This window comes from Microcebus murinus, chromosome 26 (assembly GCF_040939455.1).
Source record: "Microcebus murinus isolate Inina chromosome 26, M.murinus_Inina_mat1.0, whole genome shotgun sequence".
NCBI lineage: Eukaryota > Metazoa > Chordata > Mammalia > Primates > Cheirogaleidae > Microcebus > Microcebus murinus.
Window position 1 is genome coordinate 2,368,668 of NC_134129.1, and position 72,089 is coordinate 2,440,756.

At 37.7% G+C, this 72,089-nt stretch overlaps 1 protein-coding gene across 1 annotated transcript; it reads right to left on the reverse strand.

Moving 5' to 3' along the window:
- Positions 1-31,959: 31,959 nt before the first annotated feature.
- On the reverse strand, positions 31,960-51,398 carry EREG (epiregulin). Its single transcript, XM_012745203.2, has 5 exons — positions 51,098-51,398; positions 38,901-38,987; positions 37,219-37,342; positions 36,373-36,522; positions 31,960-35,430 (listed from the first exon to the last, which is right to left on the reverse strand). Exons 1-5 carry the CDS (start codon positions 51,147-51,149, stop codon positions 35,349-35,351), a joined length of 495 nt encoding a protein of 164 aa, XP_012600657.2. The 5' UTR covers positions 51,150-51,398; the 3' UTR covers positions 31,960-35,348.
- Between the last annotated feature and the right edge of the window lie 20,691 nt (positions 51,399-72,089).

The window sequence follows — 72,089 nt, forward strand, 5'->3', positions numbered from 1 at the left end:
ATGATGTCACCTTGCTTTGTTTCCTCATGTTTAGGGAGAAGTCTGTTGCCTACCAAGGACTGTTGCCATGGCAGTTCTATAAAACACGAGTCATTCTGGAGGCCTTACCATGCAGCACTCTTCTTGCCCTAAGGGTTCTCAAAATGTGTACCTTTTGCAAGCTACACACATTTTGGAGATTTGGAGACTGCTGTTCAAAGCTTCTAATATTAATCTGTAGAATTCAAGAAACAATTTTCTTACTGTAAGTGGAAAAGAACATGCTTGAGGATTTCAAAATGAAAAGGGCAAAATTTAGTATAAAATAAAAAGAATATCCAGGGCTGTTGGGAATACTGATGGTAGATCTTGTATTTGAAAGCTTAGCTGTATCATCTAAAGCAGCAGTCCCCAACCCCTGGGCCACCAGCCAGTACCAGTCTGTGGCCTGTCAGGAGCCAGCTGTGCAACAGGATATAAATGACAGGCTAGCAGTGAGGCTTCATCTGTGTTTACAGCCGCTCCCCAACACTCACATCACCGCATAAGCCCCGCCTCCTGTCAGATCAGCAGCGGCATTAGATGCTCATAGGAGCCTGAAGCTACTGTAAACCGTGCATGCTTGGGATCTAGGTCGTGGCTCCTATGAGAATCTAATGCCTGATGATCTGAGGCAGAGCTGAGGTGGTGACGTTGGTGCTGGGGAGTGGCTGCAAATACAGATTGTCATTAGCAGAGAGGTTTGACTGCACAGTAAATGTAATGCGCTTGACTCATCCCAAAATCATCTCCCTACCCTGGTCCATGGAAAAATTGTCTTCTACAAAACCAGTACCTGGTGCCAAAAAGGTTGGGGACTGCTGATCTAAAGCGATTCTGCTCTCTGCCCGACACCAGGAATGTCAGCGGTAGAGAAGACAATGAGGGTGTGACTAGAGGGAAGACTCTCTGACATCCGCTGCATCATTAAAACCTTGCCGTGTAGCAGCATGTGTTTTTTAAGGACATTTTCCCTTCAATGTCTTATATATTCAATATGTCTAAAGTCTATCTTGGAAAAAAATTCAAAATGTTTTATTTATTATACAAAAAGAAGACCTTTAATATAACACCTAAAAACGTTAATAGAAGTGAGACTCCTTCAATTCTTTTTGGAATACCAATGAATAAAAATAAAAGTGACTACACCATAGAACTGAAACCAAGTTGTTTCATTGTTAAATTTTCAAATTAATTATTGGATACAATTAAATAAAAAGAAATCAAGAGTAAAGATGTGCAAAAATAACTTCTAAAGGTCTCTTACCACTCCAATTCCACTTCCTCAGTGCCATTTGCTAGATGTGATCACTGGCATCCATCTGGGTTTGCTCTTCTGGTGGTTTTTATTATAACTTTACATAATACTGTGCTGGCTCTAGTCTTGAGTTATCAATCTTAGACACTATTTAGTTTCCCCAAGGTAAAAAATAATGTGAATACCCAATACTATCTCCTAGCTTCATTCAATTCCCTATTTTTGTAAGTTATAATTTTATTCTTCTATATTCAGTTGGCTTTATGACTCAAAGCAACATATTTACAACACTGTTTTGGATATATTGACTTTACATAGAGAATATTGACTTTCTTGTAATACAAAATAGAAATAAGTGCATTTTTACTTTATTTTTCACTTCTTCACTTTTCTTAATTCTTAAGCTCCTTCCAATGAATATTTAATTACATTAATATCACCCTATTTTATAACTTTGACATTCTATTCTGTCACTAAAATTGGCACCATTTATTCTTTTTATATAGATTTAAAACATGAAATGAATAAATAGCATTTGCAACATTAGAGAACCAAGCAAATATTGTACCTGCAGAGAAAGAAATGTCATTTAAATTTTTCTGTTCAAAGGAGAACCTTCCAAGCATCTCTGTGTATCAGCGTATCTCAAAGTATCTCTGTCCAGTTCCATTAACTTCCTGCATGTCATATTCAGCCACTACTGTTTCTTGTACCAGGTGTCATTCTCTTCATGTTCTTTCTTTTAATTTTTTCTCTCCCTAGAGTATCTCCTTAAATAAACTTTGTAACATAGGGACTATGAGCTTTTGAGCTCCTGTACATTTTAAGATGTCTTCATTTTCTTTGACATATGATTGATACTAATAGTTTGCCTGTGTATCAAATTCTAGTTTCAGAACATTAATAATTCCACTCACGACAGTATCGGCATTGCTCCCTGGCCTTCTAATATTCAATCTTGCTGCTGAAAAGCCCAGTGTCATCAGTATTACTTTCTCTTCTTTTAAGATACCTTCCATTTATCATTTTGAAAGTTTTTAAGATTTTCTCTTAAGGCATATGGCGATGAATTTTAGAGACTATTTTAAAACCTACAATATCTGTATTCTATCCTAATATGAATTATTAACACTTTCAGGTGTATGTAAATTTAAATTTTTCAGTTGTAAGTAATTTTAAGTGAAATTTTAGTAAAATGAATGAAAGGGCTTAATAATTCAGACAGTGAAATGCAGAATGGCAGAATTAAAATTCCTTGATGCATCTTTAAACAGGAAATGTGTTATGATGCCATTTTTCCATTGTTATTATCATATGTTCTATTCAAACAATAGCATGTTTATAAAAAGTGATTATACAGTAGAAGTGTTAAAAAAAGAAAGAACATTTGGGCATCTGTTGTCTAGTTTCAGCATAATTGGTTTTTTACCGCATAATGTCAGGAAATATTTGGGATAGATTCCTAATCAGACATAAAAATTATCTTCCCAAATGATTGCTATTGAAGCCACTGACTGTTGCATTTATTGTTTTCTCCTACATGCTTCGTAAATGAATTTCCATCACAGAGCTTTCATTGACTTCAAAAGGAACTCGGCACAAGGAGGAGCTACGTGGGATACAAAGAAAGAGCCAGCCTTGGCTTTCTGTAAACATACTGCGTACGACGTCTGAGTCATGGCCATGCTGTTGGCTGTTTACTTTCCCTGTTGTCAGCGCTGTACAGCTAACACCGACGACTTGGAAGTGAGCTGCATGCTATTCTTAGTTTATTACAACCAGCTCTTGATAACTTGGGAACTCATTATGTACTCTATGGACTGGTTTCGTTTCCTTACTGTGGCCTGGGATGTGGCCTTTGCTGAAGCATTAAACCCTTTACAACTAGAACTTTTATCAGAATGTCAAACTTTGGATAAGGGGAATGAGAAAAGACAACATTAACTCTGCAAGTGAGGTATTTGCTTAACTTATATTAAAAGATGAGACCAGTCTTTGTGTGAGTATAGAATGCTATGGCCTCTATGGTACCTTCTAACTCTTAAAATTATTATTAGAGGGGAAGTGTAAGCTTTTGGCTAAAGTGATAATGGAGATGATTATTAATAAGGGAAAAATATATCTCTTCATTCTCGATGGAGGGGATCTAAATTAGAAGAGCTTGTGTTCTTTTTATTTTTCTTTTGTTTATATATTATTTATCTGAAATAATTTAAGATAATGAAATAAGTATTAATAATGTGAGCACTACTGAGTAGTAAAGAAGAGCCAGGATTCTGAAGTAAAACCAGATGGATTCAAATCTTGTTTTTCCTACTTACTATGTACATGACTTTAAGAAGTTACTTAACCTTTGATTTACTTCAGTTTACTGGTCTGCAAAATGGGTTTGTTATTGTGATTCAATAAGTCGTTGTGAAGATTACAAAAAAATAACCCATGCAAAACACTGTGCTTGGCTAATTGTAAACACTCATACATTTTTCCCCATTGGATGTTTTTATTCCCCTTATTTTTGCCCAGAACACTTGATTCCACTAATTTGGAGAACTGTTTGCAGTTTTTAATAAAGTTAAATGTCACCTACCTTATGATCCAATAATCCTACTCTTATATATTTACCAAAGAGCTTTGCAAGGTTATTCATAACAGTCTTATTCATAATTTCCCCAAACTGGAAACAACCCACATGTCCATCAGCAGAAGAATAGATAAAAAAATTGTAATATATTTGTAGAGTATGCAAATTTTCTACTGAGTAAGAAAATAGAAGGATATATGCAATAACACAGTTGAATCCCAAAAGCTGCAAAACAAAAAAGAATAAATGAATGAATTAAATGAAAGCAGCGAGACATGAAAGTATAAACACTATATTTTTCAATTATATGAAGTTCAAGAATATGCAAAATAAATCTATAGTGGCTGAAATCAGAAAGTGGCTGCTCTTGGGGGCAGGAGAAAGAAGGAGCTGGTTGGAAAGGGGACTGGAAAACTTTCTGAGGTGCTATAAAAATATTTTGGACCTGGTTTGGAGTAGTGATTACATGGATGTATTGCTTATGTCAAAACTTTTCCAACTAAGGTTGAAGTCTAAAGGTAAAATTCCAGATGGGGATGCAGGGTGGGGAGAAATTCAGGGTCGCAGTAGGATGAACAAGATAAATATCTAATTACCGGAACTGTATACGCATAGAGTCACCACAGTGAGGGAGGGCTGGGGGAGGCATTAGTCAGAGATGGACCAGTGGCAAACATGGCTCGGTGCCGAACCATACCATTGGGCCAGCGGATGACACCGAACTTCCCCCAACCCCTCCAGAAACACAACTGGTCCTGTCACCTGGAACATGGGTGGAACCATTACCGAGAGTGGATATGCAAGCCAAGGGCCAATCAGTTACCTCAGGAGTTGGGGCTTAGGTCCCACATAGGAAATGGCACAGTTACCCTAGATGGCCCTGCCCAACCTACAATAGTCATTCCTGCTCAACCTCTTCTTTTCTTCAGGTCTGAGTGAGGGTGAGTAGGATCACTCTATCTTCCCCTTTCCAGTTGCCTATTGAAAACCAACTTTCACCACCTTTTCTCTCCCTAGCTCATCTTCTCCACACTCCGTAATGCAACTTCTCCCCCAGTTTTCTTAATGATATAATTCCTATATAGTTCGAGTGTTAGCAAACACTTGCCACCATTAAAGATCACTCAGCAAAGACCAGCAAGAGCAAATCAGAGGCCATTAATTGTGTGGAAGGAGAATGATTTCTGTGGTATGAGAAACCCCAAATCTAGATTGATGTTGAGCCAGATATCATGGTACAAGGTGTAGATTAGGCCAAAATACACACACACAGACACACACACACACACACACACACACAGTGACAGTCAGAGTCCTGGTGTCCCGAGCCTGAGTGTATTTGTGTTCCTTCTTCTGTCCTACTGCTTTCTTTCCTTGCTTTCTTCCTTCCTCTCTCCTTTCTTTCCTCCTTCCTTTCACTTCCTTCTCCTCCTCCCCTTATCATTTTCCTCCTCTTCCTCCCATTTCTCCTTCTCCTTTGCCCCTCACTCTTATTATTATTCTTTTTCTTCTTCAAGTGGTGATGGCAAAATAAGTAAAGATCCCTGGGGAAACGAGACCTCAGGAAAGAAGCATGCTTATGAGGAGGCAGAAGAAATACATGATGCACATTTTTCTCCGTATTTCAAAGAATTCTACTGTGGCTGAAGGCCATCGTGCTTAAATGCTATGGGAAATGTGGAGACAGACACGCGTGGGTGGTCGCAGAACGACAGAATTGCCTCCCGATCACACGCCAGTGCCCGTGCCGGCACCACGGCACAGAGCAGCCATTAGCTTTGGCTAGAACTAGCTGTGCTTGTAAGTCATGTGATCTGGGCCAGCCTATTAAACTCTTTCAATCTCGGTGTCAGATGAAGTGGGAATGAAAAGGAGTATTTTCTAGGGTTATTTGAGAGTAGTGATTGCACTCGGCCTACGGTAGACGCCCAGGGAAGGTTGGCTGTTTCTTGTGCTGCTCCTTCGGACAGTTTATGTCTATAGTTCTCTCCCACATAGGCATTGTTTTCCTCTTCTTAAACAAAGAAGTAGAGTGAGTGTAAGATGACTCTTGCTAATAGAAATAAAAACACTTTATGCTTATAAAGTACTTCACAGTGTACAAGTGTTTACATGTGCATATGAAGAGCAGCTGGGGCAAAGAAATGAGTAAGTGGCTGAGAGAGAATCCTCGGGACCTATTCATCTTCTAGTCAGCACATGGAAAACCAATCACATGTTATATCCAGAATTTTCTACCTTTGTTTGCTCCAACTTTCACACGACGAGATAGATGGTTGTAACATCTTTATTCATTGCTTTATTCAAGCTTTATTCATTGCTTTCAATAAAGTTATTTTATCAGTATAATTTGCATCATGTTTGCTTCATTCATTCATTATTTCAATACACATTTATTGAGCACCTACCACGTGCCAGGCACTTTTATAGATGAGCTTTAAACTAGACAGGTAAAGCCTCTGTTACCATTAAAGTAGGGGAGACACAAACAATGAACAATTAGTAAATAAAAACAATACCTTCAAATGGTGATTAGACTATTTTTAAAGTCAAAGAAGTTAAAGAGGGCAGAGGTGATGATGGCTACTCTCTGCTGAAAGTGACAGGGAAGTGGGGTTTGAGCTTGAATGGTTGAGGAGGAGACAACCATGCCACGATTTAGGGGGACAGTATTCGAGGCAGAAGGAATAGCAGGTGCTAAACCCTGAGGCTGGAATTATTTTAGGGCATAGTATACTGCCTTAGGAGCCCTTAAGAGCATGCGCAGGGTAGGACGAATGACCATATGGCGTTTTTTGATCTGCGGACGAAGGTAGAGTTACAAACATGTGCAGCCACCCTGTCCTCACTGAATGGAATGGAATAAAATCCTTTCAGTATCCAAGTTATCAGTCTATGGCCACCGCACGTCCACAAGGAGAGCCAGGTTTGCTTGGCCCTGGAAGACACTTGGTGAAGCACTTACTGTAGTAAGTTGGTTACATTTTATTCTTTGACTTTTCCTACCATTTGAGGGGTGCCCAGAGGAATGGAGTTTTGGTCACACACCTTCTTCCTCTGCTTTCACCTCCCCTCCCCAGCTTCCTTACGCTCCACAGAGGCAGCTGAGACAGCCCACGTGCATGAGGAAATGACGCTCATCTTCTCCACCCACTTGAGAATGCTCGGATGCCATTAGCACTGATTGTCTTACTCTCACCCCTACCCCATCACTAGCCTTGTCCTCCTAGTAGGAGAACAAGGAAACTTAGTTTGGAAAATGTGACCTAAGTGGTCCCGAAAGGTAGCCTTGCTCATCCCTGGGTGATTATATTAAGGTTTTATTTTTCTTTATTTATCTGTGTTCAATTTGGGGGGCAACAAAAAATTTCTTTTTTTAAAAGACATATTGGCTCATAGAAGTAGATATTATCAGAAAATCACCTCAAATGTGACTTAGTGGTCCCATCATTCCCAGTTGCTGCTTGCTGAAAGAGGGACATTTATTACTTGAGATGGCCAAATCGCCCTGTCTTAAACAGGTGCTCCCATTTGGGCAGACAGCATAGGTAAATATCTTATTTATACATGGCGGTGACTAGGCAGGAATAACTCCTTACTTCATTTCTTTATTTTAAAGCATTCTTCAGAGAAGTATTTCCAGCAGCGAGATGCTGTAGCGTATTTGAAATAAATTTCAATTCGGTGACAAATGTTAAGGACATCTCTTGCAGAAAGGGAGTTAAACTTGCTAGGCGTAGCATGGGCTTAGGGATAAGATAAACAGTTTGGAAGAGGATGTGATATCACTCATCTCTTTAGGAAAGCATTTTTCTGTCTTAGAGTTAGAGCTCCAGGCAGAGGAAGTGGGAAGGCGGGGAAAACATGGACCGGTTCCAGAGGACATGACAGGTCATGGAGGATGAATGAGTCAGCCGGCATCAGAGGGTGCGCAGTGAGGGGTGGGGAAGAGGGAAGAAAGGAAGCCATGGACAGAGCCTTTGCACCCCCTCACTCCCACACCCCTGTACACACACCAGGCTCTCAGGGGACGTCAGCAGTCCTTAGTGTCCTAAAAGAGTAACCATGTTCCCCAAGCAATCAAGGGACTCCAGAAACTGGCTTGGCTCTAGGGGAGAGTCTGACACTAAAGGCAGAGAGGTGATGAGAGCAAGAGAACCATTGTCATAGGAGAGCCCTGTAAGCTGTCAGCATTTAGGTCTTCTATTTAGAGAAGTCCGGAAGGAAGTGAAAACTTGCTTCTCAAAAAGAAACACAAAGCAAATTGATAGCATTTAGTGGTGGCAAAAGAAGTGATTTGAAATAATTCTAAAACGTAGTCTTAATTAGTTGCTGTAAGGTACACCAGAGATCTCTGTATATCATCTGTGGGAGGCGTTTTAATTTTTCAGTGGGCACATATGGGAGGACTATTGTTTCTGTGAATACCTACTTCTGCACTTAGGCTTCTAGCATACACAGCTGACATGTGCCCAAGTCTTTTATCATATCTTGTTCGTCATATTTATATTGCTAGTATAGTTGTTTGAATTTATGTAATATTTGTTGGTCCAAGGATCTTAAAATTTTTTTACAGGGGTTTCTTACTCAATACTTATGCCCTTTACATAAACAAATGGAAACATGGTGTAAATTCATATGTCATGTATAATAATTAAATCTATGTTGTAGATATGAAACAAGTAAATGAACAAGATTAAAAATATGACCTGAGTCTTCTTGAAATTAATATTTTGTCCTTTTGACACTGCTTCCTCTGAGGTAATAAAATAAAAAGACTGAGTTTATCATCATACACCTACAGCCTCCAGAGTGATCTATTAAATCATAAATGGGATGATATTGCTTCTATAACTAGGAGTTCCTTCTATAGGAGGAAACAACAACAACAACAGCTTCAACACAACTTTTTACCTCTAACTGCTTGTCCACACTATGGTGGACGCCATACACCTTGGTCTATACCCTCAAAAGTAACATTTGAATAGTAAATGAGGCAGTCATGCAGATCCAACCTCGCTTCTTTGCTTCTTCTATTCTTTCACTAGACTTTAGCTACTCTGGCCATCTCTAAGTTTCAGGAGGAAGCTAAACTCTTTCATATTCCTGCCCGAGATATTCCTCCTACCTGAAATACATTTCTCCCCTTCTTCATCTGGCCAACATTTCAGCACCTTTCAAGTCTGCTGAAACTCACTTCTGTACTCCTCAGTATGAATCGATGAGCCTCTTTCATTACACTCTTTAATGCACCCATAACTATTTGTAATTCTATATTTACATATGTTTGTATTTCTCTAATATTTTTCTTCTCCATAAGACTTTTTTTTTACATTGATTAGGTTCACTGTCTTTTTTATCTCAAAGTATTACAGGGGTACAAATCTTTTGGTCACATGGATCACTTTTATAATGCTTCAGTCATGGTTGTAAGTGTGCCTGTCACCCAGATAGTGTCTATTGTACCCATTAGGTAGGTTTTCACCCATCCCCTCCATCACCCTCCCCCCTTTTTGCTTTCCATTGAGTTTTACTTCCCTCTATGCACATGTGTGTTCATCAATTAGTTCCAGTTTAATAGTGAGTACATCTGGTGTTTGTTTTTCTATGCTTTATATAATTCCTTTAGGATAACAGTTTCCAGTTTCACCCAGATTTTTTCAAAGGGCTTAATTCATCCTTCTTCATGGCTGAGAAGTATTCCATGGTGTACATATACCACATTTTGTTAATACATTCATGAATTGATGGGCACTTGGGTTGGTTCCACATCTTTGCTATTGTGAATTGTGCTGTACAGGTATTCAAGTACAGGTATCTTTTTGATAAAATGGCTTCTTTTTCTCTGGGTAAAGATGCTCAATGTCACTAAGCATAAGAGAAATGCAAATCAAAAGCACAATGAGATATCTCCTTACTCTAGTAAGAATGGCTTTTATTAAAAAGTCCATAAATAGATGCTGTCATGGATGTGTAGAGAAAGGAACACTCAAACACTGTTGGTGGGACTGCAAACTAGTACAAACTCTATGGAAAACAGTAAGGAGATTCTTCAAAGAATGAAAAGTTGACCTACCATTTGATCCAGCAATGCCACAAGACTTTGAAGCAGGAATAGAACTGATGTTCAGCTGGTTCTCACTCCTACGGCTCATGCAGGTTGCATCTGTTTTGTTCAGGATAGACACCTAGGGCCTTCCGTGGTAGCTGGAATATAGTAGGTGTTCAACACATTTGCTCAATAAAGGAGAGAATGACCAAGTCATGCAATGCCCTCATGGAATCAATTTTCCTGAATTCAATTCCTCCAGCCTCTACTGAGCCCCCCTTTTTTTCTGAGACAGAGTTTCATTTTGCTGCTCAAGCTAGAGAGAGTACCGTGGCGTCAGCCTAGCTCACAGAAATCTCAAACTCCTGGGCTCAAGCAATCCTGCTGCCTCAGCCTCCCGAGTAGCTGGGACTACAGGCATGTGCCACCATGCCCGGCTAATTTTTTCTATATATATTATTTGGTCAATTAATTTCTTTCTATTTATAATAGAGACAGGGTCTCGCTCTTGCTCAGGCTGGTTTTGAACTCCTGACCTCGAGCAATCTGCCCACCTCGGCCCCCCAGAGTGCTAGGATTACAGGCGTGAGCCACCGCGCCCGGCCTGACCTCCCCTGTGTAAGGCATGAACAGAATAGCCAAAACCAGCAGCTTCAGCTTCAGCTGGAGCAGAAGAGAAAGGCAGACTCTCAGGCCCACACCTCCTGAATCATAACGCACTGTTTAATGAGATACACAGGAAGTTCCAACTACACATTAAAGTTTAATTGTTCTAATTTAATGCACATGTATTTAATAAGCCTGGAAATGTAAGAAGCAAAATGACTACTCACACTCTTCTCACCTGTAAGCAACCTTCATGGTCTACCAAATGGGCTAATTATTATTTTCAATAGGACCCAAAAGTGCTGGGAATTTGCCAATTATTCTAAACTTCTTAAATACTAACAGTAGTCTCTCTTGCAGATCTAAGCAAGAATGGTCATAGTTTTGATCCAAAGCAAAAAAATGTTACAAATTCCGAGCTGATCAGGCACGGCCTTTTCATTGACTTGGGAGCCTTCTTTATCAGCCCAAATGCTGTACGGAGGTCAGAGAGAGCAAACTCAATGGTACATGCCGAGGCATGTTTAAGTCAGCCCGGCATTTAGCATACCAGGTAGCTGCCAAAAAAAAAAAAAAAAAAAAAAAAAAAAACTTGCATATTAGGCAAACTTTAATATGCGTAGTTGTCACTGTACTCATTAAAATATTCGGCTCATAGTATTGAGAAAACTAGATAAGGCACTAATTTGGCTTATAACATCCTAAACCCAGAACCTACAAACAAAAGGGCATAGGTAGGCTACCAAATTGAGTATTTGATTGTGGTATCTGCTGGTGCAGTAGGATGACTTAGCTTAATTCCATTAAATTTTGTAAAGATCCATAAACAGACAAAAGCTATGCTTCAAATAGTGTGAATTCAGGGCATCTCTAAGTATAGATTGAAGTGTCAAAGCTACAGGAAAGAAACAGACGCTTGTGGAGGCCCTAGCATTGCAAGGCAGCACAGGGTAGAAGTTAAGGTGTAGACTTCGGAGTCAACAGAACTTGACTCAATTCATGGTTCCCATTAGTAGTTGAGAGGCTCATCTAAAAATCAACCATACACTTTTCCTCAGAAAGGTTTTAAAGGATTAAGTCAAATATCAGATAATGTATGAGAGTTATTAACAATAAAAAGGGAACAATTTTAGAAAGCATTAAGCTTCCAGGGAACTCACAGTGGTATAAAATAGCCATAATCACAGCACCCTTACAGCAGAGGCTAGCATTAGACAGTCCATTCATTCAGTCAACTTATGTTGATTGAGAATCCACACGACATTGTTCTAATTGCTAGGGAATAAAAAGAAACAAAGATTCCGTGACATGGAACTTCGAGTTTAATGAACATAAGAAGATTTTTTAAAGTAATACTAAGACCATAATAACTATATGAACTGTGATAAATATTATGAAAGAAACCCACAGAATATTATCAGTAAATATTTCAAGAGAACTGGATTAAATATCCAGGCCAGAAAAAGTGGCATTTCAGCTAAGACATGAAAAAGACAAAATTTGCTAAGAAGGGGGCAGGGGAGCAATCCAGGTGTATAGAGGTAGACATAGATGTAGCTTTGATGTTGGCAAAGAGGTGACACTGTTAGAGCAGTTGACCAGGCAAAGATCAAGATGACAGGAGTTCAGTTGAAGCTGGACCTTGCAAAGCCCTGGGTGTCTTTCATTCTGGATGGAATGGGCTGACATGAAAGGGCTTTAGACAGATGAATGATGTGATCTCATCACCCCAGCATGCCCTGGTATGGAAGATGAATTAGAATGTGACAATAGTGGAAGCAGGGAGACTAGTTTATTAGAGGATGTCTTAAACTATGGGAACATAAATTTACTTGCAGCATATGCTTTCTGTAGGCATTCTTGCTGGAGCACGGAAAGGATGAGGCAGACTGAGGTTTCACAAGCTCACATTTCAGTTTCCTTTCACATCATTTTAAAACGTGTGTTTGCTGAGGGATTAACCACTGTGTATGTTGGCTTACTCATTTCCAGCAAATATTTATGGGGAATTCTCATGTACCACTTACTGTCCGAGGCACTGAGAATAAAGCAGAGAACAGAACACAGAGAGACATTGTTCTCCTTGATCATATATTCTAGCAGGACAAGAAATCAAACAAGTAAACAAACATATATACGAAAGATACCTGTGAAGAAAAATAAGTTCAAATAAGGGGCCTAGAGAGTAAAGGAAGGTGGTACAACTTTGAAGATGATTAAAGGATTTCTCTCAAATAAGGTGACTTTTTAGCAGAAATGAAGAAGCCATTTAAAACCTAGAGAATGATCATTTCAGGCAGAGGCGATGTTAAGTAAGTGCAAAGGCCCTGAGATTAGTGTTGTACTTAATATTTTCAAGAAACAGTCTGGAATTTGGTCAAAATCATAATTATCACCACCATCTCCATCCACATCCTAATCATCACCACTATCATCATCATCATCACCATCACCATCATCTTCATCATTATTGCTACCACCACCACCACCATCATTATCAGTCATCATGTAACTTTGGGAAGGTTTCATAGAGGCTCCATCCCACACGCTTTTGATATAACTCCACCAGAAACAGTCATATGTTAGGCAGAAAAAGTCCAAGTCTTCAAGTACCTGTAGTTTTTATCACTATTTGGTGTTAGAAGTTAGGGGAGAAAGTCATTTTAAGGTAGATACTTTTAGTTTTAGCATGAGTAAGAATCCAGTGAGGCACTTGATTATCCTGCCCATCCTTGTGTCAAAATTAGAGCCAGAGTGGGGCCAGGGATTCATAGGTGCAAGCAACACCCAGGTGATTTATTGATACAAGTGGCCTAAGGATTATACTTCCAAATATGCCATTTTAATATCTTCAGTGATTGAGGTCGTACAACTCTTACAAACTGTAATTACCTCCACCATTGCATACCTGTGCTTCAACTCAATAACAGGAGCCTAAAATATTATTCTCCAGTGGCAAAAGTCACAGACAAGGCTAAGAAGAAGAACAAATCCTAATGAGAAACCATCTAATACCTGGAAATTGGTGAATAAATGAAACCAATGAGCTCAAATTCATTGCCACTTGGCATCCAAGACTGATTACACATATTAATAATTTTTCTTCAATGTAACTCTTCTAATTGGTTTCAATGACAAATCTTTTTCTACTTATATGATTTAAGGAGGAATTCTTCAAACAGATGTAATTTATACGAAGTCTGATATTTGGCATTCTTAGGGAACAATGTGTGGTCAATTAAGCTATGCAAAAACATGAATTTCATAAGTATTGTTTATTTTCAAGTAGTATTAGAGGATACAAATATGCTTAGCCTTTAAATAATTCTTTACAATGTTTCAATATACCAGTTGTAATAGTGAATATTAACTGTCGTTGTACTGGAAATTTGCAGAAGTGCCAATTAAAAGGGAATTCTGTTTAATAAGATTCTGAGTAATATAAAGCTGATGTAACTTAATTTCTTCCTTCAAATATTAATATTCGCAACATAGAAATGCCGTGCTTTCTATAAAATTTCCTTTGCCTTTTATATCAAGTATCAGTTGATATTTTCATCTTACTCTAATTACTTGGCAGCAAACAAATTCTCCTCTACACAGTCTTCATGCCAAGATGATTATATCCTTTTAGTCAGTTTTCAGTCTTTAAAAGTAGTTATTGGATCATCATCCTGTTCTTCCTTAGGAAAGAAAAGTGATACCTACTATGGATCAGCTATTTGAATATGCAGTTTAGTTTTCTTCCCTAGTAATTAGTCCTTTTTATTACCTCATTTCAAAAGGGTAATAAAGGTCTGGAGAATATGTATTGTTTTTGAAAAACATAAACCCAAGATTATCATTTGTAGAAACATAGCAAGAAATATTAACAAACAAAACACTGATTTTAGATTACACTTTGAGATTCTGACCTTAGTAATTTGTTAAATGATTTGCCACACTGAAATTTTTTTCAAGATGCTTTTAAAAATAATTATGGTTATTATTATAAATAACTTTAGATGGAAGTTGAGTTTAAAAGTAGCACTAATATTTTTACATTCATGTATTAATAAATCACTTTTATATTTAGACTCAAAACTTAAAATTACTCTCCCTCCCACTTCTAACCTGGGTCCCAGCATAATGTTAATTATTTAATTGAGTGTTTGCTCTGAATATTATCTTGGGTCTACGTTAAGCACAAAGAGTTTTTTGAACAGATTTGCTGCCATTGCCCCATTAGGCTGGTTAGTAAAACTAAAAGATATTTAAATCACAAAACCCAATAAAATTGAATTCTAAAATCCAAAGTACAATTTTAATAGCTACAAGCAAATTTATTTTTGGCCAAACCTTACCTGATCTACCCCACAAACCAGGTGCCAATGAATCAGGATGCGACTCTGAGTATAGTAAAGGGATTTATAAATTTTTTTTTATTTCTCCCCCACCTTCCAAAGGGCAGTCTTGAAATCAGAAGGGCCAATGAGGCTGCTTCTCCAATCATGTTATAGTCCTCATCAGCCTCTATGATGATGCCGTTTTTCTTGCAAAAGGGACACAGAATTCATTTGGTCTTTGCTTAAAAGGATGATATATACATCCTTGTGCGTGTATTTGGTCTGACACTGTAACAGAGGAAAGGGCAAGAGCCTGGGTTAATAGTAGCCTTTTGAAGCTTCCCTTAACGACCTCTGCAATCTCACATAACTAAGGGAAAGCTGTCCTTATTCTTCTTAGCGTTGCCAATGGGAGATCATTACACGTGCACATATGTAATTTTATTTTAATTGGTTTTTAAACCATCTCCTTGGCAGATATATTCATTTTAAGTATTGCAGGTGTAAATCACCAGGATATAGGAGGAGACTCGGTTACAGTCCTTCCCATGGGGAAATTGGAAATTAAACACAGATTGCATGGCCACCTGAGGCGTTTGCCTCATCCACCAAGATTTCAGATTTCTCTTCGAAGCATTGCTAATACATTCCTTTGGTTGTGGCTTTTAAGTCCCTTGTGTGAGGAAGCTTAAAGTAATAGGAAGTTGTTCATTGACTAGAAGGATTGCAACAATCCGAGACAGGCTGATGCTTGATTATCTGTTAGCCAAGGAAAGGGAGGTGTCTCCTGGGTCTTGGACTCGGGCCGGCCGGGGTCTGCTGTGGCATGTCAGCACTGACGCGAGACTGGAGTCTCCTGCAAGCTGGGATCGCAGTCTCTCATTCATTTCCTGGCATGCACACTCCTTAAAAACAGGGGCCTAGGCATAAGGTTCACGGTTTGCAGAAGGCCTGGGGCAGAGGGAGCCCAGAGGAAGTTTCGCTCATTAGTATTCACTGAAGCAAATCAAATTATTCAATCATTTTTTCGAGAGAAATTGACTGAGCATTTATCAGGTTAAAAGATCTATTGAACACTTGTGTGGAATATAAAAATAAATATGATGCAGAAATTAACCTTAAGGAATTTGTAGTTTATTAGAGGAGTTACACTTTATTAGTATGAGTTCCAATCACTGGCAGATACAAAGCAGAAGATGATAGGCAACACCAGAAAATATCAGTTTTGCATTTTTAAAATTATTTTCAAAATATATTTCCATACTGATTATTCAATATGATCTGATGCTTTGGAAGACACTCTGAAATATATTAACACTAAATGCTATGTAAATATGAAAGATTATTATAGTTGTAAATAGCTCTGTTGTTTCTCAAGATGCCTGATATTGGAGCCATTGCTTTAGGGCACTCCTTCTTCCAAGATGTCTGCTGCACATCTCTAAACAGAAGATGCAGGAAATCTGTAAGGTCATCATGTTGCCCTGGCACATAAGAATCACCTGTGAAGCTTTCGAAACGCCCATGTTCAAGTTAAACTCCATATGATGGAGTTTGAATCTCTGGAGGTGGAGCCCAAGAATGACCACTTTTGAAGTTTCTCTAAGTGATTCCACTGGTTTCCAGCCTTGCCTGCATTTACACCTCATGAGTAGCTCCTAAACACCAGGTTTCACCCCAAGAGATTCTGATTGATTTGCCTGGAATAGAGCTTTAAAAATCTAAGTTCAATAGTAATGTGTAGCCAGGACTGATACCCACAGGGTTATGGGATAACAGAGCATCTTAATTACAGGGAATATATGACAAAAACAGTCATTTGTTTTTGTCACTGGGTATTGTTTGCAGATCATCTTGTAATAATTAAGTATTTAATCAAATCCAGTTTAAGAGACTAATGTGTTTACTTTTTCCCAGTTATAGGTGGTTATAAAGATGATCAGAAAGGGTTTCCATCCCTAAACATAGGACAGATTGGGCCTGGGAAGGCAAGAATTCTCCTAGAATTCTTGGCCCCATGAACTGTTGTGGTCACTCTTAGTCATTCCTCTTCAGTGGAAAAAGCCCAGGCATGAGTAGCGTGTAAGTGCATGTGACCATTTCAAAACAATGTCACCACCTATGCAAACCACTGTCTGGGAAGAAAATTTATTTATCCCGTGCACATCTTACATGGATAAAACAACATATTGTGTTATTTCAACTCTCATTTGTTTGTAAATACTTCTGGTGTGTAATCCCTGATACAGTTTGGAAATTCCTTAAAGTATCAGTTTCTCAAAACTATTGACATAAATGGATCTTTCTCATGTAAGTTTATTCAAAACTTCAGATACCTCTCACCAAAGGCAAAATTATCAACTTTAATTTCAAAAATCTACATAATTGTATGTTGGTTTTACAACGTTGAGAGAGTTTGTGTGATTTTTATCCAGTTAGGACAATAATGTAGACAAACGCAAGAGTGAACGCATGGTTAAAGAATGTTAAGCTGCTAATATTTTCAATTTCACAGTATTCAATGCAATTAGTCCCCAACATGGCCAATGGGTTCTCAGAAACTGGGCCTTTAAGAGAAACAGTAGCAAAACCAATTTTACCCTTGGCTAATTGACAGAAGTAAGATTTAAGCCCCCATGGTATATTTCTAGTCACAAAAACATCACCAAAATTCTGGCCGGGCGTGGTGGCTCACGCCTGTAATCCAAGCAATCTGGGAGGCCAATGCGGGTGGATTGCTCAAGGTCAGGAGTTCGAATCCAGCCTGAGCAAGACCCTGTCTCTACTAAAAATAGAAAGAAATTAATTGGCCAACTAAAAACATATAGAAAAAATTAGCTGGGCATGGTGGCACATGCCTGTAGTCCCAGCTACTGGGGAGGCTGAGGCAGTAGGATCACTTGAGCCCAGGCGATTGAGGTTGCTGTGAGCTAGGCTGATGCCATGGTACTCACTCTAGCCTGGGCAACAGAGTGAGACTCTGTCTCAAAAAAAAAAAAAAAAAAAAAAAATCACCAAAATTCTAAATAAAGATGCAAAGTACTTCTAATATTAAATGTTGAAATAAACATGTTTATTTCACATATTTAAGAAAGATTAATAAAAATAAGTACCCAATTTTTGGTGAATCAGTGAGTGATGGTGGTTGTAGTGGTGGTGGGTTAAATCAGGATTAATGTTTGCAAAGTGAAAATTGTATGGAAGACCTTCACCCACCACCCAGGTAAAAGACAAGCAATCACCAATATGGTGGGCTTGCTGAGCGCTTTTGTACTGCATTGTTGACTGGTGTGCATTTATATGATCATCGTCTACTTTACAGATTTGTATTTGACAATACTTGTATTCATTCATTCATTCATTCATTCATTCATTTCCAGCCTGCTTATTCCAGTCCAGAGTCCCGCGTGGCCAGAGCTGCTCTTCTAAGATCAGGGAGCAGGGCAGGAGCCACGCTAGCCCTCGCCATCTCACGCACACGCCCACGCCCACACTCACTCACACTAGGATGATGCAGACACACCAGTCCACCTAACATGCACATTTTTGGGATGTGGGAGGAAACAGGATAGCCCGGAGAAAACCCCCAGCAGACATGGCATGCCAACTCCATACAGACAGCAGCCATGGCCAGGCATCGATTATTTTTTTAGTCAACTTTATAACAAAATGTCAACATTAGAGGGCCTGGTGTACTGAATGATCTTACTCCTGACCAGGTCAACGAGATATTCATGGATTCATTTACTGTGTGAACTTTTCTCCCATAAACCAATATGCCTTGAGAACTGGCTTAAAAAGCAAAGAACTGACTTTATTGCTTAATAAAACAAAAAACGAATCACTGCTCATACTGTTACTCTTTAGAAAAGCATCATTAGTGACCAGAAGGAGAGAAGGAAAGCAAACATAAGAGAATGATGTGGCTAGTTCACTTTATAAACGCCATTAAATGAGTTACAGAACTTTCTTAGCCTTGGGAAACTGGTGAAAAGGAAATGGCTGCATACTGATGTCTTTCATCTCTCTGTAACATCCCTTTCTCTATGTATGGCCAACCGCTGGCCTTCATCGCCTTCCTTCTGTCCCTCAATCTTCACAGTTAACACTCTAGCTTCTTCATCAGAGTTATTATCTTCAATAACTCCCCACGGTCTGTGTTTTTCCTTCACTCTCTTCTCATCAAAATCCTCCTCCTGGTGGGGCAGCTTTTCCCATGAACATGGTAGGTACATGTCAACATAGTTAAAGGTGCTAATGGATCAAAGAGTTATCGCTTAGTACATCGTCCTTTTAAAAGGAATATTTTTTTGGTAAAACCCAAAGGACTGATGTTAATCTTGGGAAGAACATTTATGGTTTAGTAGCAGAAGACTTTTCAGCACACGCCAGTTATAACGTGTAAATAGAACCTGCTAAATCTGCAAGTAGAGATATCTATGAAATTATTTAATGTTACAGAGGCACCACTACTTAGGCACTTTTAACTTGTCAACTTTATAGATACCAAAGAGATGCAAAATACAATGCAAGAGCATGCCAACTCTGCCTGCCACCAACAGGCGCCATGAGAGATTGGGTGGCCACCTCCGCCTTCCGGCAGAGTGTTTTATTGGCTGTTTTACTTAGTTGTGAGGTGTTTGGGGAACATGGACCATTGTATAGGAAGAGTGATTCATTCAATAGGCAGAGAGTGTTGTTTGCATGTTATCCATGGTAGTTAAAGACAGAAAAAGTGACAGACAAGAATGCAAGAACGTCAGACTATAAGAACGCCAGAGAATAAGCACCGAGTTGAATGCCTATTAGTTAATATTAATTCAAGAAAAGAATAGAAGTTCATTAGGGAACCTAAAGATTAAAAAAAAAAAAAAAAAAGGCTAAAATTGTGGCTGACGAATCTTCTCCAGCAAGTCACAGCGACCCACACAGGTCCGCGGACCCGGCAGCGTCAAAGGGAGTGGCGACGGGAACCAGGACTGATGCTGTCCCCTCCGATTTATGCTGACAGAGAAGGAGGAGGAGGGTGACACTGGTTTGTTTTAGAAAAAAAAGATGCTTTGTAGAATATGTTAGCAAGGAAGAGACAAGTACACTGAATTTTTGATGATTAGAAGAATCAACTCATATTCCAGTTGAGTAAAAATACTTGGGCCGGGCAAAGTGGCTCACGCCTGTAATCCTAGCACTCTGGGAGGCCGGGGTGGGAGGATCACTTGAACTCAGGAGTTTGAGACCAGCCTGAGCAAGAGCGAGACCCCATCTCTACTAAAAATAGAAAGAAATTAGCTGGGCCTAGTGGCGTGCTCCTGTAGTCCCAGCTACTCGGGAGGCTGAGGCAGGAGGATGGCTTGAGCCCAGGAGTTTGAGGTTGCTGTGAGCGAGGCTGACGCCACGGCACTCCAGCCCAGGCAACAGAGTAAGACTCTTGTCTTGGGGAGGGGGGGAGGGGGACTTGTAGGCTGAGTTTGACTTGAAAGGAAAGGACTTTGGAACATTCTTTCAGGATCTAAACCATTAATAAATAAAGCAGCTTCCAGATCATTCTTCCTTAGTTATTGATGTAAATATTTTTACCATTTTTAAAACTGGCAACATTTGGAGGCATTCACAGTTTGTAAAGTCAGGGTTGTAAATATAGAAGAGTTTCTGTTTGTTAGTATAATTATCATTGCCGTAGCCTCCAATTTTTCACAAAAATTCAAAAATGTATCTTTTGAATCTCACAACTGCATCTTACCTTTAAACTATTTTTTGTGCTTGACTGCTATAATAATATTTGCCTAAGGATAACACAAATATATTTGTGATAGTAGCCAAAATTACAAAATAAATTAAATGCCCAGAAATGAAGAACAAGAAACCATGGTCTGTATATATAATGAAATATTATGTAGCGATTAAAATTATATGAAACAGTCTTACGTTAAACAAAAAAAGAAAATATGCAATTGCATATACAAAATCTATATTTAGAAAATGCCAGAAACACTGATAACCATTGTCTTTAGGCATTGAAACCATAGGGGAATTTATTCCTTCTATTTACATCTTCCAAATTTTTTATATTTACTTTTAAAATAAACACAAACTTTTCGAAGTGATTTTGCCAGGCAAGTGTGAGATTGTAACGTGTTGTTCTTTCACTCATCAGGAAAGGTGAAGAGGAAAACTAGGTCTTGCTATTTAGCTGTGATAAATGTCGATTTAATATTTTTAATTCTGATTTTTAAATATCAACTTCAGAGCTCATTCCGAAAATAGTGTTGAGAAGTTCTCAAGAGTTGACAGAGAAACATTTACTGAAAACTCAAATTTCTCTGCTAACCACTGAAGATTTGGCATTGCTCTTCTTACAGTAGCAAAGGTCACTGGGAATCTCTGCAGCACAGGAACGAAACTCTTAAAAATGTTTGTTCAATTTCAGATAGGAGGGAAGAAATCCTTTATTCCTTTTCACTCTAATTTTCATGTAAGTTCCTTTTTTGTCAATTTTTTATTGTTAGATAGTATATGCTTATTGTAGAAATTTGTATAATACATAAATATCTTTTTGCAAAACTCATAGTCCTATAATCCAGAGATAATCACTATTAACCTTTTTTTTAATTTCAGAATATTCTGGAATACAAAGATTTAGGCTACATGTATTACCCTTGCCCCACCCAAGTGAGAGCTCCAAGTGTGTCCATCCCCCAGATGGTGCGCACCACACCCATTAGGTGAGAATACACCCTCCCCCTCCCCCTCCCCCTCCCATTAATGTTATTGTTATTTATTTCCCTTCTCTCTGTCTCCGCCTCTCTCTCTCTTTCTCTCTCTCTCCTCTTCCTCCAGCTTTCTCAAAAACAGGATCGCCCTGAACAGTCTGGGCAGCAGCCTGGCGGTATTTCAGTCATATCTCCCCGGGGTAAGACTGCGCCGCTCAGCCGCGAGGCGTGAGCTGGCGCCCGGCTTCAGCTGCAGCCTTCGAGACGCGCGTGTCTGAGGCGCCGCCGGCCTTCGAGACGCGCGTGTCTGAGGCGCCGCGGCCTTCGAGACGCGCTGTGTCTGAGGCGCCGCCGGCCTTCGAGACGCGCGTGTCTGAGGCGCCGCCGGCCTTCGAGACGCGCGTGTCTGAGGCGCCGCCGGCCTTCGAGACGCGCGAGTCTGAGGCGCCGCGCCGGCCTTCGAGACGCGCGTGTCTGAGGCGCCGCCGGCCTTCGAGACGCGCGTGTCTGAGGCGCCGCGCCGGCCTTCGAGACGCGCGAGTCTGAGGCGCCGCGCCGGCCTTCGAGACGCGCGTGTCTGAGGCGCCGCCGGCCTTCGAGACGCGCGTGTCTGAGGCGCCGCGCCGGCCTTCGAGACGCGCGTGTCTGAGGCGCCGCCGGCCTTCGAGACGCGCGTGTCTGAGGCGCCGCCGGCCTTCGAGACGCGCGTGTCTGAGGCGCCGCGCCGGCCTTCGAGACGCGCGTGTCTGAGGCGCCGCGGGCCTGCGCCGCCCGCAGGTGTGATTGATTCCCATCTGTTTCTTCTCCTTCCTCGCCACAGGCATCGTCCTGCTCCGGATTGTCTGCCTCCCGCAGGACTCCACTAGCAGCTTTATATTGGGGTTTTCTCATTAAGTGGTGAGCATTCCCTAACGGCATTAAAATAGTCTCATAAACATTATTCTCATGTTACGGGCTCATTATTTAGATATATTGTAGAGAAAAATCTAACCCACCCTTCTGCTTCTGTAAAATCTGCTCGCTCAACCCTACTCCCTCCCCCGCGGGGGCCACTCTGTAACTCCCCAGCCGTTAGTCCTTGGAAATTACTGACCAAGATTAGAAGTACCTGACATTAGCTAATCTGGTACATGTTTGTGCAAGGTCAAAGCCCATGAAACTTTCCCCCCACCCTGTGACCCCAGCCACCTGCGTGTGGTTTTTGTCTATAAAAATCCTAAGGAAAAAAAGGTCGGGGCCTTTACATGCTTTACATGAGTTTCAGAATGTTTCTTCAGAATGGATTCCCCAAAGTGTAATTACCAGCTAAAGGTTCTTGCTACATTTTGGGAAACAGATTTTCAAAAAGACAGCACCAAATTATTTTCTAACTAGCAATTTATTCCCAATTCACTGAACTGTTATGCGATGCTGAGTGGGCGTCCTTAAAAATAACATTTCAATTAATATCTTTATAGATAAACCTTTGTTCATATTTCTCATTTTCAGTCCTTCCAGCTCTAGTTTCTGCGGGGTTTCTTCTGACCTGCAGAGACCACTGTGTTGGCTCTTCCCCACTCCTCAACTACAGCCTCGACAGAAGCAGCAGCCCTGCAACGCACTCCGAGTCTTCTCTGCTCGCACCTGATAATGACAGCAAGCCACAGAAAACGGTGACTATGCTTTGGCATCTTCTGCAACTATACCAGCGCCCAGGAGCCCCCATGTCCCACTGAAAGGAAGTGCTTCGGCTGCCAGGCTCCCGCACTGCCGCCTCCCGCCTTCCGTGGAAGATGCGGGAAGCTATGCGTGTGCCCGCTTTCTGTGCCCAGGAGTGTTCCTGACAAAAGGCTAAGAGTGCATTGAAGAACACTTACCAGAAACCAAAAGTCCAAAAGCACAGCTGCTTTAATCGTATCAAGAAGAAAATGCAACCACCCCAGATGTAATTTATGAGCAACTGTAAGTGATTTGAACAAATCATTTAAAATTTTTATTTCTCCCAAATAACTACCAGGTTATTCAATCAATAACTCTTGATTGAATCACATGCCAAAGTCTCCTATAGCTATTAATATATATTATTGTATTTTATTTTATATATATCATTTTAATATATTATCTTAATAATATATTAATATATTATTTTATTAATATATTATAATTTAAATAAAATTATATTCATTTTATTATATAATAATATATTATTTTATTTATATATTATTTTATTAATACATTATATGTTGTAATGTTTTATTTTATTAATATATATTATTTATTTACATTATATATTTTATTTTATCATCTGGAATTCAAAAAAGAATTGATGAGAGTTGTAGCAAAAGCAAATTTTATATGTTCTTAACTTTGGTCCAGTAATTTCACTTTTGGGCATTTACTCTAAGGGAATAACCAGGGAGAGGCACAAAGATTTTGTTACAAGGGTATTCATCAAAACCTGTACACAGGCATGGAAAACTGGAAACGACTTACACATGCAATAATGCCATTAAAATGCTATAAAATAATATTTAACCACATGTAAAAGTGCCATTGTTAAGTGATAAAAACAAGATGCACAATGGTTTACATAGAATGACTTTGTTTCTATAAATACATATGCATGCAAATATACCCACACTCATAAAAGATTGCAGAACTATAAATCAGAACGTTCATAATGCTGCTTTTAGTTGTAGAGGAAAAAGTGTAACATTTAAACTTATTTTTACTTGGCACCACTTTGAAAATTTGCTTTAAAAAGTATATTATTTTGTAATTAAAATAAATAATCATAAAAACATAATTTTCTAGATTCTAGAGTATGTATTGAAAAGCAGAGGCACACGCAGCTATCAATTTTAATGAGACTCTGAGCTTCTTGATGTACATGTGTCCACACAGAGAAGCACACATGTACATACACACACACACACACACACCCCTGTTATTGGACACTAAGACTACTTTCCAATGGTACAAGATCCTGATGCTGAAGTTAATGAATGACCTTAAAGCTTGACCCCTAAACTCTTTCTTTGGTGGAATGTACATCAAGGAAATCCTTTTCCCAGTGTTGTAAACTGATGTATAGCTAAGTTATAAAAGGGCATGGCCCATGAGAGTTGTTTCCTGCGAAAGTTATGTCAAGCCTGAAACCAAGTGCTGCACATACTGACAAAACAATACAATAGGGTTGATTAGTATTTGTAGAAAGGCACACTCCCTTTTATTTATGCTAAATTTGCATTTTCTCAATACCAAGGACTTTCAAAGTAATTCAGTTATTTCTCCTGTTATTTAATTTCCAAGGCTAGCTTCTTACATGTATTTTAGGACCTAAATTTTACATAGTGTAGGCATAGATCCAGAAACTATTTCTGTTAGTCTTGGTTTTGAGCTTTTTTTTAACAGCCTGAATTGGTCCTAATAAGAAATGATGAGGTATCAATTTCATTAGTAATAAATGTTGAACTCTTTTACTAAGTGCCACAAAATGACAAAGGGCCAGGAAACAAATACATGTTAAGCCTACAAACTAGTGGAGATTGGGCTCCAACCTAAGGAATACTATGGGAGGCTATGGACTGTTGGATATTCTTTGCAAACACAAAGAAAAAGGCAGAAACAATGTTGCATTTAACACTTTATTGCTAGGTTTTCCAGTCTCATATCAAGGAGAGAAAATTGTTACCTCTGAAAAGTCAACTAAGATTTGTATCCATTAACCTGAACCCCCTTAATCATGATTTCTACCTTATATGATACCGGCAATAAGTCCAGGAGCCACCATGTGCATGGCAGGGAGATGAATTTTCAGTGTAGCTCCTGCGTGTGTTCTCCAATTCAGCTTTCTGTTCTGTAGCCCAACCCATGTATAAAGAGGCCCTACCCACTGATAAGGGACTTATTTATATTCCCACAGCCAGATTCTCTCACTGTAATCGCGACTGCATCTAAGGTAAGCACATGACTCACACGCACTGGTCCTTTCCCTGAAACTTGGGATCGGAGCCAATTCTCAGCTCTCTGTGGTCTCAGTGCCAGAGGTGACAGGCAAGAAGTGCAGTCCACATGGGTATTCCCAACTCCCATTTAACTAACAATCTTAATCCCCACCTTGATGTCAACTTTACTTTGCTATAGATTTTAATGAGCACAAAAAAGGTGAAAGAGAAAACATGAGGTCTGATACATCTAAAAATCTGTGCAATCAACAATTAAACAGTTGAAAGTATCATTCCCATTCTCTTTCACAGCCAAGATTCTGAATACGTATTTTCTACCAACAACCACCACCGACTTTAATCTAGTGCAATCAAGGCTCCATCTTCATCTACTAAAAATACTCTTTCAACCTTTATGACATGCACAAGTCAAAACTCAGGGCCTTTTCCTTCCTCCATTCTCCGCCCCAGGTTGTTTCTCTTGTCCTAGGCAGTGTGGACTATTGCTGTGGATCTTGGATTTTTTTTTCCCTTCTCCTAAGTTTCATGACATGGTTTAGTTGTCCTCCTGGTTACAACCATCATCAAGTCCTGTTGATTTAAATAACAGTCTAGATATAGCCCAGATTCAGCCTTTTCTCATTACTTCTACTACTACCACCTTTGTCCTAGCCATGTTGTAATTTAAGTGGGTTTTTAAAACACCTCTACCTTATCTTCCAGGTTCCAGTCTTGTCCCTCTGCAGTGTATTTTCTGCAAAGCAAATAGACAGGTCTTTTTTAATTACTTCACCACCTTATCTCCAGCTCTCTGATAGCTTCTTATTGCATTTTTAATAAAAGGCAAACACCTTAGAATGCCTATAGTCCCTGGAGTTTCTACCCCTGACTACCACTCTGACTTCTTTTGCCACTGTCCTTAAGCATGCTCTGGGCCACACTGATCTTACTGTCTTTAGAGCCCTTGCACTCACTGATTCAGGTCAAGAATGCTTTGGCTCCGTGTGTCTGGATGGCCACGTTTGCCTCATCTCTCTGTGTCTCTACTCATGCATCGCCTCTATAGAGAGGCCTCCCTGACCACCCAGCTGAAGCAGCCTGGAAATCATAGTGTGTTACATATGACCACCTTATTTTGTCACTAACCTTGAAACCTTGGGCATGTTATTCTATGCCTCAGTTTCTTCATCTGAAAAATGCATCTTATATATATAGTTACATACTTCACTGAGGTGTTATATGGACTTAAAAGCTATTTTATTTGAAAAGTTTAACAACAAAAAGAAAACCCTGTATACATGTTTGCTGATATTATTTTTATTAATATTTATTTTCTTTCTTTTCTCATTAGAAGATAAATTCTAGGCTTTATCTCTCTTGCTCATCATTTACTCTCAAGATGTAGAGCATAATAAGTCTTCCATAAGTATTGCATATGAATAACTGAATAAAGAAATGACATATCTAACCATGGCTTTTGTCTCCAAAGGCTCTTTTTATTTTACCAGTTCTTTAGATGAAATTTCTTTCACCAGTGTTCTCAGATTAAGTCATTGGTTTCCTGAAGTGTTTCTCTGGCTTCAGTCTGTGATGGGGCTTACAGACCATATACCCAACCACCACAGTGGGGAGAGACTTCTAAAAGGGTGAAAATTGGTCCTGGGACTCAGGAGACCTGGGATTGTGTGTGAGTTCTGTGGCTTTACTTGCTTTGTGACCCAGAGCAAAGCATGAACTTTCTGGAGACTATATTCCCTTGTAGGTAATAATTATGAATCTTCCATCTCAGAGTGTGTATCAAAACAAAGAGTTAATGGATGTGAAAGTGTTTTGTAAATTGTAACATAGTGTATAATTTTGAGGTATTGCCAAATACATCAAATATGCTATTTCCACATATCTGTGATTGTGAATTGTGCTGCAAGAAACATTTATTTGAGCACTGGTGTCTTTTTGATAAAATAATTTCTTTTCCTATGGGTAGATACCCAGTAGTGGGTTTGGTGGGTTAAATGGTAAGTCTATATTTATTTCTTTGAAGAATCTTCATGCTGTTTTCCATAGAGGTTGTACTGATTTGCAGTCCCACCAACAGTGTGTAAGTGTTTCTTTCTCTCTGCATCCACACCAGCATCTATTGTTTTTTGAGTTTTTAGTAGCCATTATGACTGGAGTAAGGTAATATCTCATTGTGGTTTTAATTTGCATTTCCCTGATGATTTGTAATTTTGTGCATTTTTTCCATGTTTATTGACCGTTTGTCTATATTTTTTAGAAAAACCTGTTCATGTCTTTTGCTCACTTTTTTATGGGGATGTTTGTTTTTTTTCTTGCTGATTTATCTGAGTTCTTTGTAGATTCTGGATATTAGCCCTTTATCAAATGTATAGTTTGTGAATATTTTCTCCAATTCTGTAGATTGTTTATTTACTCTGTTGATTATTTCCTTTCCTGTGCAGAAGCTTTTTAATTTAATCAAGTCCTGTTTATTTATTTTTGTTGCCGTCATTGCATTTAGTGTCTTAGTCAAAAATTCTTTGACTGGACTGATGTGTAGAAGAGTTTTTCCTACATTTTCTTCTAGAATTTTTATGCTTTCATGCCTTATATTTAAGTCTTTTATCCATTTTGAATCAATTTTTTTTAATGGTGGGAGATTGGGGTCCTGTTTCATTCTTCTACATGTGGCTATCCAGTTTTTCCAATGCCATTTACTGAATGGGACTTCCTTTCCCTACTGAATGTTGTTGTCTGCCTTGTCAAAGATCAGCTAGTTGTAGGTACATAGTTTTATATCTGGATTCTCTGTTCTGTTCCATTGGTCCATGTCCATATTTTGTACCAATACCATGCCATTTTGGTTACTATAGCTTAGTACTAGTAGTATAATTTCAAGTCTAGTAATGTGATGCCTCTGGATTTGTTCCTTTTGCTAAGATTGCTTTGGCTATTTGCATTCTTTTTGATTCTAAATGAAGTGTAAAATTATTTTTCCTAAATCTTTGAAATGTGACATTGGTATTTTGATGGGGATTACATTGAATCTGAGCAGTATGGACATTTTAACAATGTTCATTCTACCAATCCATGGACATGAGATATTTTTCTATTTGTTTGTATCCTTTGCAATTTCTTTCGTCAGCGTTTCATAGTTCTCCTTGTAGATCTTTCACCTCCTTGGTGAATATATTCCTAAGTATTTTATTTTGTTTGTAGCTACTGTGAATGGTATTCAGTCTTTGATTTTATCTCAACTTGACTGTCATTTGTATTTAGAAATGATACTAATTTGTGTACATTGATTTTGTAACTTGAGACTGTGCTGAATTTATTTATCAATTCTAGGAGTCTTTTGAGTCTTTTGGTGGAATGTTTGGGATTTTCTAGATACAAAGTAAAAAGCAACAGTTTGACCTCCTCTTTCCCAATTTGGATGCTCTTTATTTCTTTTTCTTGTCTGGTTGCTCTGGATAGGATTTCCAGTACTATGTTGAATAGAAGTGGTGACAATGGGGACTATCATTTTGTTCCAGTTCTTAGCAGGAATGTTTTCAACTTTTCCCCCTTCAGTATGGCGTTGTCTGTGGGTTTCTCATATATATGGCTTTTATAATTTTGAGGTATGTTCCTTCTATGCAGAATTTGTTGAGAGTTTTTATCATGAAGGGTGCTGGATTTTGTCAAAAGCTTTTTCTGCATCTATTGAGATGATCGTGTGATCTTTGTTTTCTCTGCTGTTTAGGAGTGAATTACATTTATTGATTTACATATGTTCAACCATACTTGCATCCCTGGGATGTAGACCACTTGGTCATGTTGGATTTTTTTTTTTTTTAATGTACTGCTGAACTCAGTTTGCTAGTATTTTTGAATCAATATTTATAAGAGATATTGGTCTGTGGTTTTCTTTTTTTAATGTGTCTTTCTCTGGCTTTGTATCAAGGTGATACTGGCTTCATAGAATGAGTTGGGGAGGATTTCTTCTTCTTAATATTATAGAAAAATTTCTGTGCAATAGGTACCAGCTCTTCTTTGTGATCTGATAAAATTCAGCTGTAAATCCATCTGGTCAGGAGCTTTTTTTGCCAGGAGATTTTTTTATTACTGCTTCAATCTCACTGCTCGTAATGGGTCTGTTCACAAGTTCTATTTCTTCCTGATTTAGGCATAGAAGGTTGCATGTTCCTAGGAATTTGTCCATTTCCTCTACATTTTCTAGTTTATGTGCATAGAAATTTTCATAGTGTTCATAAATGATATTTGTAGTTCTGCGTTATCACTTGTAATATCTCCTTTTCCTTTCTGGTTCAGCTTATTTGGGCCCTTTCTCTTCTATTCTGGGTTAATCTAGCAAGAAGTCTATTAATTTTGTTTATCTTTTCAAAGAACCAACTTTTGTTTTGTTGATTCTTTGTTTGTTAGTGTATTTTTTTGTTTGGTTTTTTTTGGGGGGTGGTGTTCCAATTCATATAGTCCTGCTCTGAGCTTTGTTATTTCTTTTCTTCTGCTGGCTTTGAGTTTGGTTTGCTCTTCTTTTTCTAATTCCTTGAGATGTGATATTTGGTTGTTAATTTGTGATTTTTCTGTCTTTTTGAGGATAGGCATTTAAGGCTATGCATTTTTCCCTTAGGACTGGTTTTGCTGAATGCCATAGATTTTGATAGCTTGTGTCTCCTTTGTCATTAAGTTTGAGAAATCTTTTGATTTCCATTTAATTTCATCATTGACCCAAGAATCATTCAGCAATAGGTTGTCTTATTTCCATGACTTCAAGTAGATTTGAGATTTTTCTCTTAGAATTGATTTCTAGTTTTATTCCACTGTGGTCTGAGAAGATACATGGTATGATTTTGATTTCTTTTTTAATTTATTGAGACTTGTTTTGAAGCCTAAGATATGATCAATTTAGAGAATGTTTCATGTGGTGACAAGAAGAATATATATTCAGTGGTTTGGGAGTAACATGTTATAAATGCTTGTTAGTTCCATTTGATCTAGAGTCCCATTTAAGTCAAGTGTTTATTTATTTATTTTCTGCTTCAATGATGTGTCCAGCTCTGACAGTAGGCTGTTGAAGTCCCCAGCAATTATAATGCTACTATTTATCTCTTTACTTAGATCAGGTAGAATTTGCTCTATCAATCTGGGAGCTCCTATGTTAGGTGAATGTGTATTTAGGATTGTTTTGTCTTCTTGTTGAATTGCTCCCTTTATCATTATATAATGATCATATTTGCCTTTCTTTACCATTGTGATTTAAAGTCAATATTATCTGATATGTGAATGGCTACATCTTTTCTCTTTGGTTTCCATTTCCATAGGATACTTTTTTCTATCCCTTCACTTTGAGTCTGTGTGAGTCCTTGCAGGTTAGATGTGTTTCCTGGAGACAACAGATACTTGTGTTGTGTTTTTTCATCCATTCAGCCAGCCTCTGTCTTGTGGGACTCAGGAAAAATCTAGGCTGGGAGTAATCAATACATAGATGGCAATTAAAGACATGAAATTATATAGAATGAAGTAGGGGATGGCTATGTAAACAGAAAATTTCCAAGATTGAGTTCTAGGGCACTCTGGTGTTCACAGGTCCAAGGCAGGGGAGGGGGAGATAGGGAGGAAGGTCCAGCAAGAGCCTGAGACATAGGTAGAAAACCAGGTGAGTGTGGTATCCTAGAATCTAAGAGAATAAAGTATTTCCCTGAACTCTCTGGGTTCTCAGACTTTGAACTGAGACAGACTGTTGGTTCTGTAAGATCCCCACGATTTTATTTTACAAGAATTTCTATGTGCCCTGAGAACACTCTAAATAGATCTGAGACTCACTCCTCAAGATGTTGCACTGCCTCTGACATGGCCAGACTGCAGTGCAAATAGGGGTCAGAAGACCTCATTTTTTTGTGTGACAACTTTCCTATTGTCACCAGTGGAACCCAAGACAAATTACTTTACCTGCCCATAAAGTGGTCATAGCCATTGCTCCCTGCCCTATCTGCAGGCTAATGAAGGACAAAAGCAACTAAGAGGTGGATAAAGTGTTCTGTACACTGTTGGAGCAGTGTACCAAGGAAGCCATCCACTGCTGTGACAGAGGTTCACAAAGGCCACTGTTGTCTACTCTGAAGGCCCAGAGAAGCCAGGCCTCTTAGCAGATGCCCAGGGAATCATGAGACCCAATTCTAGCTGGTGTATCGTTTTACAAGTTACTTCTCAATAGATATCTATTCTTTTTAGAAATACTCTTTTTAAATACCCTAAAATATTGTTTTAAAAGTACTGACACCTAGAATTTTATAATTAACGTGGCTCCATTCAAGAAATTCTTCACTATGGTAGATCATAAAATGTGATATATTTATAGAATGCTTTTCCAAATTAACACCATCGAGTCTTTATATCTACACATATTGTAGGCCTGTCACTGCTTTTAAGCCCTTTAATGTATTTTTGAGGAAAAAAATCAAAGATTAAAAAAAAAGAGAGACTATATTGCCAGATGTAGATTTTTAATATATGGTGCTCAATGCATTTTTATGTTTTAAATTTTTTTTCCAAATTCCACCAAAAAATAAATTAAAATTAACAACATCTTGTAAATTATCTATATTCACCTTCACTATCTTAAGGTACACAATTATCAAAGCTGATATTGAACACAAACAAATTGATACAATTCAGTACTCTGATAAAATTCATAGTCAAATAAGTTACGTTAAACTGCATGCAATACAACTTTATGTTCCATACCATCTTTAATATAAACTATACCAAATGGCTCTTCAAACTTAAAAAGTGCAATTACAGAGTGCAAACAAAGCAAAAAGGAAATACATTTAACATCAACAAGTTTGAATAACAGATATGTTTTAGATACAATTATTCTTTAGTTAAAACTTTTAAAATGTATTCTTAAAACACTGTTTATACAAGTTGTTACTCCCTCTTCTCTTGTATGAATAAGAATAGAAAAAAGTTAGAAAATATTGGGCAGCAAATTAAACACATTTTCTTTCAAAAGTCTGCAGAATGGATATTGGAGTAAAAATTACAAAATGGGTCAGATGCAGGTTTTTTTTTAACTGCATTATTGTATTCAACAGAAATTAGACACCAGAATCATGTATTTGCTGTATAAAAATTGATTTATCACCTGATGGCAGTTGAATTTAGTCAACTCTCTGAGAGACCATAAATTATGAACGTAAGTATTTAGGGTTGCTTTGGTTCTCATGCATTGAATATGCATAGTCCCTTCTAGAAATAGATATATGTGTAAAAAATAAGAAATCTGTGAAATAAGGAAGGTAGATTAAATATGAGCCAAAATCTTTTCATTGTCTATAGAATACATGAGCTGACACCAATAATTTTTTATGTTTAATCATTATTATACTCACTAAAACATCTAGTTTTGACTTATTTTCACTAATAAAAAAGAAATCTGGTTATCCTTTATGATGGAACATGCATTTATAAATAAAGATTTAACTTTTTCAGGGGTTAATTTTTAAAGTATTCTTAAAAGAAATACCCCAAACTATTTGCATCTACTTATTTAAGTAATATGAATTGAGATGCTCAAGATAAACCAAAATACCAAAGTCGAGATGCTACAATAAATCTTTTGTAAATGAAACAATTGGATTGAAGCTGAGTTCTTGGTGAGTCAATAAGTTTCTTTTAATAGCCAAGATAACTGCAAATAGGCAAACTTCCTTTATATCAACTAGATGTCAATAAATACAGTCATCCCTTATATCCACAAGGAACTGATTCCAGGATCCGCTTTCTGGGAACACTAAAATTAGGCATGGATGCTCAAGTCTCTCATATAAAGTGGCTTTGTATTTGCATATAACCCACGCACAACCTCCTGTATGCTTTATTTATAATACCTAATGTAAATGCATCGTAAATAATTATACTATATTTTTATTTGTATTATTTTTATTGGGTTTTTTTCAAATATTTTCCACCCATAGTTGGCTGAATCCACCAATGTGGGTCTTGTGGATGTGGAAGGCTGACTGTATGTATAAGATTTAGAATATGTCCTCACACAGCACATTTGACTTCAGCTCTATTAAATGGGAAACAGAAATATCCTTTTAGAACTCACTGATTTTTATTTTATTTTCCTTTATCTTGTTCTAAAGTTTTATAGATTGGTTAATAGAGCAACAAATGAGTGTAATTCTATGATCCATTGAGCTCGTGTATACATATGTGTTTGCATATGAATGTGTGTATGTATATTGTTTGTTTTGTCTGCTTGTTTTCCTAATAGTAAGGGCCAGCCAGGTTCAGGACTTTAGAGAGTTACGTGATCACACCAGGGTACACAACTCATGGATACACACGGAGGCAAGTCCTAGCACCTGGTACTTCAGAGGTCAGACGTGGCTTATTATCTCTTTATGGCCCTAGCACACGCCAGGAAAGAAGTGGAGGAAGAACAGATCCTCCCTGACCTGGTATGTGATCCAGAGACACTCTACCCAAAGGTTTAGCATTCAATGAAGCAGCCTCCCATGAAATCCAAGGTGGTGAAAGCAATGGCTCCTTATGCCATTGCCTAAAATACTCTTGTTAATCCACTGAGACCAATGGGCTCAGAGTACAGAAGAAACATTCGTCTCTTACAAAAACAAAAAAATAACAGAAAAGAAAAGGCCCCAGTTTCATTTCAGTCTCCATAGTAAGGTGTGGTTAAGTCTCTAAATTTTAAAAGCTTTCAAATGAGTTTTTCATTTGGAAAAACAGACTAGGATTTATTTCTCCTATTTTTCCCACTTCCTGTGTCAAGACGTAATTTTAAATATATAAATTTGAATTCTAGAAGAAGCTACTTACTGAGTTCTTTTTAAGTGAAAGCTCTCTTGAGTAGAAAACGAAACAACTGTATTTCCATCTTCTACAATATAGAGAGCTATTGTCTTATTATATTTTAAAATAATAACTAGTCTAGTCCATCAAGTTTTGGACTATGATTTTATCTTCTTTCCTAGAGCTTCAACAAAGCTCTAGAAAAGAAGCACAAATTTTAGCTTCAAGTGTGGATATTTTTCTCATTGTTGGAATACCAACAATTACCTCACATAAATGTTGCATTATACAAAAAGAGAAGCTATGAAATACCATTGCTTACAGAAAAGATGGCATAAAATTAAGTTTTTCAATTCATTTCGTGTAAGGAGGATCTGTCAGGTGAGTGACTGGTATCCGTAGGAGGTGTGTGTTTGCACAGGGGACTGTCTCTGCCCCTCCAGGCCGATAAACCCAGTTATAGCTGAGACGGTTGAAGAAACTATAGCCTCCCTGAACTTAGTTGGTTCAAATGTGTAGTGTTTAGCACAGGATCTATACTTGATTCTCCTGAATTCCAATTGCATTACTGTTTTAATACATGACAAAGTGGTGCCAACCAATATATCAGACCATGATATGGTTAAACCAATTATCATTAATGTAAAGAGTAGAAAAAAATATATGCATTTGAATATATGCATACAGGCTTACAGAAATCTGTCATTTGCTGACACTTCTTAAGCCATGACCTGGGCATCACTCACTCCTATGCACTGTGTAGCAGGAATATAAGCTTCGAAGCTTTTGATAAAGCATTTACCTCAGAAAATTATTTTTTACAAAAATATCAATTTTCTTTTAATATTAAATATTTTCTGCATATTATATATTAGCAAATAGTCTGTCAAAAATAAAACAAAAATAAAAAAACATTTTTCAAGTATATTAAAATTAAAAATACATGTTGTCGACCTGACACATGACCCAACATAAATATTATTAATAAAATAGGAATATTAACATGAAGCAGGCAGGCTGCGCATCTGTGCCCGTAAGATTGACAGTGCCCCTCAGACTTGTGACAGTGCTGGATCCCCTGAGGTCACCCTCTCATATTCGTTCTTTGGTTCTTTACTTTTTTGATTTCTGTACCTGGAAATATTCAGAAATGGAACTGTTAGCATTGCAGGTAACACTAATAACAAAGTATGTTAACAAAAAACCCCCAAATATATGGACGACAAAGGTACATTAGCATAGGGTTTCCAAAATGACAAAGGTCAACAGGTTTGGGTTGGACAAGTTAAAAAAATAATAATAATAAAAAATAAGGGAGTAAGGGGTGGTATTCTGTAGTCAAAAATTTTAGCAGAAAATAGTGAAATAGTTAAAAGACTTCTCCAAGGCATTAACATGATCATAAATATAAAGTTCCAGGAAGGCATGTGACCATATTTAAGCCTGGGTTTTATTTTTTGTTCTCTCTCTCTCTCTCTCTTTCTTCCTCCTCTCTTCCCTTTTCTTTTTCTTCCTTTTCCTCTTTCTTTCTCCTTTGCTACTAAGGAAATGACATTCAAATGTCACACGACATTACTACAATACATCTTTACCCATCGCACTGATATAATACTATCAGCAAGCAAAATTAAAATAATTAATATTTATTAGGCACTAATTAGGTGACCTACAATGCTCTAAGTGCTGTACATGCATTACTTATTCTAGCCTCACATTTGCCATTATTACTGTCATGCCCTCTCTTTATTTTTTCCTCAGTCTTCAGCTTCTGACAATATTGTATATAGGATGGGGTAAGACTGTTTTTGAGGACTGATAACAATAGGCATTTATAATTGGCAACTCATTTCTATGAGTCTATCTTAAATTTTAAGATCCCAAGCCTTTGAGGTTATTAATTTATAGGGCTGTGTTCTATGAAATTCAAAATTTCACCCAACAAATTAAATATTGGTTGCTAAGTGAAATATCATGTTTTATGGTTTACTTTTACATGTATTTATCATCTTCAATACTAAAAATAGCCCTGTAATTAATTTCTGTCTGTATTTTATAGAGGACAGAATACTGGCTTACCATCTGCAGAAATAGTACATGGAACCGGCGACTATGATGAGAAACAAGAAAATAAGAATCACAGTCAACGCCACATACTCTTTGCTCAAGGGTTGGTGGACGGTTAAAAAGAAGTGTTCACACCGGAGACCAGTATAACCCACTTCACACCTAAAGAGAAATACAAGAGAAAGATCAATTATTTTTTTAAAAAATCATGGTTATGAATCAGTTTCATAGGAACTAACTTCACTCTGTAAAGCAAGAAATCAACAACATTTGCTAGAAGTTGTAAAGACGAATTCAAAGACTGACACTTTAGAGTTGGGCCAGTGTTGGCAAAAGGGGTCCACGTAGCTCTTGGGCTATACCACGCTATTAAAATGATATTTTGGCTCAGCTGCCTGGATAGCTGATAATCTAGGATGCTGTTTTGTAAATTTTGTAGGTTTAAGATGCCTTTTGTCTAAATCAGTGTAATCAATTCATAAAAACAATGGCTGTGGAAGCCAATGGAAAGATGAGAAGCAGAGATGTTGTCACAGTAGGGGTGACAGGGAGGCATCTGAAGCCCTCCCCACTCTGTACCCACGAAGCATCTGTGCAATTTGAAAGCTCCTCTTTTGTTCCCTAATTTTAAAAAACTCAGTTAATAAAGTTTCTAATTATATATATATATATATATATATATATACACACACACACACACACATACATACATATATATATACTGCATCCTAACAGGTCATGGAAACATAGGGTAAATTCAAAATATAAAACAGAGAAAGAGAGGGAGAATGAGAGAGAGAGAGACAGAGAAGGAAATACACCTTTAAAAACTGCTTTCATTTATTTTTGGAATATTACCTGCAGTAATTTTCACTCATGTCCACCAGGTAGATACACTGTCCGTGCAGACAGTAGCCGTTCATGTCCGAGCTGCACTTTGTTATGGACACTTGAGCCACACGTGGATTATCTTCTGTCTGAACTGTGAAGGAAGTGGAAAGTTGAACATATTCTGTTGCCTTCTTGGAATCTTTAATCGCCCTTTCTCAACAGTAACCACTGAGCTATTTTGGTCAAGCAGGGCAGACACCAACCAGTCAAGGAGAATCTTCAGGCATAGGAAGTCATTATCATTCTCCCTAGACCAATAACAAACCCCTGAACCCAAGGAAAATGTCCAACAGACTAAACAAAACAAAACAATACTTGAAGATTTCGGTCTCAAAAGACAAACTTTAAGGACACAAAAGGCAAGTTTAACACATACACACATCATTATCTGTCCCAGTAGGTATCATTCACTTCCCCAAACAAAATTTGTCTAATTTTTTCAAGTCTCAAAACAATTCTGAAATTCATTACTCTCTCCCCAAATCGCAAACTGAAGCCATTATTAATTCAAAAGAGTTTAATTCCTATAACAGGTTTTTGCACCAGTGAGTCTTATTTCAGTGTGCGTTCATAAATTGTTGAGCTTACCATCAAAGAAATCAACCAAGGAACCCCAATATGTCTGACAATGAGACTTGAACATGGACTAGACAAACCCTAAGTTAGAAATGCTTCTATTAGGGCCTATAAACCAATAAAACAATGAAAAAGGAGCCTCAATAAATAGTGTTGCAGCCTACATGTAAAACTCAATGTAGAATGTTTTAGTTACTGTTACTAAAACATGAAGGATGTTTATTAAATTATTTTTTAAGTGTCTTAATGGTGATACTCTTGCCCAAATAACAAAAGAAGGAAAAAAGGGTGGTAGGGGAGGCTGCCCAAAGCTCCAGGGAGCCTGGTGGTGAGGGACAAGAGAGAAGGTAAAGTCATTGTGGAAAATGTCCTGTTTTCTCAAGGTGACCCTTGACTTAGTAGCTCAGCCTGAATATGAAGGCCCCCCTTAGACCACGTCCAGAATCTGCAGACCTTGAGGGAGAAATTGTGTTTTACTTGTCTTTTTATCTCTATGCCTGAGCATGGTGTTTGGCACATACTGAGTACTCTACAAATGTGTTTCTGAATGAACACTGGGACTGGAAAGAAAGGATGTCATTTGTTACTCTTACAAATAGTATGTGTGTGTGTGTGTGTGTGTGTGTTTATATGTGTGTGTGTATGTGTGCATATATATAGGGAGAGAGAGATAGAGGAAGAAAGAGAGGGAGGGAGGGAGAGAGAGAGAGAGGAATTCTACTGTGTACAGAGGTTTCCTGTTCTGTCTGGAATCCAGCCTGTTAGTGTGGGTTTTCTGATGATGGTTTTGCAGTAAATCTCCAGGGAATGGCCAAAGGGAATCTGATTTTCTTTGTTCTCTATCTCTTTAAGTTTAAATATGTATATATAATTAGATGTCTGGCTCTTCTTCCATCAGTTATACTTTTATACATTTTTTTCAGAACTCTAGTTCATAAGGTCATAAAAAATTAATACAGCAGCTATTCCTTTCCCCCTCTTTTTTCATTGCCACATATTTATAATTTCTGAGTTTGCATTTTTGTTTAAAAATGGGAATTCCTTTGATGCAACATGGACCATGCTAGGCTTACCTAAAGCTGTGCAGTTATCACTGGCTTCCCCTGGGATACACGATGGAATCACAGTTGTGCTGAGAACAGCTTGGAGAAGATGGAAAGCTGTTTATGGAAGAAAATCGAATATATAACTAGTGTTTCAAGGAAAGAAAGCTCAATCAAATTTCCACATAATGACAGTATTTATAAAGCTGTTTTAAATATTTCAAGGATTTAATCCATCAAACCATGAAAGAAAATAATTCATGGAAACAGGCATATAAATGAAATTAAATGAAACCTAGGTCTTCTGTCCAAGGGTAAAAGCCTTGGCATTATATTCATAGTTATAGAATTGATCTGCTCTAAACGTTTCACAACAACATTTTCAAAGACCTGTTTTTAAATTTAATTTCCTAATAAGCCTTCAGCTGGAGAATTTCCACTGTTTTACTCTATGATATGTCCAGCCAGGGTGATGCTGTAAGGTAGACCCATCACAGAAGAAGGCTTCAAATAAAAAATCAAGTTCTACTTATGATAACAACCAAATAGGAAATTCAACCTCAAAAACATTCATTGTTGATTTAAGTGCCTAAGTTACTCCTTGTGCTGTATTGCATGTGAAAATAGATTTTAATTTTCTTTTTTTTTTTTAGAAGTTGGGGGGTCTCACTCTGTGGCCCAGGCTGGCCTCAAATTTCTAGGCTCAAGCCATCCTCCTCCCACCTCAGCCTCCTGAGTAGCTCATACCACAGGCACAGATTTCAATTAATAAAATGTAATCTGAGTAAAATCAGAATATATGTTATCTAATATGAGAAGAGATGGACATGGCATATAAACCACATTAAGCCCTAGAATCAGTTTCTGTCAGCACAGGAAGAATCTGAACCAGCTGTCCATCACATAGTGAAAAGGTAAATACTGGAAGCAAGCATCAGAGTGACTCACGAAGTTTCTGAATTGTATAGACATCGTGATAAAAAGCCTTTTGATTGCATACGTGTGTACTTAAAAGCATTTAGCCTCTTCTGTTTATGCTTCAAGTGTTTGCACTTCAACCACTCTTTCTAGTCTATGTGAGTAACTTTTGTCATAAATATTAACGTTGGTGGTAACAATAGTTGCTACCAGCAGCAAACATTTCTCGGACATGCGCTGTGTGCCAGGTGTGGTCCTCTTTGCCTTATCTATATTGTGTATTTAATCCCCTCAGTGACTAGATGAGGATGATACTATTATTATCCCCACAAAACATATGAAAAAACTAAGGCATAAAGAGTTTAAATAGTGTGTGGTATGGTGGCTCACACCTGTAATCTCAGCATTTTGGACAGTGAGACCAGGAGTTCAAGATCAGCCTGGCAATATAGCTAGACCCCCATGTCTAAAAAAAAGAGTTTAAATAACTTTTCCCAAGGATACATGTTGTTAAATGACTACACGATAGAATTTGCAGATAAGCAATAATATTAGAGTATGAAGATGTCACACAGAACAAACTAGGATAACTGTAATTGAAGCTGAGTATTTAGCCCTGTTGGGAGGTAGCAAAATATGGTAGAAAAGCAATCTTGTGCGAAAAATTTGAACTATGTATTTTGGACAAATTAATTAACTTCTCTGGGTCTTAATTTTCCCTGTCTTAAAGAGTTTGGAGGAGAATGAAATGAAATAATATTTTTCTGAAATGCCTGACCAGAGACTCTTCAAAATGTTCCTTGATGCTCAACTTCTATTGCTAGATAGACTCTGTTTCAGCAGGGTATGTGGTAGTGCCCTCTAGTGGTTATAACAAGTATATAAATCTCCATAAATAGGCACTTATAAAAGATTATCTAATCTGTGTAATACAAGAATTTTATTTTTTTCTCAGAGAGGGCTTGTATCTGCTAAGCAAATTGCATATTCTTTAGGTTCTAAAACTAAATTACACATCAGCATAATAGTTTATATTTTCATATTTCCTACATGACACATAACAATCTTGGGAAGTAGTTATTAATCTCAAATAAATAACATCAGTGCATTTAAATTAAATGTCTTTTCCAAGATCACTTATCTTTTGACCACAGAAGAGAAGAGCTAAAAAAAATCTATCTTTTGACATCAAGCCACGTACTCTTTCAATGACTTGAAAATAATGTTTTCTTTAAGGGTTTCCCCACTCCATGTTTTTCCTAAAATATAAACGTTGCTTCAGTTATTATTATAGATTAAAAAATATTTTTCTTAAATGACAAAAAAATGGCTAAAGCCTAGATTTCATTGTCAGTTGAACAGAGATGAAATCTATTTTCCACATAACTTCTTATGGAGGATTAGCTGGACTCTCATCTAAGTTAATGTTGTTTTACATCTCAGTAATAATTTTGTCATACACTTTCACTATGGAAGAATTAAACAGTTTTCTCTTAATAAACTGGAATTCTAGTTACATTCTTGACACTCCCATTTCTCCATGCTTCCTCAACTAAGGAAAACTTTGGAGAGCACATTACTAATTCACCTATAGGGAACTGCTAGCCAGGAAAATTGCACACTGGAAGCTAGTTTCTCTATCCTTTGCAGAAACCAAAGCCTAGCTTTTCTGTTTACAGTTGCTTACAACTGCAAGCTGTAACTATAATTGAATCCAACTAATTGTTTTGGGGTGTTGCTTTCAGTCTTCCTTTTTATAAAGGATTTTAGTAGTTGTTAGTTTTTCCACTGTTGGAAACTTTGTTCCAGTTATTCAGGCCACAGGTGAAATGTTTGTCTTTGTTAATTAAAGAATGTTCAGCACAGGGTGTGCCTCCACGAAAGCTGGGCTCTCCTTACCGGTGACGCTCCCTTGGACACAGTCCGTAGTTCAAGACAGTTTCTGTGAGACTTGCTGCATTAATCCTGCAGCAGGATATTGTGCAGATGGAATTGTAAATACTTTTAAATGGGCCTTTCACATTAAAGTGTATACCTGCAGTTCCATCATGGATGGGTGTAGTCAAAAAACAGCAAAATTGGTTCTAAATCATGTGTCCATCTACCCAGCTCTATAAAGCAGTGGTTCTCAAGTGTCTCTCCAATATGCCTCTGCCCAAAACTCTTGCAAACTGGGCTAGAGGAGTGAGTGGGGGTGGACAGAAGTTTGAAAAATCCACCCACAGAGGACTACTATGTCCACCATCCATTCACCCTTAAGAATCACTACTCATTATTGTAAAGTCACACAGGGAAGGAATAAATGCTAAAGTCACATCCATATATTCCCTTAATCTTTCAGTATTTTTAATGCTCTTAACATTACTTGAACACAATCTTTTTATGATTCAGTTGCAAATATTATAATTGATCCTTGACAATGGATCCCTGCTAAGAAAGTAATTCACTATGATATTAAGTATTTTGGATAGTATCTGTGTCAAAAAATGTATCTGGTGGCAAGCTCTACATGGCTAACTGGGACACAGAGGAATTCAGTGCAAGGTGACATGGTCTAGATGACCTATAAACTCAAAACTGGCAGCTGAGACATCTATTTCAATATAGCTACAAAAATCAAAACGCATTCAGAGGCGTTCTCTGTCAAATTTCCAAATGGGTTTTCAGAATGTGTAGCTCACCTTTTCATCTCTCTATCTTCATTTTTTCAGAGGTTGTGTTTCAGTGAAATCTCAAGTGTGCAGCAGGAAGTGATGCCAGTGACTCACAGGATACAAATCGCCTCTTCCCTGTGAGTCAGGGCCGGGCCTGCACGCTTACACAACGCTGGGGCCTGCACGTGGGAGTGGCTGAGAGCCATCGCTGGAATGGGGATGGCGCTAGACGTTGTGGGCCTGGTGGTTACCCAATATCAGACAGAATGCCAGATGGAGAAACTGTTCTTCGCATTGCATAGAGTTTCTTTGGACCTTGCTCCCTAATGGTCCCACTGAGGGGCCTATCCAGAAGGAGGCCAGTGCAGAGGGGGCTGGGATTCCATGACTGGCTGACCAAGCCAAGTCAGCAAAATCAACTGCAAATCTCAGGATGAAATTATATTCCTCTGGAAAATGGTCAAGCAAATAAAAATGATCCCAAATAAAATGAGATGGGTTATAGAATGAAAAGAATGCACCTTATTTTCCCAATTTAAGCTTTTAGACTATTTAGACCAGAACAGCAAACTCTCGATGAATCATAGCATTTGCCCAGCCCAAACAGACAGCAAAATCTGCTTTGTTCACACTTTTGCTGTGGTCACACGCCAACCTACTCACAGACTGTTAGTTTTCTACCTTCTTCCACGGCAGTCTGTAATTTTAGGATTTGTCTGTTATGTAGTAGGCTTGTTATGTCTTGTGTACTTTCAAGGAGCAAATATGCCTTCATTGTTTTTGGATGTCTTTTTACTTTAAATTAAATTCCACTATTAGATATGGTCTTGCTTCATCTTGGTTAAAATAATTACAAACTCTTTATCACACCAAATACTGAAAAGACCTACTGTCAGCACTTTCTAGTAACAGCTTAATTTTCAGAGAATATATATATGTGTGTGTGTGTGTGTGTGCGTGTGTGTAGAAAACTAACCTTGCCTTCTACCAGGAATCATTCTATTCCTGCAATTTTTTAATGTTAACTTTATAACTAAGCTTCATTAAGTGCTAAACGTAAAAACTAACTATAGCTATTTGAAATTAAACATCATGAAACCAGAAGTTCGTATAATAATAGGTTAAAGGTAGTATTCCTTTTAATTTTGAATTTTAAAAGACATAGGATCTTCCTTGTCAAGTGGAAAAAAAGATTTACTATGCCATGTTTTCTAATTCACAGGCATTAAATCATATCCTCCAATTTGGGTAGTAATTTCATCCTTCAAAGTGCTCATGTATTTTAGTACTCATATATTTTACTCACATATTATCACACAATACTATACTTAAAGCTATTCAAATCAGGAATTACTGAGTTAAAATATAAGGAAATTGTCTATTTTATCCAAAAAATGAATTTAAAGATGTGTATCTTGTTCACAATAGAAGTATTTCCAGAATGCTGGATAGTGTATATCAACCCTTGTTAAGAAGGGTACAATTTAAATTAATCTGGGTGTTTTGGAATTGTGTGACTAAGAGCTCCAAAGGTGGAGCATACCTCCCTTAAAAGCCAAAGATTCATCTGGAGTATTATTTCAAATTTTCTATTGTAAATATTTTTTTCTCAAGATAACTTTACGTAACAGGAGCTTTTTATAACCTCTTCTACCTTCACTCCCTTCCGTCTGGCTTCTCACTCTACTCTTACATATCCAATTCAGAAATTTAGATTACTATTACATTATTGCTCCAAAAGAAAACTCTCCTAAAGGAAAAACAGTTTGGATTATGTATCTTTGCTATTGCCCTTCTTTTCAAATGGGCATATTGTGGCCTGAAACTTGGAATCTTTAATGGCATTTTTAGAAACATATTGAAGGACATGGCATTTTTAGAAGCATATATTGCTCGCTCTGTAGATGCCCACTGCCAAACATGAATTTGCAGAAGGATAAAGTGGTAATCAGTCAGCACAAAAAAAGAGAAGAATCTGAGTACATAAAAGGTAATTTTAAAAATCTTGACATTAATAACTTTTCATTCATAGAACCCACATAATACAGCTCACACATTGGAAGCAACTAAGGAATGTTACTTTACGACAATGTAGTTTATGAAAATATAGTTAGGCCGGGCACGGTGGCTCACGCCTGTAATCCTAGCATTCTGGAAGGCTGAGGTGGGTGGATTGCTCAAGGTCCAGGAGTTTGAAACCAGCCTTAGCAAGAGTGAGACTCCATCTCTACTATAAATATAAACAAATTAATTGGCCAACTAAAAATATATAGAAAAAAAATTAGCCGGGCATGGTGGCGCATGCCTGTAGTCCCAGCTTCTCAGGAGGCTGAGGCAGGAGGATCACTTGAGCCCAAGAGTTTGAGGTTGCTGTGAGCTAAGCTAACGCCATGGCACTCTAGCCTGGGCAACAGAGTGAGACTCTGAGAAAGAAAGGAAAGAAAGGAAAGAAAGGAAAGAAAGGAAGAAAGGAAGAAAGAAAGAAAGAAAAGAGAAAGAGAGAGAAAGAAAGAAAGAAAGAAAGAAAGAAAGAAAGAAAGAAAGAAAGAAAGAAAGAAAGAAAGAAAGAAAGAAAGAAAGAAAGAAAGAAAGAAAGAAAGAAAAGGAAAAAAAAATATAGTTGGCGTTAACATTGGTGACCTTGACTTCAAGGACTGGCACATTCGCATCCACAGTATGATACGAGGGTGGGAAGGGTTTAGTTATAACCTGATAAACAGAAAAGAAAGAGGATGGCAGCTCACACTACCCTTACTTTTAGTAAGTACACGTGTCAAATGATATTTATTCAATAAATATCTATTTGGAGTTGTCTGTGTGAAAGATATTGAATAAGATGCTGAAAGGAAAACACATGCAAAAGACTTTGTTCCTGCCCTAAATAGGCTTGATGGGGCTAGACACCTGGGAGTAGTTAGGACATGACAGAATTAACAGATGATGCCAAGTTTCTGGCCAGAAAACACCAAGGAGGATGGTGCCATTAAAAGAGTAGAAAACATAGCAGGACGGCAGGTTTGTGGTGGCATTCAGGCCTGAAGGCAAGAAGGGAGGACAAAAGGAGTGAACAAATTTTAAAATTCACATATTATTAGTATTATCTATCTATATTTCCAAGGCAGTTGGCAATGCAGATCTTGAGTTAAAGAATAAGAATGGAGTAGAAGAAGTCTATTTGAATGTCATATAAGGAGATATTACCATAAGAGGCATGGGGGCCACTCAAATGTTCCAAGAAAAATAGTGTGGAATGGAAAATCACAGAACTTTAGGAAATAGGTGGTAGGGAGTGGACAGAAGTGGCTAAGAAAAGAGAAAAAGAAATTGGAGAAAAAAGAAAGTTCAGTGTTGTGAAAGCCAAGAGAGTAGCGCTGTGAACGGACGGAGGCATGGAGTGGTCAGCGGCGCAGCGACTGAAGACAGTGTTCACGACCCCGTCATCGGTAAGATTCGTCATTATTTGATGCAGACGATGCTAAAATCAGCAAGAAAAATTGCTCAGCTGATTTTTTAAATACTAGAATTGGTTTTACATTTGTATCTGGCTCGTCATTAATATTAATTTCATTTGTCTTGATAACTCAAGCTCTGATTATTCCTACTGTGAATTATGAATGGCACCGTGTTAGAGCAATAACAGATACATTCAGTCAGTGGTTCTCAACCAGGGGCAATTTTGCCAACCAGGGATATTTGGCAATGTCCGGAGACTGTTTGGGTTGTCACAACTAGGGGGTGCTACTGACATCTAGTGGGTAGAGACCAGGGTTGCTACTTATTTGATCCCCCTGCAACTCAGTTTCCTTATCTCTGCAGAGACCAGGGAGAAAGGGTGGGGCAGAAGGTGAGATGGAGTTGGGATTAGATTTCTCTAAGTTTCTTTTCATTCTAAAACAATACTCCTCTTTCTCTCACTGGATATCCATTATTCAATCATATCACTCTCAGTAATAACTGTTTCTCTCTCTGAAACGCACACACACACACGCGTGCACGCGCAGATATACCTGGATTTCAGTAGGCATACCATCAGTGAAAACAAAATGTAGTAAGAGATAGAAATGTGAAAAAGAGGGAAAAAATTATTAGACTTTATCACAAACAATGGAATTAAATTTTCAAAAACTATTGCTTAACCTCAAAATATTTTGCTTCTCAAGCACATGTTTAAAGAACAGCTAGTTGAGTAAAAACATAGTGGTGAGAACTTGGAAGAAAGTATCAATCTGATCTTTTACCCAACAAATGATTGTTGAGTGCTAAATATAAGCCTCACACAACACAAATGTTAAGAGATAAGCACAGCCCCAGTAAAGAGAGGCAGGTTATATATACACTTAGTGTGGTGCCAAAAGGGCCACAGGACGCCAGGAATGGGAGAGATTGGGGGGTGGCAGGGGGCAGCAGGGCTTATCTGAGAAGACTTTCCTAAGGAAGCACTCTTTTCTTTTCTTATTTTTTTTTTCAGTCTTAAAGAATGAGAGAACTTTCACCAAAAGCAAAGAGTGATTTGGGAGCATCCACATGAATATCGAAACATGGAGCCTTGCATGCTGTTTTCCTCCTCTCTAAGCCTGTTTCCTCATTTGTAAAATGGGAACAATAATACCTTTTCTGTCTAAAAAGGCATTATCGTAAGAATCATGTTAGGCTTTTTGTAAGAAATCACTTTGATGATGATAATAGCTCTAATTTCAAAAGTGCTTTTTATTATTTTCTCTTATCATTATATCCATGAAATCCATACACAATAACCTGACATGATAGATATTGTGATCTCCATTTTACACATGAGAAAACTGAGGCTTAGACTAAATCTTTCTGAAAGTCTAAAATAAAAAACTGGGGCATGAAATCTGTGGTCCATACACTATGCCTCTTAATTCAAAACTATAAAGTCTGACATATGTGCGTGTGTGTGTGTGTGTGTGTGTGTATCAATCACTTTCATGTCTCAAATTTAAAGTTGAGAATTTTTGACCTAAGAAATTAGGGATTAACATTTTTTTCTGGACAATTATCAAATCACCCTGAGTAATACTAATATAAATAGTATCCTTATAAATTAAATCATTACTTTAACCTAGAATGCTACTAAACCTTTATCTGCCCTATAGTGAGACATCCGGAATTGCATAAACTGCATGGCCAGAGGACACAAGTCTGTCCCATTACTTCATTCTTTCAAAGGTTCCAGACTTGTCATACCAAGGTGATGGTTGCCAGGCTACTCCTCCCTGAGGATCCCCCTATTACAGTTTTGGGGCACCTTCCCATTGCATGCCAGTGGAATGTTCCCAGCAGCAGTTACAGCCACATTAATTAGACACTTTGCGTAGGCCTATATGCAAAGTGCAGACTGGGAGAAGAGGAAACCACACCTTAATTTACAGTCTCTTTGAAGAGGATTTCTTACTTGACATTTGCATTTCTTGAGTGACCATTAACCAGTAAATGGAAGATCATTGTGCAGAAATAGACAGAAAACATTCAAATTCAATTTTTCCAAATTGATTTATGTGAGTATTATACTTTTTCCTTTAACCAAGGAAATACATTTATTTTCTCACTGTCAATAGGAATGGGCTGTGGATTCCAACTTGGTCCCTTATGGATGCATTATTCAATGCAAAATAATATAAAAAGATGTGATTATCCTTTTCCTTGATTGTTTTATTTAATATACATCTCAGAAAATATAGAAATAAAGACCCCAGTCAAATGACTTCAATGTCTGATTTATAATAAAAGTCATAACCTAGGAACTGTATTGATTGAAAATTATGAATGTTAAGTAAAAATTTAACATATTTTAGCATAGCCTAAGAGAACAGTCACATGTTTTATGTGCTTGATTTTGCATAAAGAGACAGAAAGCCCATTTCTATACATGTGCCATCCCTAAAACAGCTTCTAAGCCCTGGGACAGTACCAGACTACTGGAATTTCTCTATTGGAAGCTATTATTTTCATTACGTTCCTGCTAACCCCAGGAGCCACTGGCTCCTTACTCATTGTTACAGAGTGACCCTGCCATTTACTATCTCTAAGTCCTTGTGTATTTGCCTTCACTGAGCCTTAGTTTCCTAGTTTGTCAAAACTAAGCTAAGCATATCTACCTCACACGGTTATTTGATGGTGTGTATAAAGCACCTAACACATAACATAGCTGCTACACTGGCATTTATCACTGCGTGTTCCCTTCCCACCTCCTGAATTTGAGTCCCAGTGCTGAACCAGACACCCCAATTACCCAAGCTGCTCAAGTAGCAAGATGATGCAGAAGGCAGCTAGGGCATCTGGGTCAAAATCCGGGCAGAAGAGACCTGTTATCATGGTTTTTGCCAAGATGTGTCATCTCACATTGTGTCAAGACTCAGGCAGCTCAGGGTCAACAGAGACCATGAAAGACAAGCCAATCATCTCACCGGGATCCTTGCTTCTCATATTTCCAAGAAAGAATATTTATTCTGCTTACTTCTTCTTGTGCAATGAAGTAAGGCTAAATTATCTTGGCGATGTCATTCAGTAACATGCTCAAATCCCATTTGGGCATGAATAAAAATGTTTGATGTTAGATAGAGAGCTCCTAAACATAACTGCAGAACTTGAGATAAAAATTTCTTCTCCTCTGGAACAATCATGAGATTAAAAAGGATAAGTTTGCTCTTAAGTTATAGATTATTTAGAAAAATGTTACCTAGCTTGGGGCATCTCGACTCTTTTATTTAATGTTCAGTAGGCTAAATGTGGTAGTAAACCCAGGTATCAATTCTCTGACTTTAGCACTCCTTTTCTGTGTGTAACTGGGTTATAGTTTACCAATCTATAAAACAAGAACATCAATATCAAAGACTCATAAACTTAAGAGTACTGCATATGTTAAGTGTGGAGGGTGTAATTTTTCCCCAGTCATAAATACATATAATTCCACAAAAAGCAATAATAAAATATATGCTGAAATTTAAAATAAATATCTCTTTCTTTTGAAGGACAGAGTTTGGGGAAAGCATTTCTAGGTAATCTTTTGTCTGGGGGAAAAAAAACACAATTTCAGAAATAACAGGTGGCCTTTCCTTTTTTTCAGGTGCTTTAGAATAAGACTATAGGACCTGCATACCTGAAGAGAGTACAGAGCTATGATGTAGAACTTCAAACAGGAACTTTCCTAGTGGCAGAGAAATATCCAAACAAACTGGGAAAACAGAAACTGACCTAACTCATTTGGAAATGGGCTTGGTGCCTGACGAAATAGGTGAACTATAATTAAGTAATGCAATAAGGAGGTAAGCACTTTCATGACAACAAAAACACACACAACACACACACACTAGTGGGTAGTAACCAGGTTATTCATAGCCCTTGCTGTCTCAAATTTGAATAGTCAATGAGATTCCCAGAACAGACACTTGCATTGTTCCCATGCAACCTTACAGGTGGTGGTGGGTAATGTGCTAAACTATTTTGACCTCTAGGTTAATTTCTAACTCTAGGAAGAACTGCCATCTTTCTAATCTTATTCTTCTCACAAAGACCTCAAAACACAAACAGCAATGCCACCTCATTTACGGAGAACCTTCTAGCAAGCCATTCTTAGCTCAGTTTCGGTAGAGAAACCACAGATTCAATTTTCACTTACGTTCCAGGGCTTGGATTTGTTAAGTTTCAACTATGCATAATATGTGTTTCATTAGCTCTCCCAACCCCTGAGATAAAGCATGTCGAAATATTAATTTAACTGTCACATCCTGCACAGGTAGAGTTAGTGTGCTGGGGGAAATTTGCTGCATGGCAACTCCGGGAAGAAGGTGAGACTGGTGGTAATTTTTAATTTCCTTATTAAAATATTCATATGCAACTTCAAACCCTTCTTGAAGTTTAAGAAACTAGGAAGAAGTGGGGTTTTTCTTTTTATTTTTTTAACCAGAAAGTCTTATAAAATGATTTCTCTTTTCTCTCTGCCCACAAGAACGAAATCATCTCAAATAGGAAGACTGGCATTAAACAACCTCGGTGATCACAGGCAGATGAAATAGAAATTAGCAGCAAGTGCAAAGCGCTTGCCCAGGAGGCTGCGCCGGCTACCGGGGGAAACAGGAGTGACAGGAGTCCGGGCCAAGGGCGACAGGTCCCCTCCAACAGCCTTTTAATTCTGTCCCCTCTGTCCCTGGCCCGGCTCGCACCAGCTCCTGGAGGTGGGGGCGCTTCGCCTGGCCAGCTTTTGGAAAACCGCGTGCAAGACAAACATCTCTTACGGCGGCTGTAGTCTCTCCACTCTCCACCCTCCAAACAGAAAGAAAAATAAAACACGAAACGTCAAATAGAGTGCGTTCCAGTCCTTTGAACTTCTAGTGTTGGCAAATTTTCAAAAAGAAAAAGCAAACGCTTCTTAACTTTTTATCTTGCCCGGTAAGGAGATGCATCAATTCATGCATAGCCTATATGCCAATAATCAATTTATCAGTGAGAGGCAATTCCACGCCGATGCCCCCAACACCCAACCTCCCCCGCCCCACAGCAGGGAAAGGCAGACTCACGGAATAAAAGACATTATTTAAACCTAGGAGACTCGAACCGCGCGGACAGCTCTGTGCTTGGCAAAGGACACATGCGCGGGACACGCGTTTGTCCCCTCTTGTGGGGGCGGGGACTCACCGAGGCAGAGCGGCAGCAGCGCGGGGCCCCGGCCGGCGCCGCGCGTCTCCATCCCCCCGGCGGCGGCGGGAGCGCGGGAGGCGGCGGGAGCGCGGGAGGCGGCGGGAGCGCACTCGACGGCCGGAAACGACGGGCCGTGCGCTGGCTGCGGCGGGAGCGCGGCGGAGAGCCTGGAGGAGCCGCGCGCCCCGCGTTCTCCTCGGGCGGCGGGTCTGTCAGGCAAGTGAGCCCGCCCGTCCCGCGCCGCGACCTTTATAGAGCGCGGGGAGAGGCCGCGCGGCCGAGGACTGACTAGCTAGCGGGGTGAGGTGCAAAGTCTCCAGAATTTCATCATCGGCCGGGGGAGTGGCCGGGGAGGACTGTCCGGATGTCATCCTCCGTCTCCAGAGCACCTGGGAGCAGTGGCTGAGGAATGAAAAACTGTCCTTCTGGTTGACCCGGGACAACTCCCCAAACTTTTCCATCTCCGGCTCACACTCATCGCCCAGGGGGAGGCGACCAGCGTGGACCGGGCGGGTCGGTTTGCTTTGTGGGGTCACCCGCCAGGTGGTGGGTGGCTTTAGTTGCTCCCGGTGACAGAAGTGACATCCATCAGCTCATCTCCTGTAACCCGAGCCACCAAAACCGCGGGTGTGTGACAGAGCGTGGAGTCTGTCAGTGGCTCCGGCGTCCCACCTGTGTTCGAACCCGCCACCGCCCAGAAATCCCTGTGACTTCTGCGCCTTCCTCCTCGGCCCTCCGCGTGCAGTGGAGGCATTTATCACCTCAGAGTCCAGTCGTTATTCTGTCCCCAAAAGCCTGCTGCTTTTGATAGAACGTCCCCAGACAGTGCCTTAACAGTGCCTGTCAGGCCCCGTACAGAGGCTTGCAGTGACGCGCCGTTGCATTCTGGACAAGGCCTGGCCCAAATACGAACCCAGTTAATTAGGCATTTTAACCTCAGCTCCCACTATTTCTCCTCACCCTGTCCGCGTTGGGAAAACCCACCTTTGCTTGTTCCCACTTTCCAGCCGTTACTGATGCAGTCACATTTGGGGTTTCTGGGTCCCTTTTACTGGAACTAGACAAATCCTACTTATTTTTATGGTTCTCTTCAAGGGCCTGGATTTCTGACGTCTACAGGGACCTCTTTTCATTCTGACCTCTTATAACTTTTACAGTTATCTTCTCCCTATGCTTATAGAATTTTACATCTGGTAATTCATATCTGGTGAAACTATTCTGTATTATTTAAGTTTTCTTGTTTGTAAGTCGTATGTTCAGCTCCATATGTACGTGTATGTAAATTTTCATCCTTTTGTTGCATTCCCCTGTAAGGCCTAAGAACAGTGAGTCAATTTAGCACTACTCATTAGAATAGAAGTAGTACATATTTGAATAAAAAATGGAATCTAATTAACTCTTTACCTTTCTATTTCTACTTTTTATTGTTTTTGTTATTACTATTATTATTGCTATTATTCCCTTTTCTTGGCTTCTTTCTTCTTTGCCTCAAGGCCCCTTAATGTCCAGAATGCTCATGCTAGAAACAGAATACTTCATGCTTCTTATAGTGGTTAACATTTAGCTGTGTGCATGTGAATCCTTGGACAAATTATTTAATCTCTCTCAGTTTCCTCACATGTAAAACAGAGATAATAATATCTAACTCACAGAAAGATAATGAAAGTGCTTAGCACAGTATCTACTGTGTTTCCCCAAAAATAAGACAGAGTCTTATAATTTATTTTTCCTCAAGAAGACACCCCAGGGCTTATTTTCAAGGGATTTTTTTTTTTTTTAGTATCTGCATTTATGCAAATAGAGTTAAGTTGTCTTCTTCTGGAACATTATCATGTCTCTCCAAACCCTGAATTCCATCCTGAATTTCTTGCGACTCTATTTCCTTTAGAACCACTGGCCCAAATCTCTCATGTTGAGCAATAGAGCTCTCATGGGGCAGATGCGAAGGGCTGCTCTTCTTTACTGCTCCTCGATGAAAATGCATGGGTTGTACAGATATGCTGCGTAGCCACGCCCATCACTAGGTCTTATTTTGGGGGTAGGGCTTATATTGTGCAAATGCTTAGAAATCCTGCTAGGGCTTATTTTATGGGTAGGTCTTATTTTTGGGAAAACACAGTAGCACAGAGTTAGTGCTCATTAAAAATACCTGTTATTATATGTAAACACTGGTGCTAAGGATGGTAGTACTTGGTAAGTGGTCAATATTTATGAGTTGGGTGAGTCAATTGAATAGGATAGAGATAGGCTGAGTTCCTAAGTCTAGCTTCTTTTTTTTTTCTTTTTTTTTCTTTTTTTTTTGAGACAAAGTTTCGCTTTGTTTTCCAGGCTAGAGTGAGTGCCATGGCATCAGCCTAGTTTACAGCAACCTCAAACTCCTGGGCTCAAGCAATCCTCCTGCCTCAGCCTCCCGAGTAGCTGGGACTACAGGCATGCGCCACCATGCCTGGCTAATTTTTTCTATGTATATTAGTTGGCCAATTAATTTCTTTGTATTTATAGTAGAGACGGGGTCTCACTCTTGCTCAGGCTGGTTTCAAACTCCTGATCTCAAGCAATCCTCCCACCTCGGCCTCCCAGAGTGCTAGGATTACAGGCGTGAGCCACCACACCAGGCCTAGCTTCTTAATCTATCAGGAAAGCAGGCAGTAAGCAACTTCTCACTTAAATGCTATTTTATAAAAGGACAAATGGAACCAAGGAAGATGATATTAGCAATGAGTTATAGTTTTATGGAGCATTGGTAGAGATTACAAGTTTGGTAAATTAGAATTAGGAAAAGGGACTGCTAGTAATGGCTTTTGTTCTACAATTTGGATCTGGAAAAAAAACAGTTCAAATGTCTTGAGGAATGAAAGCAGAATTCAAATAAATAGGGTGTCAACTGGGAGCATCTCATTACTTTGCACCATGAGGCTGTCAGGTACTACCAAGGAGTGACAGAACGAAGAATTATCAATCCTGACTAATGTCTTGTTTGATTAAATATAGTGTTGTGATTTATGCTAAAAAGAAAGATAGGGTGGCAATGAGATGGGGAGAATGGGGTCATGCTGACAACAATTTTGACCACAGTCAACTCTATGGCATTGATAGGTGGGGAGGACTTTTTTCACTTTGTAGCTGATGCCCACAGGAATGAGATATCATCATCATGAACAAACCCTTGTGCTTGTCTCAAAATTTTCCACAGCAATGTGCTCTTCTGTGGACTGATTTCATTTGAGGTTAAGAAATCTTTCCCCTATTGGTTCTATGTTTACTCAATTTTCTAGCCATTAGTTTTCGAGAATGACTCCATCATGACACATCAGGGAAGATTTGCCACTGCCTCCGCAAAATAGTATTCTTTTTTTTTTCTAATAATTGCGAACAATTTTCATTAATTGTTCATGTAAATATATATACATAGTATGAAGTACAATCATAATTCCTCTTAAAGGCACAAAACTTATTTGAAGATAGAACAGTTTAGGAAGAAAATAATAAAGTCACATAAAATTTGCCAACTAGGAATTGACTTTAAAATATCTACAGGATCAGCAATTTCCAACTTAAGAGGTATTGGAGTTTCTTTCCAAAGGGTTAATATATCTAAATGTTATTTATGGACTAAATATACATATATCTATAAAATACTGTTTTTTAAAATATGTTAAGTATTGTGATTAGTCAAATATATTCATTTCAAATTGATACTCAATTCATGGTGGCTTTGTGGCATATGTTTTTTAATTGGTATATAACAAACAGATTAGGACTATTGAGTGAGGGGATGTCCTTTTAGTAGAAAAGTTAGGAAATATTGGACTGGAAATATAAACGACAGGCCCTAAACTGGTATGAACACTAAATCCATTTTAGACTACAGAGAGATCAATCCCTGGGCCCTACCCAAAGAACCAGCATTTAGCATCAGACAAGGACTTTTAAAACCTTAACAATTCTTCCATCTCTTGCTTTTTCCCTCAAGTTAGTGTTCCTTCTGACTGCAAATGGCACTTATTTATTATAAAATTACTGCTTTTCAAACTGAAAACTGAGCATGGCTACTTTAGTGAATCAGTTTTTGCATAGCACAAATGTTTTAGTCCTTAGCAAGAACCACTGAAATAAAATGGTATTGAGTAGCTTTTTACAATTAAGGCACTGGAAAATAAGAGAAAGTGTCCAAGATCAGATCGTTAAATTTAATATTCACAATATGAGACCTTGAACATGAATTCTGTTCTATCAGATGCTAAGTTTTTAAAAAAATTGATTTTAGTCAAGTTTAGCCAGATGTTAACCATCTGGAGACTTTTTAGCAAGTTCCATTTGAATGAAGAATTTATGCCTTTTATGATAATTTTGAAAATATGTGTTAAATTAAATAGCATCATATAAAATAAAAATTAAGCACAAATTTCCAAATATTATTTTGGGCTACACATTTCTTTATAATCTTTATGGGACAGAGACTGTTTTGTATTTCTCCCTGACCAAAAATCAACAGCTACAATGCTATTTAGGTGAATCTGCCATATATTTATTAATTAAGCAACTATTTACTGAATGTTGTTGTAATGGTATTGTTATTAGACATATGGAGATATATTAATAATATACAGGTGCAATCCTGAACCAAAAGAACCATTAATCCAGTTAGAGACAAAATAGAGAATATGAAGAAACAAATATTGAATGTATTGATACTCTTCTTTATTTAAAGAACCTTTATTATAGATTTTTTGGTTTTTTTAGAGGAAGTCTTTTTCCTATGAACTAATCCATTCTTGAAATGGTTTAAGAACTCAAAAATGAAAATTCTCTTGTTTTCTTTTTTCAATATGTAATTAAAGAGGTAGAAGAAAATAAGAAGTGAGAAAGTTTTAAAGTTTTAAAGTCCACTGAACTTTAAAGTCCATCATCTTTTCTTATTGATTAGCTTGATAATTTGAGAAGTTTCTTTAAATTTAAAATGATTTCAAGACATCTAAAAACTCACATGCTATTTGAATGTTGAGTGAATGCTATGGATTAGCTGATGAAAAGGGTGGATTCATTAAAGAACTGTGTCTTCTATTTGTGGTTTCATTTAGATTCAGAACTATAGGTGGAAAGGAACATGAAAGTGATTGATATTTGTACTTAAATCTAAGCAAAATATGCCTAATAATAAAAGTAGTAATGCATTACAAAATTTGTCCAAGGTCCTTTGGCTCATAAATGGCAGAGATGATATTCCAACTAGGCAGCCTGGCTAAAGCATCTACACTCTTCACCATCACACTATATTGCTTTAACGTGGGACATTTACTGTACCTAAAGTTCAGGGTTTGTTATACATACAATTCTCTCATATATTTTTATTAAAATCCATATTGATGGAGTTTTCTAATCTCAGATTACTTGTAAAGAGCATTCATATTGCTTTGCAGACAGTTATTTTCTTACTTTAAGAAGAACTTTTTATGTTGTTGTCTTCCTATAAGGGGAAAAATCATGTGTGCCAATCTCTCAGCTTCCATCTCCAAAGCATTTGCTAATCTTACTTTTTCATTGTTCATTGTGTTTATGAGCAACATTTTATTCTGAAAATGTCAAATTGATGATGCCACCCATGGATTTCATTGACAAAATCCTCTAGAAAATCATTCAATAATCACAAAATATAAAAAGAGCCAGATAGTGTTTGATATTAGGAACCTGACTGAATCTGAAACTGCTTCTTCTTATATTTGCCACGAGTTGTGCCCTAATAACCTCCCCGTCAGTCACTTATGCAACCACACACAGCATTAATTCACACACAGTGATGATGAATTAGGAATGCAGTTATACCTAGTTAGAGGACGGCCTTTTCATGTGTAGCTAACACCTAGTTGCATATAATTCTACATTGCTTGCCTTGATGTTACTACTCCTTAAGTAACATTTAACAGTTAACATGCCAACTTTCAGAAAGCCATTCATTCAACCAACATTTTACATTTGTTCTTTCCACAGACATTTTATGCAACCACAAAACAGCTGTTTTAATGAACATATTTAATTCAAGGAACTTTGCATTTTCCTAGTTATCATTTGCATGATTATCTCATGATTATGTACAGATTTATGTAATTTTACAAGTATTTTATGTTAATGTTCTTCTCAGGTATGGAAAAAGGACAAACGTGCATGATAGATATTTGAACATGAAACCTTCTTGTCTTTCAATCTCCGTAAAGATATCTAAATTACTTTCTATATCTAAGTATCAATAAATAGTACATAGGATTACCTAATTTATGCAGACCCTGGAAGTAAAACATCTAGAAGACCGAGTGGAATGCCCCCAACATTTCAGGAGTTTTTAAAATGATTGATATGTTTTTCTCTGGTTAGCCCTACCACCAACAGACAAGTAAAACATTTCTGGTGAAGGCTATAAAACAATAGCTATCAAAGTTTTATTACTGGTAATTTATAATTGACTTAAAAATACCACCCCAATAAAATTACCCATAAATAAGATTATAGTCTAACTTGTAAGACATCTTACTTTGAAGGAATTATTTGTGCAAATTGTTAATATTTATTGTATGATTGGCTGGACACTGGTTCTCACCCATGGTCAGCCTCAGAAAAAATACTGACACCTGGGCCTTACCTTCCCAGAGATTCTGATTGATTTGGTCTGGGAATGGTCCAAAATAAATGTCATTTTATAAGCAGATAGCTTGATGCTTTAACTAAAACATGGAAAGAGAGAAAGAATATTGCACGACACATTTTATTTTTTATTTATTTATTTTTGATGTTCTGTAATCTTTTTAATAATTGTTTTTAATACCATATAACCTTGCATGAAATAGATATTGAATGAATTAACCATTTTTTCTTTCTTTTTTTTAAATTATTATTATTATTATTTATTTTAGCGTGTTATGGGGGTACAAGTGTTAAGGTTACTTATATTGCCTATGCCCCTCCCCCCTCGAGTAAGAGCCTCAAGCATGTCCATCCCCCAAATGTTGTACATCTTAATCTTACTCGTTGTGGTTGTATACACCCATCCCCTCCTCCCCCCTCCCACACTCCCTACACCTGATAAATGTTACTCTTATATGGCACGACACATTTTAGATCCAAGTTCTAGTCCTGACTCTGAAAATAAATTGTTGCCTGATCTTGTATAGAGTCATTTAACTTCTCTGGACCAGATGTTTCACACCCTTAAAATGCAGGTTTGAACTTCATGATTTCTAGTCGCATAGCTTTCTCAGTACCATATTAAGAAGACGGAACCACAACTTTGTATCTCTTGACCTGTATGTGCCTTTAAGCATTGAGCAACCTTAGGCGAGTGTGCAAAGGCATTGGCTAAAATATCCCAGAGTGATAGCACAGGCAATGTCCTCAGGATATGGAAGTGCAGCTCATCTTATAAACAGCTTTCTCTGCTTTTCTAAAATCTTGACTTCATATCTCCTGGGATCTTTACTTAGGTATTTTGTTTTCCTATTTTCATTTTCCTCCCTTTGCTTACAATTTATGAATCATGAACTCCATAAAACACAATATGAGGATTTAGGAACTAGAAAATCTAGATTCTCTTGTGGATTAAGAGGACTATCTTGTTGTATAATCCAAACTACATTTATGAAGAAAGTTTTACTTTTTCTGATAAAGGAAAAAACATATTGATAAAGGAATCCTTTCTCTGATAAAGGGGAAAAAATTGAGTATTTAAAAACCAGAAAAGAAAACAATCGATTAAGCAAAAAAGACACTAAATTAGGTCACTAGGTTTCAATCCTGGCTCCCAGCATTTATGAGTTTTTAGAACTTATGACCTTATTTAAACTGCACTAGTCTCATCTGTAAAACTTTGAGATAACTGGTCTTGTCTTTCATGGGACGCAGATGAGAAAAGGTAAATAAAATAGTGAGAACTATAAATATAATTGTTGACATTAATAAACATCAGATATTTATTTAGTATCAGGAGATACAAGAGAGTCAAAAAAGTTAAGAGAGTAATCATGATATGCCGGATTCCCGAAGCAAAAGAAGGTGGGTGTTCCAAAGAGGAAGCATAGGCACCCACGGCGGGTGGAACAATGAGGTCAGGACAATAGGAATGGAGGAAGAGATGTGGCAATAATGAGATTACCGGTAACCTTTCAGGAGAAAGTTCAGCAGTATAGAGTGGACAGAAGTCAAATAAAAGACATATGATATCCTATATTTCCTCTAATTCCAAATAATCTATCTATAAGTGAATATGAGTCACCTGTGAGCCTCAGAATGAGGATGTTAACAGCCTGGGCCTCTTACAAGTTGTCAAAGCCTAAGTGTAAAACCCAGGAAATAGCGATGAATCCTACTTCCATGTGGGTCTTGGTCTAATCCAGAATATATTCAAATGAATGAGATATAAAAGCTGCTTATGGTGGGTTTACTATAGCATGCATATCTTACTTTTTTCCTATTTAATTTGGAGGAAAGCATCAAAAATAAATTTCTAAAGAACTAGATAGCTCTTATGAACAGAATCCTCATTCTGTGAGCTATGATGACACCACTGCATTCTACCTGGGGCAACAGAGTGAGACTCTGTCTCAAAAAAAAAAAAAAAAAAACAATTCGTTCTCTGGTGTTGGATGTGAGCTATAAATGTCAATTACATCATGTTAATTGATAGTGCTCTTCAGGTTGATAAATAATAAGTGACAGAAACTGAGAGCCACACTCAAATGAAGTTTATTAAGCCAAAGTCTAAGGACAGCGTCCAGGAAAAGCAAAGACCACAAACGTTATCTGTGGCCTGGGCTTTCCCCAGAGGGGGTTGGAAACAAGGTATTTAGGGCAGAGGGCTACAGGGAAGAGGAAGGAATGGGAAGGGGAGGGTGAGGTAAGTGATTACATTCTTTCCAGGCTGTGATTAGTACTCAGTAAATCTACGTTTTATGTAAGGTAAGGTGAACATTCCAAAGGGAGGGAAAGAAGTCTGTTCTGTAGTCTTTTCAGAGTAGGCAGAGGAGTGGCTGATCTCATCTGTCCTTGGTTTGCCCCGTGGAGATAAACTCGTCATTGGCATCAGCAGTGTGAAACTTCCTAGAACTCAGGATCAAGGGTTTATTCAGGTTGTAGCTATAGGGTTGTAATTGGCATACGCTTGTTTTATAGGGGCCATATATGCTGAAAGGTTTAGGGCCAACAGGGCAATCCCCGCCAGCAGCCTGTGAGGAAAGCCCTGTGGAGAGGCAAAGGTCCTTTGTTGTGGGAACCTGGCTTACGCACAAGGTCACAACAGGGGTCACGAAATCACGGCTGTTTGTTTGGGGAGAGGATGGCAGTTTTCAGGCTCAGCCTTCCTTTCAACATAATGAGTTTTGGGGGCTCCAAGATTTTATTTTTGTTTGTAAGGTTATTTATATCCTTACTGATTTTCTGCCTGCTTGATTGACTAACTTTTGAAAGAGGAGTGTAAAAGTCTCCAACTACAAAAGTGGTTTGTCTGATTCCTCTTTTACTTCTACCAGTTTTGCCTCACATATCTGTCTCTATGTTACAAGGTGCATACACACTTAGGATGGTTATGTTTTCTTGGAGAACTGACTCCTTTATCATTATATATCATATTATCCCTGGGATTTTTCCTTGTTTTAAAGTCTGCTTTGTCTGAAATCAATATAGTTTCTCCAGGTTTCTTTTCATTAGTGTTTGCACTAATGTCTTTAGCCCTTTACTTCTATTTCTCCCAAGGTTTTATATTTTAAATGAATTTCTGGTAGACAAAATATTAATAGGTCTCCTTTTCTGTCTCCTTGGACAATCTCTTTTAATTGCTATATTTGGATAATTCCTTTTAAAGTGATTTTTTATATTGTTGGATTAATATTTACTATCTTTGTAATTTGTCCCTGGTTTCTATTCATTACATTTGCACTTTTTTCTTTTTTTTTTTTGTCTTCTACTCTTTTGCTTTCTTTGGTTTTAATTGAGCATTTTAGATGATCTTATTTTATCTCCTGTATTAGTATATCAATTATAATACTTTAAAATTTTTAGTAGTTGCTCTAGAGTTTGCAGTATACGTTTTTAACTAATATAAGTCCATCTTCGAACAGCATGATATTGCTTCACATGTAGAGCAAGTATCTTGTAACAGGATGTAGGGCAAATATAACAGTATTTTTAAACTCTCATTCCCTTCCTTTATACTGCTGTCATCTTTTTGTTTATCCACGGGTTATAAACTCCCAATACATTGTTACTATTATTACTTTGAAAACCAATTAATTTTTGGACCAATTAACAGGAAAAATAAAATATTTTATTTTGCCTTCATTCATTTGTTCTTCGATGCTCTTTCTTTATGTAGATTCAACGTTCATTTTCCTTCTCACTAAAGAACTACCCTTAACATTGCTTACAGTGCAAGTCTGCTGGTAATGACCTCCCTTAGTTTTTGTTTGTCTGAGAAAAATCTTAATTTTTCCTTTATTTTTAAGGGTAATATCACTGCATGTCAGATTCTCAGCATTTTAATTATGTCCCTCCACTCTGTTATTGTTTGCATAGTTTCTAGTTTGAAGTTTGGTCTAGTTCTTATCCTTAGTGCTGTACAGGAATGTGCTTCTCTATTGTCTACAGGGAAATAAGTCAGAAAGAATTGGTGTATAGTCTCATTCTTGAAGATTTTAGGGAGAGGAAGGATAAACTGCTATCTATGTTTTAAGTGCAATTTTGTCTAAAAATTAGGTAAGTTCTTGGGGTTTTGACTCTGCTAGTGATGATTCTCACTTTGTTTAAACTTTATTCTTGCATCTCAGCTCCCACACTTACTACTTGGAGTTGCTTAGCAAGCTTGAATGGTATTATAGTTTTATCTACAGAAGGAAGCTTAAAGAACATGCACCACAGGTACTTCTAAGGTTGAAATAATTTCACTTATTCAAAGTGCTGAAAAGAATGCCTGGTGTGCAGAAGGTGCTCAAGAAATAATGTCCATTCGTTTCAAACACACATGCACTTGCCAACTAAGGAACAATCCTTGTCTGTGACGAAGATTCCTGATAAACAGTATGTGAGTAAATGTCAGGAAGGATCATTTTATTTTATTACAAAATAAATAAAGGTCTACTAGATATAAATTTCCTCATTTGTGAGGGTGTTGCAATGTCATGACAGTTGAAGCAATGTGTTCACGTATTCACAGTTGTTGGATCATTAGTAGGATACTTAATTATAAACATCAAAACATCAAACTTTACAGTGGGCAAGATATTTGTCTTTTACGAAAGATAATTGAGTAATAGAACATAGTAATTTTTAAATGTCTTAACTTCTTTGTTTGAAGGGGATAAATAATAAATAAAATAAGAGTTTCTTTAATTGTGCAAAATACTGTCAAGTATAATATGGGAACTAATGTTACTTTCAGCTACTGATATTGTACTATATATTCAGGCATGAAAAATGAAAAGAAATCATTTAATGAGCCCTTCCTCTAGTTTTTGTTTATTCATAAGTGTGACATATGTCTTCATTTTTGGTTCTTGAATTGACGTCAATTGTATGTTGTAAATGCTATGAGATAAACTTTATAAGCCTAAGCGTAAGTTTTTCCTTAGAACTTTTTCAGAAAGCATAAACATTATAACATTTCTGGGACAGCTGCATATTTGAAGTCTTATTTTGTTCAAGGACACAGCTAAATTATTAAATGAGATTAAATAAAGTCCCAAGGCGAAGACTCTTAAAAGAACACATAATAATAATAGCAATATTCTAGACAAATGGAAAGATTCCATAATCTATAAATTCTGTAGTTTCCTATAAAACTACAAGTCAACTATTAATAATATTTGCTTCAAGTATTTATAAAATTATTTATTCACTTAAACCTTAGTCATATATCACATGATTTTATTACTGGCATTAGAATATAATAAATTTTACAAACAAATAATTACATTCACAGAGCTACTATATTTTTCATTATTCTACCATCCCTATTGATTAAATTAATTGCATTGATTAACTAGTTTGAATGAGGATAATTTTGCAGTATCAAGTTCAAAACAATATTTGAAACAGAATGGACAATAATTTGTATAATGGGCTGAATTTGTTTCCCTAAAATTCATATGTTGAAATCCTAACCTGTATCTGGAGATAAGGACTTTAAAGATGTGATTAAATTAAATGAAGCTGTTAAGGTGGGCCCAAATCTGATCTGACTGGTGTCATAAGAAAAGGAAATTTGGAGATATGGAGAGATACCAAAAACGTTAGAGTATGCGGAACAAAGAAGGTGGAGAGAAGGCGGCCATCTGCAAGCCAGGAAGAGAGGCCAGCTCACAGGAGAAACCAAACCTGCCAACACCTTGATCTTGAACTTCTAGCCTGCAAAACTGTGAGAAAATAAATTTCTGTTGTTTAAGCTACCCAATCTGTAATATTTTGGTATGGCAGCTCTAGCAAACTAATATAGGTTTGATCCTAACAAGCCCCTACGAAGAAGGTATGACCATTATTTCCTATTTATTTACTATTATTTTATAAAAAATAAAATAGATAAAGCACAAGGAACCAGGGTTTGAACCAGCAATAATAAATCAGAGCCTTGTCTTTGACCTCTAAGCTTTTTTGCTGTCCATACTGCATATTATATACAATAATATTAATGTAATCAATACTTACAGTATACGTATTTCTTTTATTATCTACTTGAGTACGTTATTAGTTAAAATAATCTTATAAGGGATGATAGGACAAAAGAAAGAACAAGAAAAAAATGGCAGGTTTAGAACACTCGTAAAAAAATGTGCCACTGAGCAGATAAAAATAATGACTTACGTTGCCATAAACTTACATGGCTTAGAGTGATATTCAGGGTTCTCAAGGAGAACATAGCGGATCTCAGGGCCCTGCAATGAGGCAATAGAAGGACTTGTAAGAACTTGAGAAAAACAGAAGAAAAGTAAAATGTCTTAGCAATGAACACCTTTTAGAAATAGCAGAAAAGACAACAGACGTTGCTTAAAATGCAGTAGGGGACGAGAAGGCAGACTTGAGAAAAACAAACAAAATAGTTATAAACAAAATTAAAATCATTATTGTAGTTGAAAATCTTAAATTTTATTTAAATTTTACACTAATGATAAAAAGTGAGGAGACTGGTGTTTTGGATTAAACTTTCCACTGAGAATAACTAGAAATGCTGGAGCAAAACAAAACATTGCATTTTTCTGAAGGCATCAGCCAGCTAGTAAGGAGTTGAGGAACCAAGGGGTGAACATCTGGGGAGCAGGTGGTGAGCCCCACACTTTGGGCTGCTTTTGCCCTCTGGGCAATCCCCAACAGAGAAAGCTTTGGATGATGTCTACAAAGCTGAGCAGAGCGACTGACAAACTTACAAGGATTGGGCACAAAAATTAGAGTTTAGACTCTACCAAAATAGGGGATCTCTGTTACCATACTCTAGCCTTTCCTTTGGGACTTGAAGAGTTACATCCAGGAGTAAAGATGCACCACAAACAGAAAAGTCATCTCATTTTACATTACAGGAAACTTATGCACAGAGAATTAAATAATTTATCCAGAGTCATACAGTTCCTAGTAGTGGAGCTAAGATTTGAGTCTGGCCAATCTGGCTCCAGAGTTCATGGTTTTTATCATTATACTACAGTATTAACTACAGTATTATACTACAGTATTATACTACAGTAATTATAATACAGTATACTACAATTAGCTCTGTATAATATTTACTACAGTATTATACTACAGTATTAGCCCTGTATAATATTTACTATAGTATTATACTACAGTATTAACCCTGTATAATATTTACATCCAAATAAAACTTTAGACTATATGAATTTTGATGTAATAATCATCAAAAAGAAAAAAAAGAGAGAGAAAATTCAGCAGGATACTAAAAGAATAACATAACAAAGGCAGGTGTGGTTCATATCAAGAGTGCAAAGAAGATTTACCATTAGGAAATTATTGAGTTAATTCAACATATTAATGTTAATTCAACATATTAACAGAATAAGGAGAAAAAAAACTCCATAGATGGTGTAAATTCTTTTGATAAAATTCAATATCGATTCCTGATTTTAAAAATATTTTTATTACAATAGAAATTAAAAGGATTTTTTATTATACATAAGTAGATCAACTCAAGGGTCCACACCTTGGTAATGGAAAACAATAGAAGTATTCACACTAATGCTGATAATGACACAAATTATTATTATTATTATTATTTTTGAGACAGAGTCTCGCTTTGTTGCTTAGGCTAGAGTGCCATGGCGTCAGCCTAGCTCACAGCAACCTCAATCTCCTGGGCTCAAGCAATCCTTCTGCCTCAGCCTCCCAAGTAGCTGGGAATACAGGCATGCGCCACCATGCCCGGCTAATTTTTTCTATATATATTAGTTGGCCAATTAACTTCTTTCTATTTATAGTAGAGACGGGGTCTTGCTCTTGCTCAGGCTGCTTTCAAGCTCCTGACCTCAAGCAATCCGCCTGCCTCGGCCTCCCAGAGTGCTAGGATTACAGGCATGAGCCACTGCGCCCGGCCTACATAAATTATTACTAACTAGTATATTGTCAACATTATATGAAAGACAGAAATGAGGCAAAAATATTTAAATAGTAGGAAGTAAGTTGTTATTATTAATAGAAGAAATGATTTTATGTTTTTGAAAAGCATGAGATTTTAAACTATTATAATCAAAGAGATATTTCAATAAGATGGCTAAAACAAAATTATATATAAAAATTGATGGCCTTCTTGTATAAAATAAATTACCAGTTATAAATGGAAAAAGATCCAACCTATAGTAATAACAGAATTATTTTTAATACCTTTAAATAAATTTAACAAGAAATGTGTAAGAGATCTTATGAATAAAATATTAAAATGCTATCATGGTTCCAAACGAAGTGTAGAATGATTTTTTCCTAGATCTGTGAAAAATGACATTGGTATTTTCTTGGGGATTGCATTGATTCTGTAAATCACTTTGGCTAGTATGGACATTTTAACAATGTTTATCCTGCCAGTCCATGAGCATGATATGTTTTCCATTTGTTTACATCATCTGTAATTTCCTTCCTCAGTGATTCATAGTTCTCTTTGTAGAGATCCTTCACTCCTTGGTTAAATATATTCCTAGAAATTTTATTTTCTTTGTAGCTATTGTGAAAGTTATTGAGTCTTTGATTTGAATCTCAGCTTGACTATTATTGGTATACAGGAATGTTACTGATTTGTGTACATTGATTTTGTAACCTGAGACTTTGCTGAATTTATGTATCAATTCTTGGCATCTCTTGGCAGAGTCTTTGGGATTTTCTAAATATAAGATCATATCATTAGCAAAAAGCAATAGTTTGACAATATGCACTGGGGAAAAGAATTCCTATTCCATAAATGGTGCTGGAAAAATTGGATAGCCACATTTAGAAGGATCCAAATCTCTCACCACTCACAAAAATTAATTCAAGATGGATAACAAACTTAAACCTAAGACAAGAAACCATAGGGATTCCAGAAGAAAATACTGGAGAAACTCTTCTAGATATCAGTCTAGGCAAAGAATTTATGAAGACCCCAAAGGCAATCACAGCAACAACAAAAATTAATAAATGGGACTTGATTTGATGAAAAAGTTTCTGCACAGCCAAGGAAACAATCAACAGAGCAAATAGACAACCTATAGATTAGGAGAAAATATTTGCATGCTATATATCTATCTGATAAAGGGATAATAACCAGAATCTACAAAGAACTGAAGGAAATCAGGAAGAAAAATCAAACAACCCCATTAAAAAGTAAGCGAAAGACATCAAGTGAAGCTTTTCAAAAGAAGATAGACTAATGGCCAACAAACACATGTAAAAATGCTCAAGATCACTAATCATCAGAGAAATGCAAATCAAAACACGAAATATCACCAAACCCCAGTGAGAATGGCTTTTATCACAATGTCACAAAACAATATATGCTGGCATGGATGCGGAGAGAAAGGAGGGCTTATACATTGTTGGTGGGACTGCAAAATAGTACAAACTCTTTGGAAAATAGTATGGAGATTCCTCAAAGAACTAAAAGTAGACCTACTATTTGATGCAGCAATCCTACTACTGGGTATTTACCCAATGGAGAAAAAGTAATTTTATCAAAAAGACTCTTGCACTCAAATGTTTACTGCCGCACAATTCACAATCGCAAAGATGTGGTATCAATCTGAGTGCCCGTCAACTCCTGAATGGATTAATAAAATGAGGTATATCTATACCATGGAGTACTACTCAGCCTAAATTTTACATCAACATTCTATCTATTCATTTTGACTTGTAACTTTGAAAAACCAAACCCAAAATGTTTGTTTAAAAAACCATATTTGTTAAAATATTTGCTCTAGAAAACTGTTTGCTTAAAGTTGTAAACTTTAATGTTTTTCATTGAATAAAATTGTGAAATTAACCCATTGTGTAGGCTTTCATTGAATTTTTGTAACTTCAATCATATATTAGTGGTTTGAGTTTACTTACTAGAAAATATCAAGATCCTTTGTGGCTGAATGTCTTCATTTTGTTCTTACTATTAAAGGTAGAAGAATTCTATTGTTAACAGTGATTTTTCCCCAAGTATTTTGAATACTTTATTCCATTGTAGTATGGTATCTATTTTCACTTCTGCTCTATGATTCTGAAATCACTCTCTCTTTTTGCCTCCTAGAGATTTCCATTTCTGTCTTTCGAGTTGAGTTATGCAGTAGCAATTTCTGACACTAAAGTAATTTCCCAGGTTAAAATGTAAGCAGGAAAATGTTATAACTGGTGTCAGAGACCACAGTGTTAGGTTTGTTCCAGGTGGGAACTGGAAAAGTATGTCTAGCACAGAATGTGGTTAATGCAAAACTTTGGCTTGTAAAACAATAGCCACCGGAGTCTGAAGAGTTCCCGGATGTTGTGAATCTAACAGACAACTGCAGCCAGCTTGCTATCCCCTGATAAGGATGAAGCCACCCACCTCCCTTAGCTCTACAGGATGAGACTAATGCAGGGGTCCCAGAAATTGGTTGCTTAAGAAAAACTTTATTATAGTGGCTGTTCTGGCCCAGGTACTCACTCCCCGCTGAGAAACCATCTACAAAACCCAAGGTTTTCCCTCCCTCAGGGTGGATGCTTTTTTGCCTCCCCCCAATCTCCACCCAGATGCTCAAAATAAACAGCATTTTGCTACACATGAGGCTTCATGTGTCTCTCTCTCAGCTCCAGACTAAACACATAGAAAAAGAACTTCATAAAGTTATCTTATGCACCCCAGTGATGGCATCAGATATGCTACTGTGCTAAGTAAGAAATGCAGAAAAAATTTATAACACATATGTTCTGTTGTGACAGTGTCTGTTACAGGTAAATGAACATTCTCACTGAATTGACATTGTTGAAGTTCAAGCTGTTGCACTTTGTACTTTAAAGTTTTCAGTAGAACTGATAGTTGAATAGCCATGTGCGCTTTTAAGAGGATGCTACTTGAATCATCTAATAGGCAATAAAAGGCAAATTGCCAAAATGAATGTGCTGAAAGGAAAAAAATATATAGAGCTTTACCAGTGCCAGCAAAACAGGATGTCAATTGACATTTCAGAACATTTTTAGACATATCTTAACAGGGAATTTTTTCTCCTTGTATATTCTAGTGAGAATGACTCTAATCATACCATTATTTTTGTGTGACAGTCTCATATAAATAAGAATTATCATATAAAGAACTTTACATGGATGACACATAGGAAAAGCCATGACACATAATTTTAGTTGCAATAATTTTTTGCTTCCTGTTTTATTCATGCTGCTGTTCCACAAGCTAGAACAAATGTACTTGCAAGTTTGAAGCCAAGAAAATTCTTGTGGCTAAATTTTACATCGGCATTCTATCTATTCACTTTAAATAAGGTATTTTTAAAGCAATCTGTTAGAAAAATCTCTGGTACTGAATATATCTGATTTTTTTCATCGTTTGAAAACATAAGTTATTAAAAATGACAGAGTTAAGAATAGCACTCTCTTTGCAGAGAAAGCAAATATTTTATTTTCCCCATTTTATAATGGATTTAGAGGGATTAAATTATTTGTTCTTAATCTCAGAGCTAATAAACAGTTGGAATTGAAAACCCAACTCTCTGAGAATGCAGATTCCATTTCAAATAACATTGGTCTAGCTCAACAGTGGCAACAGTGGCCAACTGTGCTGAGTACGACAGGACTTGCGTTCACGGAGACAGCACCCACTTGCTCACGTGCCTGTCACTGATTAAGAATTGTGAGGTCTCAGAACTGGACGGCCTTGCAATCAAATCCAAGTTCCACCACTTACTTGGTTCACATCATTGAACAAGTTGCTTAAACTTTCTTAATTTCAGTTTTCCTGTCTGAAAAATGGGATTCAATCGTAACAAAATAGCTGACATTCACTGAGCACTTATTATTGTCCTCAAAACAATCTATGAGATAGATATTATCCCTATTCTATAAGTAAAAAATCCTGAGCTTAGAAAACTTAAGAAACTTGATTCAGGTAGCACAGTTAGTAAGGGGTGGAGATAGATTTAAATCTGTCTGTTAAACTCCAGACACTTGTCTTCTTAACCACTATGACTGCAGCCCCCAATAAAATCTTTTTCCTGGCTCTCTCTAAGGATTGGGAGAGATGCTGTCTATAAATTACTTAGCATGGTGCCCAGCTTGCAGTGGGAACCTAATGAATGAAGTCCATTGTTATTACTGGAACCATTGGAACTTAGCCAAGATCATAATCATTATAATACAAGGCAAAATATAAGTACCATTTGAGAAGCAAAAAAAAAAAAAAAAAAAAAGATGCCAAGAGAGTTTAAGGGAGAGAGGTGACATTTGTAAATAATATCATTCTTCAAGGAGGAGGCATTTGAGAAAAAATCATGTAGGGTTTTGGCACACAGAGATGAGGGAGGGTAATGCAAATGGAAGGAACAGCAGAGACCCCAACACACAGAGAGGAATGATGGGGTTTGTTCAGGGAGCAGAGAGCAGGTGGTGGCTGCAGCTGCTGATATAGGTAGAGAGCAGGAGGGGGGAGTGAGAAAAGCAGACCACTTGAACCTCTCTGGGGAGGGCTGCATACTGGGGGGTGAGGAGTCCTTATTAAACATGCTGCACAGTGGGGAGTCGGTGTGAGGCTTTGCGCTGGGAGGTAACATAAGCAGGGTTGTGTGCTGAAAAGACAAATCTGGCAAAGATTGTTGCAGAGAGCGACTGAAGGCGTGGGCAGGGCAGGGTGTCTGAGTCACCAGATTCCACCTCTGCTGGCTTCCAGGTGAGCTGAGTTCTCCTCCAGAGCACATTCCGGAGCAACGAGAGTCCTTTGTAGTTGGTGAGGTTTGCAGTGCAACAGGGCCCTCTACAGGCGTCTTGATGATTAGACTCGGAGGAATTTAGATGAGGAAAGATCTTAAAATTAATACAAAGAACAAAACCTGAGGCTTACAGGCTCATAGGACCCCTGAACTGGCAGCCAAAGGGACAAAAGCAGGCTGGGTGTTCAGGGCACACCCGTTCTAACCAAAGGTATGGGAGAGATAGGGCCAGTGCTCTAAATATGTTTTTCAAAAGAAGCTAGATTTTTATAGCAAAACATCTTGGACTCTAAATGTGGGCTTCAATAAGACAAACATCATGAGGGATAAAGGAAATAGGTCTGTGGGCTGAATCTGCCTTACAGGCTTCACATGTTCAACATACAACTTCCAACTGGGAAGGGAATGTATAAGTCATCTTTAGAATCTGACTTCTCCACTTAACAGACTGGAAGGTCAGATCCAAAGGACCCAGCAAAGTTATCAATCACATAGCCAGACGAGAGCACTGTTCATTTGAGTGTCAATCTATTGCACAGGTGTATTTAATGTTGTTTCCAGTTGTGGTCCTGAGCTGAACCACCACTACTTACTGGTTTCCTCCAAGGTGAATGTGGGGCTAGCGTGGGATTGAGGGTGATGTGGCGGGAAGGGAGTTGAAGAGACTTTACTGTAGATATGTAAACCACTTGGATGCCTCGCCCCTCATGCCCTCACCAACCTGAGCCAGGTGGGTCCCAGTTGAGGTAATGTCAGTGTCCGAGAACCCTTGCCCACAAGCTAGAATAGAATATTCCCAATATTTCAAGAGCATATTCCTTATCCCCTGAGCCATGCGGGTAAGCCAGGGTTCATTTACAGTCTAGAGTCCCTCCCCAGACTGTGCACTCGGCTGTCAGCAGGCACTGTGTGACACTGTTCTGGCCCCACCCTAGGGACGGTATGCACATCCTAATAATCTGCCGATGACAGCAGGGAATTTCTGTGGTTGATCTGTGACAAAGGTTATTATTTTATGTATCTTAAAGAAAGAACTATTTTTTTCATTTGCATACAGATCGTTTGGGTGTATCTCTAAGTTCACTAAGAAATTAATTCCCAATAGTGTATCTTCCATAAAATGTTGGGAAGCATTATCATGTAGAGCTCAGATGAGGAACTTTGACCTCAGATGCCCCTGGTTCAAGTTCTGTGATCTTGAATGAGTGATTTGCCTTCTTTAGGCCTCAATAACACAGAAGAATGGATTAATTAAAATAATGCAATTAATGCTTTCAAATATCGTAAGTGCTCATAGATGGTAGCTCTATTACATTATTGCTTCAACTAGATTTGGTAAGAAACTTAACATTGAATCAATATTTTTGTGCAATGTTAAAGATCTAGAGATGCCATTTTTTTCCCCAGAAAGATGTGAGGCCTAATTAAAATCCTCTTAAAGATCAAGAACATGCTACTTTGAAACCTGCTTGACTGTGGTCTTAATCAAATTTCAATCTAGATGACTTATGCTCCAATACTATCTGAGAAATAAAAATGACAAAAGCCATAAGATGTTTAAATAAGACCTGACTAAACAATTCAATTTTCTT

Excerpts from the sequence above, each read along its gene's own strand:
- EREG (XM_012745203.2), bottom strand. The coding sequence starts at position 51,149 with ATGGAGACGCGCGGCGCCGGCCGGGGCCCCGCGCTGCTGCCGCTCTGC. Across the intron at positions 38,988-51,097 it reads GCTGCTGCCGCTCTGCCTCG|CTTTCCATCTTCTCCAAGCT; the intron begins GTGAGTCCCCGC and ends TTCCATAAACAG. Across the intron at positions 35,431-36,372 it reads ATGTACTATTTCTGCAGATG|GTACAGAAATCAAAAAAGTA; the intron begins GTAAGCCAGTAT and ends GAATATTTCCAG.